General features: G+C 55.3%; 1 protein-coding gene and 1 long non-coding RNA gene across 3 annotated transcripts; one reads left to right on the forward strand and one right to left on the reverse strand.

Annotated features, from left to right (window-relative positions):
* Positions 1-26,251: 26,251 nt before the first annotated feature.
* Positions 26,252-48,813, reverse strand: IRF8 (interferon regulatory factor 8). Of its 2 annotated transcripts, none has more exons than XM_027619048.2 (9): positions 48,715-48,813; positions 44,915-45,089; positions 39,582-39,765; positions 37,084-37,172; positions 35,634-35,739; positions 34,437-34,484; positions 29,588-29,974; positions 28,958-29,073; positions 26,252-28,484 (listed from the first exon to the last, which is right to left on the reverse strand). In XM_027619048.2, exons 2-9 carry the CDS (start codon positions 45,086-45,088, stop codon positions 28,308-28,310), a joined length of 1,281 nt encoding a protein of 426 aa, XP_027474849.1. In that variant the 5' UTR covers position 45,089; positions 48,715-48,813; the 3' UTR covers positions 26,252-28,307. The 2 variants fall into 2 exon arrangements, with proteins under 2 accessions (XP_027474849.1, XP_027474850.1); XM_027619049.2 differs by lacking the exon at positions 48,715-48,813 and adding an exon at positions 45,457-46,070.
* On the forward strand, positions 26,575-29,015 carry LOC113936104. The gene is made up of 3 exons (XR_003524199.1): positions 26,575-26,698; positions 28,343-28,502; positions 28,878-29,015. It is a non-coding gene; the product is annotated as an uncharacterized LOC113936104 (long non-coding RNA).
* Positions 48,814-70,114: the final 21,301 nt, after the last annotated feature.

A 70,114-nucleotide genomic window follows, 5' to 3' on the forward strand; every position in this document is an offset into this window, starting at 1 on the left:
CCTTCTCTGAGCCTGGGTCTCCTCAGCTGTGGAGCGGGGAAAGGGGTCAGCCCCGGGGTAGCGGGAGAATTAACCCAGACGCCCTGTGCCCTCAGCAGGTGGGCCTGCTGGGAGCACCCTCACCCCGTTCTTGTGGGGCGGCGCCCCCTCTGAGTCTCTTGCCAGCCCGAACCACGAGCCAGGGCGGGCATTTTATCTCTGTCGACAGAGGGGCACCTGGGGCCGGGATTCTCGAAGAGACAGGTCCAGCTGCCGGCAGGGATACAGTCCGCTCCCTTTATGGGTGGCCGAGGCTGACCCAGGCCCCACGGGCTGGGCCCCACACCCAGCCGCTTCCCAGGAAGCTAAAATGCCTGGGAGGCACCTTCCCCTCTCCTCTTGAATGGACCTTTCCAGCATTCACATCACTCACTGATCACCAGCGGTTGCTTCTACTGAGGGCCTTCCCGTGCACCAGGCCCCAAGCCCAGGCTTGCCCACTCACCTTCCCCTTAAGCACAATGGCTCTGGGAGACAGGAACTCTCAGCGTGCCCTTGTGGAGGGGAGGACACTCATCTCAGAGTGTGCGGGCCACAGGCCCGAGGCCACCCAGACTGGAAGCCAGGTCAAACCCTTAACCATTACCCTGTGGGTGGTTTGCCTCCAGGCGCTGGGGGGCTGAGTCCACAGACTTGTTAGAATGAACCCCAAGCGACTACTACATCCAGGAATCTACCAGAGAACTAGGGTCACCAAGACTGAGAACCCACTGTGCGCAAAGGGTTTTGTGCAGGTTACTGGAGGGGTGGTGCCCAGGAATGAAGACTTCCGTGTGCCGAGCTCCCCCTGCACCACCCCAAGCTCTGAGCACGCCTTCCGTTGCCTGGAACGTCGACACAGGAGGCCACGGAGACTCGGGGACAGTGAGGGACACACCCAAGGTCCCACAGCTTGTTGTCGCCTCTGCTCGCTCCGGCAGGATCCATCAGCCAGACTCCAGCATCAGGAGCAAAGCCCAACCGGGGAGGGGCGTCCTGCCCCAGAGAAGCTGTTCTCACCCAGACAGCACGAGCTGGCTCATGACCTTGTCGTCTCCATCAGATTCAGGATCAAGGGCCCGCAGCTCACTTGGGCTCAGGCCGCCCGGGATGATGGCAGGTCAGCTTCACCTGGATTGCTCGCCCTCTGGCTTCCAAAGTAGGGTCAGCAGCCGTGGGGACTGAGGGACCCTCACGCGGTTTGCTTCGGCCCTGTCCGCAGATGCAGCCTACCATCTCCAGGACAGAGGTGGTCACACGGTGCCCAAGATGTCACTGCTAGGAGCAGAGACCTATTCCTCCATCTGGGATTGACCCCCATTGATTTGGTGCCTACCAAATTAGCACCCTGACTATGTTCTTATCCGTGGGTTTGGAGGCATGAACGAGCCAGAGAAAATCCCCAACTGAAATTGCCCCTGGATCCCAAGCACCTTCATGGGAGCCAGCCATTGACAAGCGCCGGGACGCGGCCACACCTTCCATGAACAATGTGGGCACCCTGTCAGGACGCCTGGAAATGTCCGTCACCCTCCCTGTGTTCGAATGTTCAGCCAGCAACGCTGACCTCCTCCTGTGGGCCAGACACGTGCGCCAGACTGAAGACGCACCAACGCACAAGACTCAGTCCCTGCCCTCATGGTGCTTACTGTCTAGCGGGGAGCCACCAACGGCATCGGTGTGTAGAGCAGAAATGGTGAGGACAGCTCTCTGAGGGAGTCACACCCGAGCAGATCCCAATGAAGTAAAGGAAAAGCCACACGAACAACTGGGAGGAATGTCCCAGGAGGAGCGGCAGTGCAAAGGTCCTGAGGTAGGGACACGCTCAACACATCTGCAGGCAGCAAGGAGCCCCACGAGGCTGCCGTGGAGTGAGGGGTGGGGGGAGGGTGAATGGAGAGGTGGCCCCCCAGGAATGCCACTCCTGGACGTCATCCCAAGAGAGTAAGGAAAGAGAAGCAAATATACACAGGCGTTTGTAGCATCGTCCTGAGGATCAGAAATTTCCCAACCACCTAAATGGCCACCCACACAGGGACAGATGAAGAGACGATGTCACATCAGCTCCAAAGACGGTCGTGCAGGTTTTGTAGCAATGAGGAAAGTGTGCATGATATAATGTTTAAAAAAAAAAAAAGGCTTTTAATCACAGCTCAGAATCTGGCCTCCAGCCGGCATGAAGACCGAGAGCTGTTGGTGTGGTTGGGGCGGGGGGGGAATGGGGGAGGCAGTTCTTTTTTTCCTTTTTCAAATTTTATATAATGCGGTTGCTGTATTATTTTTACAATTTAAAAAAAATTAAGGGGAAAAATGTGTTCAAACCAAACCAATGGCAGAACGAGGGGGGGCAGCGAGAAATGTTGGTTTCCCTTCCTCATGATACCAACCCCCCCCCGCACATACCAACGTTTCAGGTGTTCTCACCACCACCACCTTCTGGGGTGCAGCCAGTGCAGGGAACGCCACGCTCAGCCCCCCAAGGGCCACCGGGATTCCTCGGGATGGGGGAGTCCTGACCCTGAGCATGACTAGCTTTCTAGAACAGGGCCAAGAGTGGGGAGGGCACATGACCTCCCAGGACAGCTGGAACAACCGTGTCCCCAAATATCTCCCCAGTGTCTGTATGAGACTCATGTGAGCCACCAGGGGTTTGCTCCGGACCCCCGTGGAGACGGCCCACCTGTGCCTCACGCCCGTAGCCAGGGTAAGGCCAGCCCGGGGCCCAGGCTCACTGCCTCTGACCCGGAGGAGTCAAACAGCCCCCTAGGCACTCCGCGGGCTGTCCCCAGGCTCACAGGCAAATCAGAGGTGCAAATGCCCTCCGCGCAGGGCACGAGCCTCCAGATCCTGTTTCCTTCTCTCCTCTCCTAAACTTCTCTCCTTCCCCAGGCACCACCCCCTCCAGCCGGGCTGCCTGCCGTTTCCTGAAGGACACTGAAGCTCTCTGGACTGAGGGCAGCCTACCTGCCTAGCTCTGCACTTGGCCGAGCCCTTGACACCCAGCTCAGACGTCCCCTCTCCCGAGCAGCCCTCCCTGACCTCACCACGTCTCAGTGTAGATCAGGAGCCCATCCAAGCTCCTCCTGCCCACCCCAGCACCCATCCTGACAAGCCAGGTGGGGAGAGCCGCTCTCCTTGCCTCTCCCACCGTGCCCCACCCTGACACACACCCCTGAGGGTGCCAGCCCAGAAGCCATGATGTGTAAATGAGCCCAGGTTGGACACGCACTGGAGAAACGGGAGCACAGACGAGTGGGAGCAAGAAGGGCTCACGGAGCCTGGGACAGATGAGGTGCCCGAAACAGACAGGGGTGCCCGGGGGGCCCTGAGGAAGCAGGTGTCATGGGCTAGGGTGCGGCGGCCAGCCCAGGCTTGGTGGGGAGGGACCAGGCAAGCCCTGCCTCAGCCCCCAGCTACCAGGAGCCCCTTCGCCTTCCACGTCACGGGATGTGATGCTCGCCATCAGGGAAAGGACCGGGCATTTGCCGAGGGAGCCCCAGGAGGGGCAGTATCTGGTCCTGCGCTGGTGCCCGGGCCCCCCAGGACCTGAACGGGGCCGCGTGCGGAGCCACATAAGACTGGGATTCCTCAACCAGCCTCCACACACAGGCTTCCACGGGGCGAGGGTCTTGGCCTTTTTTCTCCCAAATGAGAATAAAAAATACACTGCGTCCTGTTATTATTTTTGTAAAAACCTCATGGCAAAAATAAATTCAGAACATAGAGAAAAAATAGAGACCAAACCCCCAACTGGACTCATTTCCAGACCCACCCTCAGATGGGTCTGCAAATTTTAAAGAGAACTTTCAATGGGGGTTCGTGGCCATGCCACACGTGCAAATCCCCGCAGGGGCTTCTCCCGGTGCGGGTGTCCAGGCGCCGCACGACAAGGGGTGAAGCCCAGACGGGGGGCGCTATGGGGGTTGGGTGGAGCTGTTGGAATCGGCTGCCAGGGTCGGTCCCCAGGGAGACCCCCAAAGGCTCTGGAGAGGATGGAGCAGCGTCCAAGGACCCCGGAGCTTCCACCCTCACGTGCTTGCTTTCTGAGCCCTGCTGGAACCTTCAGGGGGAACACGGCTTCGGGAAGGAGCCCACGAGAGACAGGAAAAGAGGGATGGGAGAGGGCGAGTCTCCCCTGATGCATCCCACGTCTGTCCAGGGCCCCGGCCGGTGGCACAGAGGCCTGGGTCCGGGGCTCCGTGCGCCACCATCTGTGCACGGCCCCCTCGGGGCTCCGAGTCCACCTTCCACACGGAGGGGTGTGAGCTCCAGGGTCTGTGCCCAAAGGCCCTTCCAGCCCCAAGATTCTGATTCCTTCAAGGCTGGGGTGGCACAGATGCACATCATCTCTGGTGGGAGCAGCACCTTGCTGAGAATTTTGTTCTAGGGTTTCAGCTTGCTCCCTCCAGACCCTGCACCTCCCCCAGAATGCTGAGGGAATCTTGACCCCGCAGCTTTCACTCCTAAGCCCACGCCCATCGGGCCCACGGGCAGAACAGCAGTCATCAAAGAGGCAAGGGCTTCTAATCAGTGAGCCTCCAAAGTGGAAAATAAAAGCCTTCGAGAACCATTCGTGTGGGGCCCGGAGTCCTACGGGTTTCTTATTTTTACCTCCCTCCATGTTCCCAGCTGGCCTCAACTCAACACGCGAGGGGTCTGATTAAATGAACAGAAACTGGCTTGGGAAGGGAGTGGCGGGTATTTTGTGGAAGACCATCTGCGCGGCGGGGGCTGGGAATGCGGCGGAGGGCGTGTGGTTTCCGCACCTGCTCTGGTTGCGGGAACGGAACGAGCCCTGGGGTCATGGAGAGCAGAAAATGCAGAAGTGCACGGCCTGCGTCAGGCCTGCGGGGGCTGCAGGTAGCGGGGGGGGGGGGCCCACATGAAGGGGCCAGGAGTCTCGCCAGAGCCCTCACCCGCTGTGCAGTCCTAGGCAAGCCGCTCCGTCGATAAGAGCCTCAGTTTCTCTGTCTGTATAACGGGAACAGTGAGTCGAGGAGGAGACCGTGGAGTGGTGGGCAGTGCTCCCCCCAGAGACGCCCACGCCCTAACCCCCCCGTGGCTGTGGGTGGGTCAGGTTACACGGCCAAGGGGATTGCTGCTGCAGATGGAATTCAGCTCGCTCATCAGCTGACTCCAAGATGGGGAGAGCAGTGTGGGTCAGCCAGGTGGGTCCACTATCACCAATAGGGTCCCAAAAGCAGAAGCAGGAGGTGGTGGTGCAGGTGGGGGGGAGGGGCAGAGGGGCACCACCTGCCACGTGGGTTTGGAGGGTGAGGGAGGAGCCACAGGCAGGCAAGGCGATGTCTCCAGGAGCTGGAAACCGAGGAAGGGGGTTCTCCCCCGGAGCCTCCGGAAGGAACGCAGCTCCGTCCACACCTTCCTTGAGCCCCGAGAGGCCTGTGCCAGACTTCCCACCGCCGGAACTGAGAGAGGGCCCATGTGCACGGGTCTAAGCCGCCCGGCTCCTGCTGGCATGACAGCAGCCCCTGAAAGCCCTTCACTCGCTTCGCGGGGTGGTGGATGTCAAGGGATCGGGTACACACGCAGCATGGGGGGGCTGGGAACGGAGAAACTTGGCCAAGGTCACTCCGTTACTGAGGGATGGGGCTGCATGTGACCTCCCAGCACCCCCACCCAAGTCCTTCCCCTTGAGCGGGCACGTGGAAGTCCTCACCCCGCTCCACGCGGAGCCCACCCGGTCCAGTTTGCATGGCGCCCCGCTGGCAGGCATGGGCTGGGACAGGAGAGGCTCTGCTCTGGTTTGGGGAGACTGGGCATAGGTTTGGACCCGGGACAGGGCAGCAACACCCATCTTTGCATCACTCCTTATGTAGGACTTCTTGGTCTACAGCTCACTTTGAAAACACAGGCCCCCCGAGTCAAGCCTTATCATGGCAAGTATCTTGGTAAAATACACTCCACGTCTTCTCAGAAAGATGCTTCGCTCATCAAGCAACGGGGATATGTTCAGAGACCTGTATGTTTCCGAGGGTGACGGCGCCCCCCCCGCCAAGCCTCCCAGGAGCCTGCCTGCCCGGCGCTGGAATAATCCCGTTTATTGCTCCCCACAGGAGGGCTGACCCTCCCTCGGGAACCTCGGGGCGAGAGGGGGCCAGAGTCCGCTGTGGGAGGCGGTTTGGGGAGGGCCTCAGGGCTGGGTTCCCTCCCGAATGGTGCTCGGAAATGGGGGCAATCTTCTGATTGGGGGTCTCGCTCCTTCACCTGCGGGGCAGGAGAGCAGCGCCAGGATGAAGCTGTGGGGTGAAGAGGCAGTGATCCGTCATTTGAGCCGAGAGGGGAGAGTGTTTGCTATCTCATGGGGGACAAGTGACCTGTTTCGTCCCATTGCACCATGGTCTCGGGGCAACCTTGTCCGAGGCTGGTGTCCTGTGAGGGGGTTTGTGTCCAGCAGGAGGACAGCACGGCCCAGCCAGGAGCCAGGGCTGTGCCCAGGTGTCAGGGCCCCTCTGCTTCCTCCAGAGTGATTGAGTGAACCCTTCCAAAGCCACTGCCATCCCTGCTCTTCATGCTGGCCTTCCCCTCTGTGCTGGGTGTGGTGGACGCTTCTGGGTCCCACACCTCAGTTGGTTCATTCACAGAAATAAGCCTTGTTTTCTAAAGGATTTTTTATGTAACATTAGTTGCATGAGTTTCCTGGGGGTCATGGAAGATAAGGGTACCCTTCACTGTTGAGTATGGGAAGCACTGGGCTTCTGCTGCAGGACTTCTCGGAGCCTTTAATATGTTCTGGGGCATCTGAAATGTAGGGCGAGACCTAGGGTACTTTGAAACTTTGACTACAAACAAGAGGTCTGGGGTTTCTTTGTTTGCTTTGGGAGGTGGCCAGTGTCTTGTGGGAGAGCGTTTATTAACAGCAGAAATAAGAGAAGCTGACACGATGGTGTCCAGCGGGTGGGACATGGACTCCGTGGGAGCCAGGAGCCCTCACAGCAGCTCCCGTTGCAGATGCTCTGGCACACGTGTGTGTGCCTACTGATCCGAGGCCGAGAACTGCCGTGACTAATTAAGGACACGTGCTGGCTAAAGCAGGGCAGAGGGTTCAGCACAGCTGAACCTCCTGATAATCATGGACGCTCGCGAGGCGTGGCCCCCACGAGCCCTGCGTGGTCTGATCTCAGCCCACAGGCCGCAGAGGCCCCGGCTTCTTCGCCTCACCGCCTCCCCTGCCCTCCACTCGACCCGCAGACACCCCCTCGTCCGGGAAGCCTGCCCTCACTCCAGGAGAGGTAAGGTCCCTGCAGCATCTCTAGTGGCTTTTTGCTGGTTTTCCAGCACCTTCCATGCTGTGAGGGACACAGACTCCTCGGGTCCCGATTAGCTCCGTCTCCAGCCCCGGAAAAGGGCCGTGTCTGTTTTGCAGTCCTGTTGCCGCAGGGCCTCCTAGTGCTGGGCTCGGCCCACGGTGCGTGCTCAGTACCTGCGGGCGGCGCGAGGACCGGACGGTGAGGCCCCTGCAGAGTATCGTGATACTTAGGTGGGTCCCCAAGACGTTGGAAATCACAGTCCAAAGGATGCATGAAAGCATTCACAGTAGAAAGTAAAGTATACGTGAGCGGTGGGGGGTGACCCCCAAGGGGCGCGGGATTTGGGGGCAGAGGGCATAATGGGTGCATCCCAGAACTGGAGACGCTGCGTGACTCTGACGATACAGAAGGCCACCAAGTTGTGCCCCTCAGCCTCGCGAGCTAAGGTGCTCCCTGCTAAAGCCGTCAGCAAGCATCCGTGAGTCCCGGGAAGAAGCAGGAGCGTGTCGTTTGCGCTGTTCTTCCAGGTTCTCTATACACTAACGATGATTTCCCAACGCATTTAAGTGGCTGGATCAGATCCCTGTCCCGGATGAGCAAGGTTCAAGAACTCCCCCTCCCGTCCTCGCTCCGTGAACATTGACTTTGCGTGTGTGCTCGCCGTGCCCGCGGCCAAGGTGAGCGCTCCCCGTGCGTCCGGTCGCTCAGGCCTCGCAGCCTCCCTGGGAGGGGCTTCTGTTCACGGGCGCACAGCGCCCATCATGCAGATGGGAAGGGGGCCTCCCAAGAGTAGCTGCTGGCGGCCGGCCCCGGACCCAGGGGTTCCGACCGAGAGCGTCAGTGGCCCGGACCCGAGCGCCCAACTCGGCCGAGGCGTCGGCGTTGGGGTGCGGGTCCCGAGCCGGGCCCTGCCTCGAGGCAGGTGGGGTGGTGTCTGTTCTGAGGGTTCTAATGCGGTCTCCGCCACACGCGTTGCCCACAGCACCTGCCTTCTGACGGGAGGCTCCGCAGAAACCTCAGGGGCCGTGTCGCAACCGTGCGGCCCCGCCACACGCCTGGCCGGTAGCTGCTCAGGAAGACCCGGCCTCGGGCGCTGGCCCAGGTGCCCCGACGGGGCCCGGCCGCCTGGTGTGGACGCCAGACCCTCCCGCGGGGAGGGGGGCGAGGTGAGGTCCTGAAACCAGACCCCCGCGCCAGTTCCCCTTCAGCCACCAGCGAAACGTGGGCCTTCCACTAACGATTCCTCTTTGGGAGTCGCTCGTTCCTTCGGGCAGGACGTGCGGAGCTGGGCGCCTTCCGTCCTCAACTTCACGTTTTCACTTTTCTTATCAGAAAGGTGCATGACTAATCCCGTGAGCTGGGCCCCTCGTCGGCGTGGAACCACCCTGGTGTTGAGGGTCCCCGAAACCTCGCCCGCTCCCGCGTGTGTGTCAAGGTAGGAGCGTGAGGCGAAACGAAATTCAGAATGAGAAGAGCTGAAATAGAAAGGAGAAGAGTCAGTACGGGAGCCGGTCCCACAGCTCCGGGAGCCACTGCCGTCCCCCCCCCCGCCCCCCACCCCAGCCGGGCTGTCTTTTAGCAGAGCCCACTCTCGGCGTCCACACGGGGGAACGGCACAATCCCAGAAACAGACCCCACTTCCGAGCCCCACGGGCCCGGCTCCACCAGCAGGCCGCTGCCTGATGCAAAATCACTTGGCCTCCCTAAGCCTCAGTTTTCCCGTCTGTAAAATGGGGCAACAGGAACACCCACCCCACCAGGTCAGAGAGAACGAAGTGCATTCGCCCATACATTGGGACTCTTCATTCTAATAATGACTATGACTTATTAAGTTCCTGTTCATCAATCAAACAATATGACCCCACACATAGATATTCCACCCCTGTCGTACCCTGGGCACTCTACCCCATTTCTGTACATGATCCCGTGGGGGTGGGTATCATTCCTATTTTAAAGATGGGGAAGCTGAGGTCATCCAGGCAAGGAGGCTGTCCACAGTGGATCCAGGCTTGGGGCTGTTGCTGCTGACTTAGGGTCCCTCTTCAAGATAAAGAGCCCAGAGTGGACCCCCAGGCAGTAAAGGACCCAGCCAGGAAAGGAGCACAGAGCCCTGTGGTGCAGGTGCTGCTGAACCAGGCTCCCCACGCTGGTATCCCAGCTCCTGGGCCTTGACCTCGGCCACATGCAAGCACCCTCAAGGACAAAGTGCTCTGTCAGCCTGGGGCCTCATGGGAGGAGTAAGGGAAGGGAGATTATTGGGAGGGACGGCCCCAGGGGCGTGTGGGGATGGGAACACGGGGCTGAGCGTCAGGGACCTGGGAGGGAGGGGAGAGGAGGCTGGACGGGTGTGTGAGCGGCAGAGTTGGGTAGGTGGGTACTGACCCCAAAAGTCAGGTTCTAGAACATTCTCCGTGGCTCTTCTGTGGGTGATGGGGCAGAGCAGGCACCCTGGACACCAGCCAGGAGGCTGTGGTGGCTTAGTGACTTTGAATTTCAATAGCCACATGGGGCTAGTAGCCACCACGTCAGCGCGGCTCTAAGCCCCCACTTTGGCTTCTGGCGTGGGAGTCGCGACATCCAGTTTGTGTGGCTACGTGATGGCTCTATTGCTATGGAGACAGCAGATGGGGGGAGTGGCCAGTGTTTGCAGGGAGAAGTTAGCTGCCACACGGCGTCCAGGCAAAAGTGGTTTGCTGGCCAGGAGGGAGCCAGGCGGCCAGGGCAACTCGACGCCTGGTCTCTGGGCGGTCCTCGACTGAGCCCCAGGAGCAGGGAGGGGCCCAGCCTCGGGGGCGCAGGGGCCGCCGTTGAGATCTGGAGTCTGGACCGAGACATGTTGAGTGTGAGGTTGCCTGTGGCCCATCTTGGCGGAGAAGTCAAATAAAGCAGTCCTGAGACTGTTCCAGAATCTATCAAGCCAGCCTGGAGACAGGGGTTAGAAGTCACTGGCCTGTGGTGGTTGCTTTTTCACGGTGGCAGAGGCAGTCCTGGGAAAGCATGGCCTTCCCAGGTGGCCAACGAAGTCACACCTTCGCACCTGCTGAGCCAGCAGCACAACCGACCAGTTTTGAGCACTGACAAGGGAGTTTGTGTTAAACTGGGGTACTGTCCCCGACCCCCACCGAGCAGTCCCCACAGCGCCCTGCATCTCCTCGCCTGGTGGCTCTCTCCGGCCCCCTGCCTCCATTCCACTGCCCCAGCCAGCAAGGCCAGGCACCTCCCACCCCTGGGAGCAGCACGTGCGTGTGTCTTCACGCCTGTCACCCCCACGATAACCAGGAGCGAGGGGTGCCCCCTCTATCACCCCCAGTTCACAGGCGAGGAAGCTGGAGCACGGACAGGGCCGCTTGCCCACAGCCACGCACCTGGTGGGGGCAGAGCCAGGCTTGCGGCATGTTCGCGCCCCACAGCCGCACCCTGACCGTGACCCCAGCGTCGGGCCGGCCTCAGGACGGTGACTCTGCCAGGTACCTGCCGGACCCTCCCCAGCCTCCATGTGAGCGTTTCGCCCCAAGGGGTCGCTCATCCCCACCGCCCCCTGCGGCTCCAGAGGTTGCTGCTTACTAGAGGAAGCTTCTCTCTTCACACTTTAGACTCAGGGTTTAAAAATAAAGAAAAATAAAACTGGTTCAAAATTAGCACAAGACTCGCTACAAAGAACACAAGACACAGTTTCCTGTGTGCGTGTTTTTTCTTCAGTTTTTTTAAGACTTCCAGAAAAGTTTCCTCTGCAAAACTGAGACCAAAAGGGCAAAAAATGCAAATATGCTGGTCCAACCTTGAGCCATCTTTACCCAGTCCCAGGCAGCCAGAGAGACTCAGGAGAGAGCTAGCCAAGTCCCAAAGTCTCAGAAGCTCTGAAAGGGAGCCCCCTAGAACTGTGTGCTGTCACTAAATCACTGTGGACTCCAGTAGGGCAAGGGCAACTCCTTTGATCCTGTGGGCTGAGCCCAGCACCACCTTGATGGGGTGGGTGTGGGTTGAGGATGGACAGATGGAGGGGTGGTGGATGGAGGTGAGGTGGGTGGTTAAGTGCATAGAGGATGGGTGGATGGATGGATGGAGGGGTGATGGATGGAGGGGTGATGGATGGAGGGGTGATGGATGGAAGATGGAGAGGTGGGGGATGGAGGTGAGGTGGGTGGTTAAGTGCATAGAGGATGGGTGGGTGGTTGAGTGGATGATGGATGGTTGGACGGACGGATGGATGGAGGGCAGGTGGATGGGGGATTGGTGCATGGTGGACAGGTGGACGGGTAGCTGGGTGGCAGGTGAAGGAGTGACTGAACAGACAGTCATTATAAAAAGTCCCTCACTTGACCACCAACAGAACCGACCTGAGTGGAAATGTAGCCAGATGCTCGTCTCTTCAGATCTGGGACTCACGTGGACCCACACCTAGAGGTGAGTCCCCACCCCACCTCCCGCCATCACTGAGGGATGGAAGTGCTGATCCAGGGGGCTCCCACCAAGCTGAGCAGGCCCATGCTGTCTGAGAGGGCAGGGCCCTGTGTGAGAAGAGAGCGTGGTTCTCAGTGAGGCGGGATTCTGAAGAGCTGGCCGGGGAAGGGGCAGCAGCTTCCGTGGGGCTCAGGAGGACAAGCCCAGACAGACGTGTGGAACAGCAGGGAGGCGGGGATCCTCTCAACAGAAAAGGCAAACTTCGCTCCAGAGTCCCCCTGCCACGGAACCACCTGTTCTGCATGAAGAAGTGAGCTCCCCGCTGCTTCAAGTATTCAAGCCAGGAATTGCCAACGGTGGCAGAACACAGTGACCTTCCTCCCACGCGGGTCGGGGCCTGGGTCCTCTGCTTCAGTCCAGTGGGCCCTGTGCCTGCCTCGAGCAGTAGGAAAGGCAGAGATGACCCTGTGGCCCCGTCCAGGCCTCAGCTGCGGGGGCGTGGCAACTAGCTCCCTCTTCCTGTCCCCCAGGACACCCGCCCTGATGTTCCTGAGCCACCAAGCAGGAAGTCCATCTGCCCTCCTGGAGAGGCCCCAGGGCCACACAGGGACAGCGGGCCCCGCTCTCCCACACCCACGTCTGAGAAGCTGCTGTGGTCCCTCCGGAGCGGCTCATCGGCCACCTGGGCCCCCAACGCAAGAACCAACCGGCTGAGCCCTGCCGGAGCTCCTGACCCACAAAGTTACAGTCAAATAAAGTGGTGGGTGTTGTGCACCACTGAGCCCGGGGACAATTTGTTCGGCAGCCCTGGAGGACAGTACACCAGCTGGGGGACAGGCCCTGTGGTACACCTGCGGCAGGGTCAGGCCCTGAGTTTCACGCTCTGTGGTTTGAGAAAACCCAGACCGATAAGTCTCGGACAGATCTACGATGGCAAATCCCAAATTTGCTGACTCAAAAATTTCATCTCCTCCCAACGGAAATATGCTCTTCCCTGCCCTCCGAGGGTAGGGGTCGGGGGGGGAACGTCCGGCCAGAGTGAGCTCTGCTGGTGAAAACCATCCTTTTGTTTCTGCCAGAACATGGAAAGGGGTTCAGAAAACCGTCCATCAGGGAAGCCTGCCAGGTGCTCCTTCAGCCAGGTGACCCAGGGCAGCATCTGCAGCGAAGAGTCCAGTGACAGGATGGGTTGAGAAGGGCCCTTCAGCTCTGGGGTCTTCCTGCCACCTGTAACTCCAGTCTCACCGAGACAAACCCAAACTGAGGGGCAGTCTATGAAATGCCTGGCCAGTGCTCCCCAAAGCTGTCGAGGCAAGTCTGAGAAACCGTCACAGCCCAGAGGTGCCTCAGGACACCGGACGGCCGAACCCAGCATGGGATCCTGGGATGGAGAAAGGACGTCAGGTAAAGCCAAGGAAATCCGAATAAGGCACGGACTTAGCTAATAGTAATGGATCAACTCTGGTCCGTTCATTGTGCCAGATCCCCATACTAAGGGCAGGTGCTAGTAAAAGGGGGGGTCTGGGAGTGAATGGGAACCCCCTACCCTATCTTTGTAATTTCTCTGTAAATCTAAGATGGCTCTTAAAAATAAAGTGGTGGTGGTGGTGTTTTTATTCAGATGCCCGTGCCCCATCTTGAGAGCAGATTCTGGCCCGGACGGGGCACAGAATTGATCTTTGGCTGGGGGTACGCGGCCCTGCTCCTCCCGACGGCCATCGGGGGGCCGGCCGTAGGGGACAGCACAGCCACTCGGCACTCAGTCCATCCTGACGTAGGATGGACCCATGGAGACTGGGAGGGATCAGCGGTCAGGGTGCTGCGGTCCGGAGCCCTGCGCTGGGGACGGAGGTGGGGCTGGGTGCTCTGAGGTCCCTATCAACCGTAGGATGCCACGCCTCAGAAGGACAAGGCCACCAGGTTCAGGAGACCGGATTCTAGCTCGGGAAGAATGGCGCCTGAGCTCCAGTCTCCACATCCGCATGAGAGTGGGGGCTGGCCTGGGCTGCTGAGCCGTATGCCCCCCACGGGCAGCCGCCACGTTTCTCCAGTGCGGAACGTAATGTTTTGCTCTCACAGTACATTCCGTAGTGGGCACCAAAGGAGACTAAAGGTTAAGTGCGGCACCCCTGCATTCCCGCAGCTGCGCCATTGATTAGCAGGCCGTGTGACCTTGAGCCGGCTGTGCCTCGGTTTTCCCATCTGTAAGAGAGGAATGACAATGACAATCATCCCCCAGGTGGTTGTGCAGCCGGAGGAGGCGATTCAGGAAGCGCTCCAGAGATGCGAACTGTCCATGAGACCAAGAGCTGCACGGGACCAAAGCCTGTTTTACTCGTGGGTGTAGACCCAGGCGTGGCACGTGGCTGGTCAGTGAGCATCCGTGGGATCGTTAAATAACCAAATATCTGCGAGAGAAAATGTTGAGTGTTGTGGAGAGGAGCGTGGTGTCATTAGCTACGGGACAGGCGAGGGAAGGAAAGGAGGTGCGTTTCTTGGAACTTGGGAGAGAGTTGCCTTGTCCGGTGTGGTAGGCGGGATCATGAGGCCGGCCCCCCTCCCCAGAGCCTGTGGGTGTGCTGTCCTATGTGGCAAAGGGCAAATAAGGTTGCAGGCGGAATTAAGGTTACTAATCAGCTGACCTTAAAATAGGGAGAGGATCCTGACTTGGGCCCCAGACTGTAGGAGAATACGTTGTGTTGCCCTGAGCCGCTCCGTTTGCCGTAACCCTGCCACGGCGGCCGCAGGCAACAGGGCAGGAAGGCCAGGGCATCGTTCCCCTCGACCATGACGGGACTGGGGGCAGCAGGAGCGCTCGAGACGTTTCTGGGCTCGGGGGGATGGTTGCACTGCAGTGGTAACTCTCTTGACCAGCGTATTCGCGGTTATCAGGAGGCTTTTAATCGGCAGGGATGGGTCACAAATTCCAGGGTTCAAAGGCAGGGCACCCAGAGAAAAACACGGCAAACCCCTGGTTCAAGTCCTTGCTGACCCCACACTGCCGGTCAAGACCCTGCAACAAAGCTGTCTTGGAGGTAGAGGATGGTTTGCTCTTACTTACCTGGGCAGTGTGGATGGGACACCTGCTGGCGACGTTGGAGAGTGTCCGTCCCTGGTTTGGGCCACCCTGCCTTCAAGGCCCCTCTGCTGCTGAGGGACGCTCCCATCCCGGAGCCAGGAGCTGAAAATGCTGGATGTTCGCTTTCCAGACCTTGCAGCTGGGTGGGCCTCGAAACCACACAAGCCCCCAAGAAGCGAGGGGCGGCTTCCTGGCCTCTGGCCCCCTCCTCCAGCCCCCAGCTTCCTGTCAGCAAGCTCCTCTCCGGCTTAGCTCAAGCGCAGGGGCGCCTTCGTCCACAGCTCACACTGCGGCCTGGGTCCCATGAGCAAGGGCTGCACTGTGTGTCCCACGAGGACACACCAAGGGGCCCAGCCCTCCACGAGCTCGGGGCCAGGAGCCATTGGGGCCGCACCACCATCCTCAGAGGCCCGGCCACCCTCTCCCAGGCAGATTGGAAAGGCCTGGCGTCACCACCACCGACTGTAACTCATCAGCGTGTAAAGTGCCCAGACCTGTCGAGGAAGAATGAGGGAAGCCAGCGGAGGGGTGCCTGTCCCCCGGGAGGGGCAGAGGTAGCACCACGGGAAGGCGGGGCGACAGCCCGACAGTGCATGCCTTTGCACGCAGTACATGACTCCTCCCCGGCCACACCGGGAGCTGGGCAGTGCCGGAGAGCAGGGGGAGGCCATTTCTGCAAGTGGCAGGGCTGAGGCTGCAGAGGCCTGGGGCTTCTCTAGCTTGTGTGGGGAGGAGAGAGGAGAGGGGACCAGGTCTGTGCATCGGGACGCTGGGGGCTGCGAGGAGCAAACGCCGGACTCAAGGGGGTGTTTGCCCTAGAAACCAGGAATCCTAGAGCTGGCGGGGGGCCGGCACTCCCCTGCCACCTGCCGTCAGCATCACCCACAGACTGGCAGCAAGAGGGAGGCCCGTTTCGGTCACCTCCCCGGCTCCAGCCGAGAAGGAGTGAGGAGACTTTTCCCAGAAGCTCCCCTGCGGATGGTGTCTGCCCGGCACGGACATCACTGTCAGGTCCAGGGGGTGACATCGCTGTCGTAGGAGTGGTCAGGAATTACAGCTGGGTCTGAGAAAGGGGACCCTCGCCTTGAGTCACACGGGGAAGGAGTAGATGCCAGAACAGAATCAGGGCTCTGCGAGCAAGACAGAGGTAGGGAGACGGATGTCCACTGTCAAACAAGACTGCCCCTGTCGCTGGCCAACTTCCAGGCCAATTCTGGTCTGTCCCCCAGACCTGGGTGATCTGCTTACATCACGGAGTCTTGGTTTCTTTGAGCAATAGGAATAAGGTTTGCTAAGATGCTTGGGAGGGGCGGGGAGACGAGTGGTCCTCCACAAATGTGAGTCCCCTTGCTAACCAGATGACACCCTCTCGTCCACAGGACATAGAGTTCCTCCCCTACACACCACGTCCCCCTCAGAGCCTTCGCCGTCATCAGCACAGCCCATGAGCCGAAATCTTGCTGTTTCCTCCAGGCTCGAGAAAGTTCGCCCCGGCCTGGCCCTTGGTCTTGGTCCCCATTCAGCAGGTGTTCCAGCCACGAGAAGAATCTCCTCTGATGGGCACAGCGGTTCAGAGTGAGAACACAGGATCCACATTAGAGGGACAGCATGAGGGTAAGTTCTAGAACATTCCGGCTGCTTTCAAATTGCTGACCCAGTCATGCAGCCACTCCTTTGGTGGTCCCTTCATCCAATACCCCTCAAACAGCTACAACCGACGTGCCGGGGTGTAAGTCGGGCACCTAGCTGGCAACGGTCACGTCGAGTCTCTATGGCGAACACGGGCTTTTTATAAAACCTCCTTGGCCTGTTTGAAATGCTTGTGTCTGAAACGAAACAGAAATTGTAAGCCTCGTTTAGAAAATAATTCCTTCCCTCCCACACAACCTACACGATGTGCCTCCGATGTTGTTCAGATTTTCCAGCTAAGAATTTCCTTTAGGTCGAGCCGAAGAACCCAGAGGAAGCTAAGGAGAATGTCTCGAGCGCTCACCGTGGTTTTGGGTGGAAATATGGTCTTTGCTGTGACTGCATCATGGTTGACTTTCACACCAGAGAAAGAAAGGACTGACTTTAACCTCAAAACGAGGAAGACTGTAACAGTCACACACAGAAAAGCAGTCGCCTGAACTAGCAGCTGCCGTGGCTGGGAGCCCGGGAGCGTGTGGTGGCCGTCCCCGCAGACAGCTGGAAGGCGGTGTGTCCCCCCCCCCCCGCCCCAGGCTGGCCACGCAGGACCTGCCACGGAGGGAGTGGCAGAGGAGGGCATGCCCGTGAGGAGGGGCTGGCAGCCTTGAGTCAGGAGGAAGTGGCTTATGTGAGCTGTCGCCCTCGCAGCAGGCCAAGCAGCAGAAATCTAACCGCACAGGGGTACAGAGCTATTTTCAACCTTGGGGTTTTCACCCCAAGTCCCCAAAGCGCTGGGGCAGCCCAGCTCCCATGTGACCCCGTCAGGGTCCTGGACCCACGGGAAAGGACAGAAGAGAAGGCAGGTCTGAGAAAGGCGGGCAGAAGGACACATGGAGAGCAGCATGTCTCCACCATGGACCGTGGGCCGCGAGGCCACGCTGGGCCTGGGCCTCCTGTCTGCTCGCACAGGCTCTGTGTCCGTCTGCTCCAGCTGTGGTACAGACACCCACGTACCCAGTGGCTGAAAACACACCTTCGCTCTCTTCTGTTCTCAGACGACACACGTAGATTCCGGAAGTCAGACGTCTAACCCAGGTCTCACAGGGCTCAAGTCAAGGTGTCGGCAGGACTGGTTCCTTCTGGAGGCTCCAGGGACAATGTTCTCTCCCCTTCTCCAGCTTCAGAGACCACCGCAATCCTTGGTCCGTGGCCCCTCCCCATCTTCGAAACCAGTGGAGTGGCACCGTCCTGTCTCTCTGACTGGCCCCCTCCTCTCCTCCTCCCAGGACCCTGTGGGGACGCCGGGCCCACCGGCTCATCCAGGACCACCTCCCCGTCTCCAGGTCCTTAACCAGCCCCATCTGCAAAGAGCCTCCCACCATGAAGGGAGCTCCCTCCCAAGTTCGTTCTGAGCACTAACAAATGGACGTGGTGGGGGCCTCCCCCTTGTCTACCTCACAGTCCTTCCCCCTGGAACCTTCTAAGATTCTGGGCAAGATGAGGCTTCTACCAAACTCGCTATCGACCACAGTGGTAGCCGATGGCCCATCCACGTTCACTCGGGAGCGAGCAGCAGAGCTGCGTCCGTGAACCCTCCGTCGCTCGTGCGGATGCGGCTCTGGTGTCCGAGGCTGAAACCACACTCACCTCATTGAATCAACACGGACCAAAGGTTTGAAAATCAAGCTGCTCAGCCCTGAGGGCTCTCACTCGCTGCTGCTGGGGACGCAGAATGTTCGGCCGCCTTGGAAGACAGTCGCACAAAGCTGCACGTCGGCTTAGCCCCTGATCCAGGAGCTGTGCACCCAGGCACCCAGCCATGGGAGCCGAGAACGAAGGTCCCCGCAGTCACCTGCACACACGCGGGAGCAGCTCCGCTCACAGCTGCCGGCAGGATGAGGGCCAGAGCCGCCCGGGGGGCACGGAGCTCACGGAGGTGCCGCCGGAGCCGGTGAGTGAGGACAGAGCCCGGGCAGGACAGGCCACAGTCGCTGCCTGGGGTCCTCGCCGCCTCCCCCCCCCCCACCCCTCGGCCTCTCCCGCCCTTGCGATCCTGACCCTCCGAGTCGTCAGCTCCCAGAGCAAAGCCCTCCTGCCCCGGGGCTGGTGTCCCGTGTGGGCCTGAGAGCGACTAGGGTGAGGACAGGAGCACACGCTCATGCGGGAACGTGGGCGCCGTGGGCCGGGGTGCAGGGACCCCAAAATCCCAGCTCGGCCGTGTGTGTGCGTGTGCCACCCGCGCACGCCATGCCATCCGTGGAGCCCAACTGAGTGCCCGGCCGCGCAAGGAGGTGGGCGTCCCGTTGTGCTCAAGGCCCGGGTGGTGAGACCCGGGGACACACGACCGCCGGGCCGGCTCTCCGTCAACATTGAGTGAGTGCAGTCGCACGCACGGGAAGGCATGGCATGTAAGTCGCCTGTGTGACTCCCCACCGGACGTGTGTTCGTGGGTGGTAAACAGACCAGCGGGGAGTCCGGATAGCGCTGTCCCTGCAGCCGGTGTCTCCCCGCCAGTGGGGAGAGGAGGGGATCGGCGGGGCGCAAGCGAGGTCAGGAGCCCGTGAAGGCGAGTGCAGGGACCCCGGGCTCACGGTGTGGGGTCCAGGGCCCCTTCCCCAAGCACCCTCTCTCTGTGGCTTCCCACCCATTTGCCGGGTGGGGGGAACCGAGTCCCGCGGCCGCGAACCCAGCGGAGGGGACAGGGCCCGAGCTCTGGTGCCACTGGGTCTGCAGGCCTGAGACGGAGGGAAGTGATCCCAGCCCGCATCACGCTCAGGAAACGAAAGGCCCACTTTAGGGAATCACCTTGAGTTTCAGAACAACCTGTGTCCCACACCTTCCCCCCGAAACTTCCGAAGGACAGGCTCTTCTTGAGTAAACTGTGTCTTGGCTGGAGCATTCACTGGGCCACACGGCTGTTGCAATCTGGTGTCTCCCTCCCTGGTGCGTCCCCAGACCTCCAGAGGGGCCCCCACCTGCCACCTCCAGCAAGCCTGGGCCCCAGCCTGGGACGCCTCCTGACCAGCTACCCCACCCTGTCCATCAGGGCCCGGCCAGCCCCGCCGCCACCGCATGCCCCATCTCTCTGCTCGGAGCCCCCAGGGCTTGTGTCCCGGGCTGGAACGTGGATCCCACGCTGTCTTCAAGCCAGGAAGCACATTTCTGCCCAGGGCCCGCCCAGCGGCGAACGCTTTCTCGTGCGTCAGGAACTTTGAGCAGGTGCTACATGGTAGAGATCGAACGGAGAGCGAAGCAGAGGCTGTCCCTCCTGCGTGAAGATTAGCATCTCCCCCAGGGCGTCACCTTGGCCCCGCTGACAGTGGGGACGGATGATTCTAGTTGTGGGGCGGGGAGGCTGTCCTGTGCACTGTAGGGTGTGAGTGGCACCCCAGCCTCTATCCCCTAGACACCAGCAGCCCCCACCTCTCCAGCAGTGACAACCAGAGATACCTGCACGTCCCCAGGGGCGAGCCCCCCACTGGTGGCCAGAGCAGGGCCACGTATGCAGTGAAATGTGTGACGCTTCTCAGACCCCGACTCCCGCAGCCCTGGGAGGAAGAAGTGACCCCGAGGTGCCCCCCGAACGGCCTCAGCTCACACTTAGAGGGGGTGCAATCGGGGGCCTAGCCACGGCCCCCCCGTCCTGCTCCCGCCGCCGGTGCGTGGAGCGGTTCGGAGAAGACAGGAGTGTCGCTGACACCTGCAGCATGTCAGGACCCTCTCCTCCCGGGAACACGGAAACTCGGGAAAGTAGACTCCTTTGCATGAAGAGCACGCAACACCAGTGATCAAACGATCGGCAGCCAGGCGCCCTGGGGAGATTTGCGGAGGGTCAGCCTCTCCAGTGTGGCCGGGTCGGGGGCAGAGCCCGGCAAACTGCTCCAGAAAGCTGAGATCAAGGACCAGACAGTGTTTTCGGCTTTGGGGGCTGTGCGGCGTCTGCTGGAAATGCTGCCCTCTGTCACCGTGGTACCAAAGCAACCACAGGGCGCATGCAAACAACGGAGCATAGCCGTGTTTTGCTGAAGCTTGACACCAGCAGGCAGTAGGCCGGACTGGCCAGATCCGCTGAGCCCTGGTCTCGGAACCAGAAGAGAAAGGTCAGGCGCAGGACTAGTGGGGCATGGCTGTCACCACCCGAGGAGGTGGCCCCCAAAGGGACAAGAGCAGGGAATGGTTCCTGGCGCCCAGGGACAGTCACGTGCAGACCAGGGCCCTGGGAGGGGCATGGCTGACTCGGGGAGATGCAGGGAGAAGACTGGGGTTGACACACGCTGGCCTCTCTCCCCCCTCCCTCCCTCCCTCCGAGTCCTGCCGGGGGGGCCCCCACTGGCCAACTCGGCTGGAAGCCAGAGTGTGGGGGAGCCTGCTAGCGCTCCGGGGGGGTCCGCTTCCCGGGGAGCGAGCAGGTGGGCACTTGGGGGCGGGGGAGGCCCTTTTGGGAATCTCTTTGCTCCCTCTTTCCAGTTCCATGCCCCCTGAGCAGTCTGCCCAGTTGCCCACACCACCTGCCCACAGGCGGAGCCTGGCCCCAACGCGCCACCTCGGGCAGTGGGCCGGGCCTGAGCACCAGGCATGGATGACCTCGTGCCATCCTCACGGCAACCCCTGAAGACAGGGCAGTTACCCTCATGGCAGCCACGTGAAGTGGGTGTGACAGATCATTTCGAGCCAAGGATACCGAAATTCGGAGAAGGGAAGGCCTTCCCCAGTGTCTCGCAGCTAATCAGCAACCCGGTCAGGATTTGAACCCTCGGCCGCTGTAGCTGCCCTTCGCAGGTGCACCTGGCTGAGAACTGGGTGCTTTCCCCACCCTCGTCCCCCTTTGTCCCCCTTCCTCCTCCCCTCCTGGCCTCCGTCCCGTGGCCCTTGTCTGACCCAGTGATGCAATAGCCCGGCCAGCCTTGCAGTTGAAATATTCCGAAATGTACAGTGGGCCAGGCCATCTGCTTCCTGCAAGCCTAGCTTCTACCCCTGTCAGGACCCCCGAACAGACATGCAAGGGCATCAAAGCAACAGCCACTTTATTTCCGGGCTCGGGATTTCTAACTGGCCCCGATTGCTCAATGCTTGTTTTGGACGGAGGAGCAGCGAGGAGGTCAGAAGGGAGGCTTTTGCAGGTGCTACAGGAAGGGAAATGCTGAACGGAGGGTAACATCTGGGCCTGCCCAACGCACCGTGATTTTTGCCCCCAGAAGCTCTCCAAGAAAACAGCAGAGTCCCTCCCTGTTGCCATTCTCTGAGCGATGTTTGTTTTCCAGATTCTTGGTTCTTTCCAGCTCCCTCGGGTCCTTACGATTTGGAAAAAGGAGAAGGAGAGCACGCCCTCCACGAACCAGGTGGTGGATGTGTGTGTGAGCAAAGCTTGGAGCCGGGGGCCTGTCTCAGAAGTGTGTCCCCCCGCCCCCCGACCAAGGAAATGTAGCTCCACAACCACAGGCAATTTCAGGTTTGCTCACGTCCCCTTATTTCACTGTTGAGAACCCTGAAGTCGACCCACACAGCTGGCCCAGCCCGGCTCCGTGACAAGCCTTCGTGTCTCCCGTGCACGCGCCAGCCGCGTGCCCCAACTCCCAGCGCTCCGGGGTGGCGCTTGCTGTCCGTTCCTGGGGCACCCCCCGCTACACATCAGCTGAGGCCCCCTCCCGGGAGAAACAACCACGTCTAGGAAGGAGGGGGGACGAACCTGAGCTTCCACGTAGAGCGCTCTCCCTGGAAAACCAGAGGAGCGGAGAGTCTGTGAACGCCCTCGCAGTAACCATAGTGCCTTCGTCGGACCCCACAGAAGCCCCTCGGGGGGCTCTCGTTCCTCCGAACTTTACAGCAAGGAGGCACTGGCAAGCGAGGGAATGTGCCTTGAGCACCTACGATGTGCCAGGCAGCTAGGAACACCTGCCTCCCGGAGCCCTTCCCTCCCACATTCGCGTGCGACCCGCCACGTTCACACGTCGGCCGCTCGCTCTACCAACACTGACCGCGCACCCCCCCCGCACCCCCCCGCACGCCCGGCCCTCATTCCAGCCGGTCCTTGCCTGTGCTCAAGAGCAGATCGTAAATAGGAAATGACAGGATAATCAACAATCGCATTATAATTATTTCCTTATTTATATAATTGTAACATAGTTCCAATCTTTATATAATCATTGAGTAATTACTACATTTATTAAGTCAGTTCTAATGAGAGATAAATATAGAATTAGGTAAATATATAAACTGTCACATCATTGAGTAATTAGCAAATATTGCATATAGTTATAGGTAACATAAATAAGATTATTTCTTAGACCTGTTAAATCTAAGACTTACCAAAATTTAATACTAAAGTGATTGAATTGCCTAAGTGATAAATATACTTTTTTTTTTAGTACTTTCTGGGGCCAGGGACTGTTGTAAGCCCTTTATCCTCACAGTAGGTGATATCACTACCTCGTTTTACCGAGGAGGTGGTGAGGAACGGAGAGTTTAAGAGATTTTCTCTAGGACACACAGCTAGTGAGTCCTGAGCTGGAAGCTGAACCCTGGGCCGCCTGCCACGTGTCCCTCTATTGAGAGGTGACAACACTCCATGGAGCCCCCAGCCCGTCCCTTCGGGCTTCCCAGCGGCGAGGGACCCCGGCGGCAGGGGCTGAGGCTTCTCAGGCTGCCAGAGCCCCGTCTTCCCGCACACACGGCCGGTGGCAAGCACCGGGTCACCGCTCCCCTGGGAGCACGTCAGCCGGCCCTGGTGGAGGTAGGTGGACACGGGTCTGGCTCCCTCCCCCGGGGCTGGCCCCACCGCCTTGTGTGCCTGCCCTGCCTGGCCCTTCCTGGCCCCGCAAGCCCCGCAAGCCCCGCAGGATCACTTCCATGGGCTTCTCCTCGGCCCCCCTGGCCCGTCCTGGCGGGACCCCACACACAAACTCCTGACACTCCATCCTCGTTTCTGGCTCTGCTTCTGGGCGAATCTCCAGCGGAATCCTGCCTGGCTGCTCTGGAATGGCCGTCCACGCCAGTCAGCTGCTGAGGGTGGGCCCGGCGCTGTTCTCTGCTGCTTCCGTGCGCTACCCCGGCCCTCCCGAGCAGCCTGCAGGTGGGAGAACTCAGGCGTGGGGGACCCGCCTAACCTGCCCTCCTTCCCTCAGCTGCAGCCGTGCCCGGCCCTGCAGAAACCGTAACCCAGGGCCCGATCCCTTCTCCTGTCTCCTGTTTCCTCCGACGCGTTTTGGCAGAGGCCTCACGTCGGCGGTGACGGCAAGGAAGGTGGCCCAACCTTACCCTGAGAGGTAAGGAGCAGAGGAAGGGAGGGGTCAGGGAAACACCCCGTCAGGCTCTTCGCCCCCACCGAGAAGCTCCCCTCTGGTGGGGACGGGCTCGCACAGTAACACCCCGGCCTCACGCCCTGGCTGGGGATCAGTATCCCCAAGGGAAGGGCCACGTTCTGAAGGTGGTGAGAGTCCATGACCAGGCGCCCACGGTGGGCTGAGGGAAGGGTCTACCTGTCTGGGGCTCAAGGAACCAGGGCTTCCGGGGAGGGGGCAGAAAATATGTTCCAACAAAGCGTAGGCGGGATGCGTAGCAAAGAAGATGCTTCTGCTCCCTCCTCCCCCCACCCTATGGTTTCCAAACATGGCTGCTAGCTCTGTGGCGCTCCTGTCATCGAGAGGTGGGGACCCTGCCCGTGCTCCTCAGCCTGGGCGGCCTGTGACTGCTTCGACCAACGGAGCATGCCACAAGTCACTCTAAATGGCGTTGAGGCTGGTTCACAAACACCGTCCAGCGTCCCGTGTCCCCCGGACTGCCCTGGGGCCGCCATGTTTTGAGGAAGCCCCAGCTACGCCCGGCCTCCCAGCCCCCTCCCTCCGCCCAGGCCCTGGACACATGGATGAAAAGGCCTCCAGATGATTCCACCCCCCTCACCATGTGAGTCTTCCCGGCTGACGCCCCAGATCTGTGGAGCAGGAGGAAAGCCAACACCATTGTGTCCTGTCTGAATCGTGACCCACAAAATCCATGAGCAAAATAAAAGGTAAGTTTGAGGGTGGTATGAGGGGCGGCCCCCCCATCCCTGGCAGCCTCCATCGAGATGGAAAGGCAGCCCAAGCAGGACAGAAATACGCACACTTTCCTCTTGACGCCTGAAGTTGGTCGAGCCACATGAGGCACCGCGTATCCACAGACAACTCGCAAGGCACGGCAGATCGAGGAAGTGTGGAAAATGCCGGCTCCAGTGAGTTTACCATGAGCGAGAACTTGAATGTGCCCCTGCCCAGGATGGCGATGATGAGTAGGTTAAGACATTTACTGCTTCCCCTGCTTTTAGTAAAAACAGCCCCACTTTCCACTGAGAAGCCACCCCCCCTCCTCCCTCAGCCCACTGAGCTGTTAAAATTACAGTCATTAGTTATAGATCATTCTTTAGAAAGAATTTCTAAATATTTCTGAGTAGTTGAGTTGCAAAACTTTCTCTTGTGGAGAGTCTGAATCACTCACACAAATAACTTCTTCCTGCTTCCCAGCATGGCTGCGATGTGGAGAGTAGGTGTCTCAGGAACACCCAGGGGTGCCTGCCCACAGCCCATTCCCGGAGGACTCCCCTAGGACCCCAGGCCCAACAGATCCTGGGGATGCTGACCCCAGGGGGCCAGCATCTTCATCCATCTGGACATTACAAAGGAAAACCAAAATTTTCCATCCCAGATGGATTTTGCAAAAGTTAGTGTACCAAGGGGCAGTCGCTCAGCAAATGACAGTTGAAATAGCTTCACTTGCGTAAATGTTTCTAGAATACGAAGGGTGAAGGCCACTTGTCTGACCGAGTGTCTCGTGAACCCGGTCCCACTGGCTGCCCTTGGGTCCCAGAAGCTACTTGTCCAGAGGAGGCCCCACATCCAAGGTAAGGTCGCCTCTGCGGCCCTAACAGCATCTTCCGCACCCCCGGCTCTTCCTGCGGCCTCTCGTCCGAGCCCCGCCCCCCACAGGCGAGGGCACCCCCGCCTCCCTTCTCTCCTTGGAGAAGCTGAGGGGGCAGGGTCTGCCAGCGGGCTGCACAGGAGCGCTGAGCTCTGGGAAGAAGCAGACTCCCTCAAGTTTCCACATTTGGCCCTGAATCCACAAGCAGAAAAGGGTTTGCTGATAAACAAAGTTTCTGCTTGCGACATGCGGGAATTAGTGACTCATGAGATGTCTAAGCAAGCCAGCGTTTGGCCAACGGCCGCCTCTCCTGGGGTTTAGCCAGCCGGGGGCTCAAGCCCTGCAGCCAGGCCTTGTCAGAAAGCCTCACACTCGGCTGTCCCGGGCCACGAATGGCCACAGGCCACTGTCCACGGGGACGTGCCTGCCTTCCCTCATCTCTTCATGGAGGACGAGACCGTCCCAGTGCCCGTTGCCTGTAGGTGGAGCGCGGTGGGGAAGCCCCCCTGGGTTGGCTGGGGTCTGGGCCCCCCTGAAACTGATTTGTCCCGGGCTGTTCAACAGGCATGTCCCATGAAGCAACCTCCACGATGACCAACGTGGGATCCCCTAAGGAGCCCGCGCAGTGAGTACGTGTGTGAATGGAGACGCCCGTCCCCATCACGTGCAGCTGACCCAACCGGGGGGGCCCAGCGCCTTCCAGGGCAGGCCTATCCCCACCAACCTCCTCCTCCCTCCACACCCCTCACGATACACACAAAGGGGCCCCTGCACTTTCAGAAAAACCTAGCATGCCCTTTTTCTCCAGAAGGTTCTCTATGATCTGCAAGCCTCTCTACGTTTTTGCTGCTGTTTTGGGGATGAGTGAAAAACAAGCAGAAAATCCTTAAAACTCAGTGCAGTGTTGTTTTTTAATTCCCCCTAAGTGAGGAAACATTTTACAGTGGCTTAAAACACAGAGCATGAATCAGCTTTTAAAAGGGCATTTTATTTTAATAAACAAAAAAGATCAATATACGTTTTAAGTGGATACAAAAATAAATATTCATTTAGCATATTCAAGATCTATGTTTTACCATTTGTTTGAGCTAGACACCAAAACCCACTGTTCGGACATAATTTCAGAAAACAGATCTGTTATCCTTAAAAATGTGATGCTGGCTTTGTGGGCCAAAAAGGAAAAGCTACTTGTGCTGCAAAATCCCCTATGTTTTCAGGTGGATTCAAACACAGTGCGAGGGACCTACGATGACAAAGTCTTGCTCCACCACCTTCACAGAAGCGGCCGCAGGGAATGTGACCGGGGATTTTCAGGCTTGGATTTTAAATCAGACTCATGGTTACGAGGCTGCCAGGAGGCAACCCTGTCCCCGAAACCCCAGCTTCTCCCACTTCGCAAAGCGCACCTTGACAGGTAAGGCCCCTTCCTGCCCTTTCAGGTGAGACCGAGCCGGGGCCGGTGGTGACCAGGCTGGGTTATAAAGAAGTGGGGCAAAGACCCTTCTCCCCACCCCACCGTACCCCCAAGCGCGGAAGGAGAGCCCCCAGCCCCGCCTGGTGGCCACACTGAGCGCGGAGCTGGCTCCCCGGGGCACACGGCAGACACCTGCTCCGCACTCACCTGGCTGGCCAACCTCCGCCCGTCTTGGCACATCACCCCGGACACGGGGAAGAGGTACCCCAACTGAGCAAAATATTCCCCCCCCCCCAGAAAAAAATGTCCAAGTGCTTTTTAATCATGAAAGTGTTTTTGGAGCCATTGTGGAGATGTGTCATGTGTGCGACAGATGGCCAGCAGCAAGGCTGACCTGCCCTTGCCCTTCTGACACGCGTGGGGTAGTAAATGCATCTTCTTTGCTAGCAAACAGCCTAAGTTCTTCTGGGGCTAAAACTGGGACTTCTCCCCTCGGTGTCTCACCATAGGACTCTGAAGAGGAGTAGACTTGGGTATGGCCCCAGGCCACCCTGAACCTCAAGGAGTCCCAGCGCGGGGGCAGGCGCTGTCCCTGCTACCATCCCCCCCAGGCCCGGGGTGGTGAGGCCGGGTGCTGGTGACGCCCCCTCCAATACGCCCGAGCCACGCCCACCCTCTCCCCACCACCGCCTGGGCTCTGGGTTCGCTGAATGGAAGGCACAGCCAAAATGCTTGTACAATCTACCATTACCTTTTGAATTTGTGGTTTATAGCCTGCTCACTTTATAAAAAAAAAAAAATTTTTTTCAAAGCAGTTTACAATAGGACAAGTAAAAGTATGTGTATTTTTAAAACAGGTCAAAACCATTTAGCAAGAAGAAAAGAGCAAGGGATCTGGGAATGATTTAATTATAGAAATGAAAAATTTAGCTCTAAGATTCCGGGCAGTAAGGCCCACAGGGAAGATTTTCATGGTGTGAAGGTGAGGACACACCAGTTCATCTGGTGATGGACACGGCCGCCTGGCAGGACATCCTAGGCAGGGTGTCCATTCCTCTAACAAGCCTGGCGTTGTGCTTTCTCTTGCTGAAGGGAGATTGTTATCTATAAGTATTTCGGCATCTTATTAACATGTTTAAAAAAAGACTCCACATCGAATCAAGCGTATGAAATCATGAATCTATCGCTCTAACACAAGGTAAAGACAAAAAGCAGCCTTGTTCTGACAAGCTGATCTTCAAATCTTTTTCCAGGAAGCAGCTATGAGCTAGTAAAATTGAAGGGTAAGTCTTTGGAAATATCCGTTATCCCCAAATGCTGAAAGAATCTAGCAACTAATGATAATTAGGGGAAATAAATGTTTGAATCACAGGTTACAGTTACAGCATCCAGGTCATTTGGGGGGCACGTTTCAATGTTTGAGAGTCGAGTCATGCTTCTCCTGTTCAGGTATAAAGGTCAAGTCCTCAGGGAACGCCCTTACTAAATTAAGAGCCGAGTGAGGCATCCCGCCCCAGGTCACAGGGATCCACATCCTTAAATAATTACAATAGTAATTGTAATAATGAAACACGAGGTGTGGGCAGGACGGGGTGCCCTAGAGAGAGGCTTAAACGGTGATCTGTTGGTTTTCTCTGAAAAAAGGTCTCTGGTGTGAGGCACAGATGTCTGGAAACATCCGGAAGACCTGGTCTGGCTGGGGCTCCTCAGGAGGCTGCACCAGGGAGCCGGGACCGCAGCTCTTCCCCGCTTCTTCCACCAGCTGCCGGACGTAGAGCTGCTCGATCTAGAGGGACGGGCACAGGTCAGACGTGGAGGTGGGAAATGCGGTGGGGCGGTCTCGGACCCCGGCCAGATTCTCTGATTACCCAAAGTGCCGAGAACCTCCACATGAGTCCCAGATAGGCAGGTGCAAGGGAAGGGCAAGTGGTATTGCTGCAAAGTCTACGGTCCCAACCTGGTAGCCAGTGTCCAGAATTCCACCATTAGAGTTTCATTCCTTTGACTAGATTAAATAAGGGCTTGAAAAGTCTATTCTGTCTCTCAGACCTTGAGGCAATTAAACCTTCCTAGAAAGGGCGTTTTGACTTAAGGCAGGGGGAGAACACACAGGGAGAGAGGTGGTAAGAATCCACGAGCCCCATGTAGAGGTCTCCCCCGGGCCTGCCTCTGTCCACAGGTGGAGTCCCCCAGTCCCTGCTGCCTGTTCTCCAGCCCAAGTATAAACGGAGTCCCGAGGAGTGGGCCGGGAGATCTTACCTGCACGAGAATGAGTTTGGAGCGCAAGGGGGTCATATCCGGAAACTCTTCTCCGAAGCACAGCACCACCCTGCCGTCGGGAAGCCGGCTCTGGCTGTTATAGAACTGCTGCAGTTCTGGGAGGACACAGGGGGAAGGGGGCGCTGACCACAGCTCCCAGCCTCACTCCCCTCTGCCCCAGGTAGGCACCCCAGGGCCTGCACACCTGAGCTCACACGCCACACCTCGCCCCCCTCTATAGCACCGCTTCTCCAGGGAAGCCGCCCCCACCCCCCTGGGAGTTCTCAGGCCAGGTGGCAGGAGACCTGCCCCGAGCTGGTGCTGTTCCAGGTGCAGAGAGCACTGGGGACACAGCAGGGAGCCAGCGCCGCAATGCAGCTGGTCTGATTGCAGCAACCCTGACCTTCTAGGAGGAGTACCCAGGGCGGGATGCTAATCCGAGGCCCCGCAGAGGCACAGAGCGGTTCCCCAGGATTGCTCGGCAAGCAAGCACCGAGCTGGACCGGAACCAGGGGGGGCCCTCCTGCTGCCTGCACCCCGCGTCCCCTGCTCCTCCACGGGCCCACCCTGGCCTCAAGGGACAGAACACAAGGGGAAGGCTCAGGGCAGCACGCCGACAGCGGGACCCACCTCGGAAGAACTGGCTGGTGTCGAAGACCTTGACCACCTCGTCGCGCTCCAGCTTGTTGGGCCGGTCCTTGCAGAGCACGGCGTTGCCGCTGCAGAACACACGGCCCTGGCACAGCCGCTTGACCAGCACGCCCTGCCGGCTGCTGTGCAGGAGCACACCGCGCTCCAGGTGCCCGAACAGCTTCCGCGTCACCTGCCGCTGCCGCTCGCTGGGGATGGCATCCGCCGGCGGGAAGCGCACCAGCTCCAGGCCCTCGGGGCCGTACAGCTTGGTGCCTGGCAGGCCCGGCTGGCCCAGGGACAGGCGGCAGCCCTCGGGGCAGGTGGTGGTGGTCTGGCCCACCAGCTTGCCCCCGTAGTAGAAGCTGATGACCATCTGGGAGAAGGCTGCGGGTGGGAGGGGCACCGGTCAGGGGCTGCAGGGAAGGGGGAGCCAGGCCTCTCGGCGCAGGGGCGGGTTCAGTTCTCGGGTGCCTGGGACCTCTGGGCATTCGAGGAAGTTCATGCACCCTTCTAGAAAGCATTTTTTTTTTTAAGCATGCATGAATATACAGAATTACTGAGGAAACCAATGACTCAATGTAAAACACCCGCACAGCGCACTCCACTCTCCCGGCGGAGGTGGCGCTGACCCGTACAGTTTAGAAGTTCGTAAAACCGCTCCACCTCCCCGATCCTAATGTGACTGACTCTCCCACGCTGTCCTGTAATACGCACGTACGCCACACGCACACACTGTCTCACGTGCTACGTAACCAAGGGGCCTGCTCCCGAATTCATCACCGACGCAAATGCGAGATTCGCATTCCAGGGCAGGGGAACCAAAGACGCGATCCTCTCCTTGACAAATGCAGTCCCCTTGGGGTTCCGGCGACTTCAAATGGTGAATCCAAAACCCTTCATCTACACCTGTTCTCAGGAGTCTGAAAAACGTTCAAATTAAGTGAACGTCTCCCCGCATGTGCTACACTGAGGGACTGAGGGAGGGCGGCGGGCGCCACAATATTCTCTCAGGCTCTGGTCACCTCAAGAAGCCCCAGCTTGCTGCAGGTGGATCCTTAAAACCAACTCCGGGCAAACTCCTTCTTAAAGGGAGAAAACGGGTCTCCGGGCCTCAGGCAGGTGGTGCCATGGGACCAGAGTTCTGAAGAGCGCAGCTGGTCCCTGGGCCCTTCCCACGGGGCTCTGCTTAAGCATCATTTGCTCAGCGACGCCTGGGCGGCTCAGTCGTGAAGCGTCTGCCTTCGGCTCAGGTCGTGGTCCCAGGGTCCTGGGATCGAGCCCCGCATCGGGCTCCCTGCTCGGTGGGGAGCCTGCTTCCCCCTCTCCCACTCCCCCTGCTTGTGTTCCCTCTCTCTCCTCTGACAAATAAATCTTTTAAAAAATCATTTGCTCAGTCGAGGAATGAAGACTCCCCCGCCGCCGTCCAATGGCTCCATTTTCTCCCATGTCGGAGTTAAGCAGCATTCTGGAATCATGCCGAGTTGGGAGCTCAGGTGTCCCAGTCCGATTCACTTATGTGACATGTGGGAACACTGAGGCCCAGGTGGGGTCGCCCGGCCAGGAAACGGCAGCGCCGGCATGTGACCTCGCGCCCTGTTACACCCGGTTCACCATCCTGCCCACCAAGCTGGGTCTGTAACATCTGCAAAATGGGGAAAGCAAGCCCGGCGGGGCTGACACGCTCCACTTCCTTCACTCCAGAACAATCCTGAACGCCGTCGCAGAGGACTCTACCACCACTCCGCACCTTTGCCCTGTCGCTGCCTCCGCTGTCCTCCTAGCGGTGCCTCACGGCCGGGAGGACTGGCTGCTTCCGGGGGAGCTCCCCAGATGCCCATGCAAGGCTCTCCCAGGGGCCCAGGAACCACAGGGCAGCACAGCTGGGGGAAGGTTCGAGCTGGCAGGGCCTGAGCGAGGACCACTGCCCCCGACAGGTGAGCCGCAGAGGAGAAGCCACCACCAGGACCTTCCGCAAGTCTCGGCAGCCCTCCGCCACCTGTCCTGCCCCGCAACAGCCACCCGCCAACCAGGGGACAATGCTAGGAGCACAGGCACCCTGACATGGGAGCCCAGCTGCGTGACCAGGGGCAAGCAACTTCACCACTCTGTGCCTCAGTTTCCCCATCAGCAGAGAGAATAGTGGCACCCACCTCCTCCGGCGGCTGAGGATGGCATGAGCTCATGTTTGCACTCAGCACACGTAAGCACCCCACGAGCAGCTACGACTAGATAAATCAGGATTAACAGGACAAGCCACTAGCCGTGTAGATGAGATTCCTGAAGTTCCAAATCCTAAGTCCGGGTCTCTGCAGTAGATACCAGGTGCTGTTTCTAGTGCACCGGACCTATGAGCACATTTAATCCTCACAACGGCCCTGAGGCAGAGGTGACTATTACAGGTAAGGAAACAGGTGTAGACGGGCGAAGGCGTCTGCTTGGACAGCATGACTGCTGAGTTGGGGACACTGGATTCCCTCGTCCCCAGCAGACTGGCTCTGCCTCTGTGGTCCTCAGCACGGTGCCCCCCGCTGTCCGAGTTCAGCCCCCGCCTTCACCCCCGAACGTCGCGAACACAGCCACGGGCGCATCTGGATCTGCCAGCACACTGGGGCGTTGTTAACGCAGGTCTGTGGTCAACATTTCACTCGGGAAGGTTTCACATAAAAACCTAGACTTCTGATCTCTCCAGAAAAATGGGGAAATCAAGCCCGGCGGCATCTGAAGGCCGTGGCATCCAGCCTCCCTGCCACCCTTCACCCACCAGGTCACTCATCACCTCGTCCCTGCGGAGCTGAGAACGGGGGACCCCTGCCATCGACTTATTTACACAGGTTGGGGGGAGGGTGACCGGAACAGGGGTACCCAAGTCCACAACTTCTAGAAGAGCGTGTTAGGCTTTTCCTTGTGTGAGGCAGCGCTACGGGTTGCTTCACCCGCTGCGTGCTGGAACAGCTCTGGGGCAACCGAGCACACTTCCTCCTCGCCCAGAGGCCTCAGCCGTGCCCCTCGGCTCCCCTCCTGCCCCCAAAAAGCACCGGTCAGCAGACTGCCCCGGCCACAGCCCAGAGCTGACTAGGACAGAGGCCTGGCCCCATGAGCCAGGGCCTCCCGGAAGAGGCAGCCAGGTGCCTGGCTTTGACCCCGGCCACCTGCTTACCAGCTGGGTGAGCTTGACCAGCGATTTAACCTCTAAGTCTGGGTTCCCTCCTCTGTGACAGGCCCCAGTGTGCAGGATGGCTCTGCAGTGACACCAGCGCTATGAACAGTTAACACCGCTTCTCTGTGTCCTCTTCTTGCCTGGGTGGGAACCTGCCTCCACTGCCCCAAACACCCGTCCCATGAGGGCCTTGGTCCAGACACCTCTCTGAGCCCCATTTCCTCCTCTGCACCAAGAGACCTCCGGTCCCCCAGACTTAACGTTCTGTGGTCCATCCTGATGAGTCAGGCTGTTTATTTCTCATAGAACTGACAGCTGTTGGGGAAGACACCGCTTCCTTCGCTCTAAGGCCCCATCAGGGAGCCAGAATGCAAATTCCAGGGGCCACTGGCAGGACGTTGGAGTCCCCAACATAAGTAGACAAAAATGTACCAGAGGCCACCTTGGACCATGAGGGACAGGAGCAAGGATGGGACAGCCCGAAGCCATATCCCAGCTCTGCAGCCCACGGCGCTACGACCCAGGGCTTCTGAGCCTGTGCAGTGGGAAGAGCAAGAGCACATCTCTATGGGTGATGGGAAGTACGGGATGCAGACATTAAGGTCTCAGCACTGATCCTGGCACCTAGTCAGCATTCAGTAATGCCAGCCACCATCATCATCGCCATCCCCATCATCATCTCCATCATCCCCACTGCCATCTCCATCATCCCATCCCCATCCCCACCATCATCTCCATCATCTCCACCATCATCTCCATCATCTCCACCATCATCGCCATCATCCCCACCATCATCCCCACCATCATCCCCACCATCATCTCCATCATCTCCATCATCCCCACCATCATCCCCACCATCATCTCCATCATCCCCATCATCTCCATCATCCCCATCATCATCATCCCCACCATCATCTCCATCATCTCCACCATCATCTCCATCATCCCCATCATCTCCTTCATCCCCATCATCCCCATCATCATCCCCACCATCATCCCCACCATCATCTCCATCATCCCCTCCATCATCTCCATCATCTCCATCATCCCCACCATCATCTCCATCATCCCCTCCATCATCTCCATCATCTCCATCATCCCCACCATCATCTCCATCATCTCCACCATCATCTCCATCATCCCCATCATCTCCTTCATCCCCATCATCCCCATCATCACCACCACCAGCAGCAGCAGCACCATCCCCATCATCACCATTCATTAGTATCATTACGAACTTGAGTGTGGAAGAGAGTAAAACAAATGGATACTCATGACAGACACTGGTGACATTTGTTGACCAATGACGTCCCTACCAGAAACTTTTAATGACACTCCATTTAATCCTCACCACACTCTAGTGAGGTTCTGAGTCTCAAATCACTCTGCCTGGGGTCACAGAAGAGGGGCAGAGCTGGGCCCGAGCTGTCCCCAGGCTCTTCTCCTGCAAGGTTATGCAGAAAGACCTCTTTGGATCTATTTGTTGGTCCAATCCGAGAAGAACCTCAAAAAGGCCGGCCCCTCGCTTGCTCCAAAAGCAAACAGTGAGGAGGAGGAATCAGGGTCCTGACTTCTGACACCAGATCGGCTCGTCCATGCACCTGGGCACGCCCACACAGGTCCCCTGAGCTCTGCCTTCGAAGCGCACCCATGTCCCACCCGCCAGCGCAGCCCAGCGCGGCTCCATACCTGAATGGTGCGCGTCGTACGCAGCGTAGCCCGTCCCCAGCGGCAAGCCTGCCGGAGAAAGCGAAAGGCAGATTCAGACCCAGCTGTGTGGGGAAACAACCCAAATGCTCCCTCTCCAAAAGTTTCTTTAAAAGCCACACATGGTGTCCTCCTGAGTTCCTGCCACAGGCTTCTGCTGAATTTGGGAATCCCCCCGCACCAGCACGGTAACCCACGTTTCGTAAACCAGACCTCAACTCAACCAGGAAAGAGGGAGAAGAAACATTCTGTGCTGTGTGATTTTTGACCAAGGTTCAGTGTGATGCTCTGGGGTCCCAATTCCTCCCACCCAAGGCCCTGCTCCCAAAATATCACGGGACTGCGTGCCCACCATCCAGGCCTTGTCTCCAGAGAGGGACCTGGGGCCCGAGCTAGCTTTCCCCAAGGTGTCACCACAGTGCAGGGAGGGGGGCTCGCCCAGGGCCCCGGAGGCCAAACTGCCACCTGACAGCCTGGCGACCTCTGAAGTCAGCTGGGCCAGAGTCACCTCCCAGTTTCCCACGGGGGAACAGTGGGGGGAAGAGCCCAAGGGAGGCGGCACAGCAATCCCTGCATGCGGAGGAGAGCTGTTCGAGTGGGAAGGTGGGGTAGAGGCATCAGAAGCTGATAAATGCGTGAATGTCTCCTTCAGCCCCTGTGACCCCCTGGGACAGGTCCTGGGGTCTCCATCAGATGAGAAGACTGAGACTTGACTAAGTTACACAAACCCCCCCTCCATGGGATTCAAATCCAGGGCTCCCACTGAGCCACTGCACAGTCCTGGCCCTGGGCCCACTCCTCTCCTGATGCCCTGGGCTCCCCGTGGCTCTGAGGGGTCCCTGATGTCCTAGGAGAGTGGCCGGCAGGCCCACGTGGCAAGCTTGAGTGTGGCCAAAAGCCCGTCTCTTCTCTGGTCTGGGAGGGGTTTGCCACCGCCCCTCCCTCCCCTCCGACCCTCCCAGGAGCCCAGACGGCAAGCAGAGCCCTCCTGGGGGAAGGGTCCCTGTGCCCTCCTAAGAGGCAGTGGTGTAGGGGGCTCAGTTACTTTCAATAAAATAGGGATCACCACAGTTCCATGGCCCCACGTGACCCCCACTGCCTGAAGGCAGAAAGGGGGTGAGTGCCACGCCCCCCACCCTCCACCCCCTCACGTGGGGCAGGCCCGAGGCCCATCCTCACCTGCGCCAGACTGTTGCACCCACCACTCTGGGAGGAGCTGGTTCCTGCAGGCCTCTGGCGGGGAGGGGCTCCGTTTCACCACCCCCATGTAATCGTCCACGGAAGGCTATAGGAACAGGGGCGAGAGAAGAGTGCTGTGGTCACTGCGCTTCCAGAGTAGGACTCCGGTGTTTGTAGAGATGAACGGTTTAGACTTAACCAAAGACATACTGTCACCTTTATCCCAAGACAAAAGGAAAGTTTTACTTCTCATCGTGAAGGATCCAAGACAAACCCACCGGGCATAGCGATCAAACCATGTGCCTGAGTGATTAGCCTCTGCAGGAGCCCTAATAAGTTCATGGCCTTTTCTGTGAAACTGCCTGTCGCAAAACGGAATGGCCAGGTCATCCAGCTGCCCCGATGCCCCGGAGAGGCTGAAGGTTCTGGGACACCAGTGAACAGTGACACTGGACAGACTCTGCCATGACTTAGCACATCCTCCTTCCCTCTCCACGTCCGGACTTCCGACCTCTGGCCCATTCCTGAACAGATGCTGATACATCTGATTAGCCAACATTTTGAACTCTGCAGTTCTTGGGATCCTGGTGTGGCAACCCAACCACCTCACTCTCTTAGCTGAGTCAGCAGAAAAGCCCTGCCGGAAAAACGGGATGTTGCTGGAGATGCGAGGCCAGGAATTCACTCGGTCAGCTGCCAGAGACCACCCAGAAACTCAGCATCTGCCATCTGCACAAAACTCAGGCCACTGAGAGGAGGCTACATTTTGTTATCTGCATCCTCGGACGACGGGCTACTCCTAAAAATTCCGCTATTGCCACACGAGTATTAGGAAGGATTTCTATAGCACCCACACCACCTTTTATAAGGACTGTGTGGGGTGATTTCAGCTACGCTAGGTCCACCTGGTCACAGCCATAAACACAGAAGAGGCGGATGGTAACAGAAAGGGTATCTGTAGAGCTAAAACTGGCATCCAAAACCCCACCCATTTTGCCTAAGGAGACCCCGTTAAGCCTTTACTTAGAGCCTACGAAGTGAGTTTGCATACAATTCTCACAGGCTGATCACCCGCCTCCCAGTGGCAGATTCTAAGACAGGCAGCCCGCCCACTGGGAGCGTCTCGTAAGGACCACCCCAAGCCGCGTGGGGGGTTTACATTTTGTTCAGTGCAGCCCACCGAAGAAGCCAAGGGGTTCCATGATGCATTTTCTAAGACTGCCATTCAAAATGTTTAGAACAGGACAAGTTTACAGCTGGAGCACAGAGCAGGGAGCCCAGCCCTGGCCCCCAGGATGAAGTTGAGGAACCGGGGCGGGGGGTGGAGGTGCCGCACCCCAAGAGTGCCCAGGGCTCGGAATGCCTCGGCAGGGCAGATGCAATGCCACTCCTCCCCGAGACCCTCGCAGCTTCCACGGCTGGGGCCACTCTGGCCGGCCTGCCCGCTCACCTCCTTGATGAGCTCGTCGATTTCGGATCGCCCGCACTCCATCTCGGGGATCTCGCTCACGCAGCCAGGAGTCACCATGCCCAATTTGCCTGCGGAAAATCGGACAGACACGTGACACACGGCACTAAGCCCACCACAGCCGTCATCGGGGCCAGAAACAGTCAGCTTTTTGGTTTGGGGTTTTTTTAATGCTGAGTTGAAGGAAATAAAAGTCAGTCGGTGTCTTCACCAGTTTGGAAAAGGCCTAGAAATTATTTCCCGTGCTGCCTCAGTTGTCTGAGCAGCCAAGTCAAAGGGAGAAGTCGGTTTTGTTGTTTCTAACACTCAGAGGGTGAGGACGGCCATGTGGCTCGTCCCCATTTGCTGAGCTGGAAAAGGAGTGCCCACCAGACACCCTTCACGCCAGGCGTTCACCACCCATATGGGTTACATTCACAAGCCGGGCTATTCGAAGACACTCAGAAGATTTCCTGGCAAAATGTGTGTGCAGATTGGAGTCATTTTTTAAAGTTAATTGACAGAAAATGTCTTTGTGGCCTTTCCAAATATACAGCGCGCATCTGTGCACACACACCAGACGGAGCGTGCACACAGAGCACCAGGAAGGCTTGCTCCATCAGGCACGGCCTCCAGGCACAGAGCTGCCCCACAGTAAGCCCCCCACCCCAGGCTCATTTCCTCCCCGCCCCCACCCCCAGGTCAAAGATCTGCCTTATCAAGGGATCCGTGTGCCATGTCTTATAACCAACAGGCACCTGACTGACCCATGCATGGCTCCATCCCAACTGAATCTCAATTCTACTTGGACAGACTCAAGAATTCGCTAGAAGCTGTGGATGGGGGAAGTAGGGAGTGGAGGGGGCACCCCCAGTGAAGCTTGCAAACCACTGAAGTACAGAGCAGAGTGGGTCCATTTAGACGCTATGCAAATGCAGCGTCCCTCTGCCCCCTGAGAACCAGCTTCTTCTGTAAAACCCACCCTGGCAGGTGATGCTGGCTGCACCCCACGCTATAAACAAGCTGGGCTCACCTGCCAGTTCAAGCTTGGCCGATCCTGGGGCGGAGGAACCAAGAGAAACTTCTCCACTCCCTCAAATCACAATTCATTTGGTGTTGATGAAAAATTATCCAGAACTTGGGAGGTGAGGGGGAGAGATGCAGGGCTGGCCTTTCGGAGCCCTCCCAGAGCATTAGCTGGGAGGCCTCCCTGTCAAGGTCAAGGCCTCCCTGTCAAGGTCGAGGCCTCCCTGTCAAGGTCGTCAGGTTCTCCAGAGGAAGGTCAGTTTGACTTACTGCTGAATGGTTCTGACTCAGTCAAGTTAGGTGCTAATTCACACACAGTGAAGCTACAAACGACCAGCACCTCTGACAAACCCCCAAACTACGGGCGCGCGCCGGGGCCAGGACACCCAGCAGCTGGGCTTGCGGAGCGAGCACCACCCGAGCCTCACACTCCCCCCCCATCCCCACCGTCTCTGTCCTTACGCCGGCTCCCTTGGGGAGGGGTTGAATGACTCTCTGAGCCAGGCTCACTATAGATTTGGGAGAGCCACTTTTCTTTTTTCAATTCTCTGTGGACATTTTCAACCCTCCCCCAGTGGGAAGAGCGCAAATCCAGAACATCTGCACAGCCCCGGAGAGTTTCTGAGGGCTCTATTTCCTTCAGGCTTCCTGAATGACTAAAGAGCTTGGAAGAAGCAAGGGATTTGGCTGCAGGGGTCTAATGGCTACATCTAATGGCTAAGGGATGTGTTAAAAGAATGTTCTCAACCCCTGACGATAAGGAGCTTTCGTGTCCGGGCCAGCTCTGATCCGCACACAGCACCCTACTTCGCAAAGGCTTCTGAGGCCAGACCGGAGGTCGCTGCCTCCCGGCCAAGAGCCATGTCCGACCAGGGCGCCACAGCAGGGCCGTGGTACGTGAGGCAGGTTTGGGCGGCTCCTGCTTTCATCTCCTTGCGAATGCTCTGTCGGGATTTTAGAGCTGGAAGGCCCAACCAGAATCCTCACTTCCCGGACTTCCCAAATAATGACCAGGATCTAAGCACGTGCCGAGTGTATCTAATCTCTGGCCATGAGGCCAATGGTGCCATTGTCCCCCACTGCATTCAAGAACCTTACCCTCTCCCCACTTCGTCCACCTAACTGTCCCCTAGCCTCCTCTGGGCATTGCTAGAACAGAAGGAACGCTTGTCCACCCTGCCCAGGCCACTTGCTCCTGCCCAACCCCGTGACCGCGCCTCAGGGAGGCCCCACCATCAGCCCTTGTCTGACAGCGGTGAGCAGCCTCCCCGCCCTTCCTCCCACGGCCACCACCTCCCACTCAACTGGAAGCTGCCACTTGGCCAGCACATGGTGGCCGAGGTCAGGGGAAAGAGCTCTCAGTATCTGCTTACACAGAGGAGCACACAGTGGGCTGAGCTAAAACCACTCGCCCACATGTCCCCCCCAGACCCAGGCAGCCTCTGCTGGGCTCAGCGCCCGGCACGGATAGTTACATTTTTGCTCTTCCTCGGGGACGATGCGGTAAACTTTGTATGGCTCAGAAATGTCCAGCTGGGACCGGTCTGTCACTTCCTCAAAATCTGGGCTCTTGTTCAAAGCACAGCGTAGCCTCGTCTTCCAAGTGGCCGGTTCAGCTTTGTCCCCTTCCTTAAATTTCCCTTTGAAAACTGCCCAGGCCTGAAGGAAAAGAAAGCAGCACATGAGATGCGAGGCCAGCCCCATTCCACCCCGACCATGGGGAAACAACGGCCACGGTCAGGACCGGCGAGTTCTTGCCGTCCTGCCACCTCTGGCTATGAGCTCGCATTCAGGGACCTTCAGGACTCAGGGATCTCCGTCTCGGAAAGACCCGGGCCAGGAAGGGGGCCCCCAGGGCCACCGAGCCAAGCCAGAAGCCAGCCCCTGCCCGTGGCTCCTCCCCACACACACATCTTGGATCTGCCTCTTGGCGAATCCTTCCCTGAACCAGCGGGCCAGGAACCTGAGGTCAGCTAGCACAAAGAGGAAGTAGCACATGGTTTCACTACAATGTTCAAAACAAAGAACAATTTGTTGCTTTTTCAAATCAACCCCTAGCCAAAATTTAGCATGAAAAGGGAACATTTGCAAGAAGTCTGAATGTGGTCATCCACTGCCCTGCTACTTTTAATAGAAATTTTGTTTTGCATTTTGGCATTTATTCTAACCTTCCCCGCCCCACCCCCAGGGCCCTGTTTAAAAGGCAATGAAACGTTTTCTGTCTCTCTTGGTTTTCCACAGCTGTTCCTAACCTCTCCAAACCTTACAGTCTCAACTAGGACCAAGACGCTCAAAGTTGGAAACCTACAAAAGCCACAATGCAGAAGGGGGCAGAACTGAAAAAAAAATTCAGACGAACACGTGGATGAGCAGTTTCAAGATTTCGAAATTGGAATCCAGACACAACAACGAGGGGGTCAGGGCTGTCAGGTGAAAACCTTCGGTCTCGGGCTAAATCAGACGCACCTGCCAGCCTCCGTGAACACGAGGTCTGGAGGGAATCCTCAGCCCCACTCAGGAAGACGCAAGTCCTCCAAAGGTGACCTAGTCGGGTGTTAAACACCATGCCCCGACGGTCAGCCCAGTGGAGTTCCCCTACAGCCAGGGTCCTCAAGCTCAATGCCCGCACCGGCGCCCACGGGGGCTCGTGAAATGCAGATCCCTGGGCCCCACCCCAGGAGTCTCCTTCAGTAAGCAGGGCTTAGTCTGGGAATCTGCATCTTCAGCCAGGCGTCGCAGAGACTGGCGGGTGACCAGGGGGCCACACGTGCAGGAACTCCGTGTCACCCCGGCCCCCGGGACAAGACCTCACAGCTCTTCTGCTGGCGCTCTGAGCTGAGCCAGGGTGCCGCTGCGGGAGGCGAACAGGAGAATGTTCCTCCTGGAGCGCATGAGCGTCACCCCTTTCTCTGACTCAGACAAACTCCCCTCTCAAGTAAATGGCCTCCGGTCCCTCCCGATCGTTGTTCAGTGTTTTTTTAACGGCATCGCAGCCCAGGCTTGGATTTACTTTTTTCAAGGAAGGCGAACCACGTACACGTTGAACAGTAATTTCCAACTTTTATTAGGTTAAATTCAAGTTTCTCCACCTCAGCACTCTTGCTATTTGGGGTTGGACCGTACTTTGGGGTGGAGGCCGTCCTGTGTATGGCTGAAAGTCTAAAAGCATCCCTGGCCTTGACCCACCAGAGGCCAGAAAACAATCAAACTGTCTCCAGACATGGCCAAGGGCGCCCCGGGGAGGCAACATTGCGACACACTCCCCCACCCCGCTACTGAGAACCCCTGGTTAATCCACATTATACGCAGACCCTGAAGAGCATGGGTCTCCAGGCAATGTTAGGACCAGCTAGTTTTTATCCAGACCTGCAGGGTTTACCGTCCTATCACTCATCAGAGGGTCACACTCACCCATGAAGCAAGCCAGGACATCCTAGCGCAAAGCAGGGCACTGTGGTCAGGAGGAGCCCTGGGTGGGCATCAGAGGTACCTTGCTTCCAGCCCTGCCCTGAGCCTTTTCATGGGCTCTCTGGCCGGCTCTAAAAGATCAGCTTAGGGGCGCCTGGGTGGCTCAGTTCATTAAGCGACTGCCTTCGGCTCGGGTCATGATCTCAGGGTCCTGGGATCGAGCCCCGCACCGGGCTCCCTGCTCCGCGGAGAGCCTGCTTCCCCCTCTCCCACTCCCCCTGCTTGTGTTCCTTCTCTCGCTTGTCTCTCTCTGTGTCAAATAAACAAATAAAATCTTTTAAAAATAAATAAATAAAAGATCAGCTCAGCTGGGTGATCTCTCAAGACCCTTCCTTCTCGAGCTACCACCAGACAGAACGGAGCGATTCTGAGGCCCGTGGGCAGTCTCCTCCCCCAACCCGTGCCTCCCGCCCCTGGGCGCTTATCAGCTGCCAGCAGTAAACCTGGGACCACAAAGCCTTCCTGATTTAATATTACTGTCTCATCCTGTGTTTTTTTCCTTGACAGCCTACTGAATTTGAAATGTCTGTTCTAATTCATTTAGGCCGGTCCCAGTGCTGGTCAATGAGAGAAACAACCCTCAGCTTCACGAAAAGGAGGCAGAATACTTTTTTTAAAAAACGAGTGGAAAAGAGAGCCTCGGGATACGCGAGGATGGTACCAAACGAGCTCAGCCTCTTCCAACCCCGTCTCCGGCCTACACCACGAGGCAGGGCGCACAATCACACCTGCAGGCAGTGAAGAATGCTCTGGTATAAATGGCTTCTCACGCTCCACTAAATTTTTTTGAAAGGTTTTCTTTGAGTGTTCCATATCAAAGGTTCTCTACTTAACCAGAAACCCCGTAAGGCTCTTGGCCCAGCACAGGTGCACTCGGGCGCCGTGGGGAGACACCCTCGGAGGATGGGCACCAGCTGGCGCGGCCCAGCAGAGCGCCAAGTGGGTCCTTCCCTGTTTCTCACCAGCGCGCCGCCCTCCCGGTGGCCGAGAGCCCTGGGGGGCTCCCACGTCTCCCTCCCACCCGGCTCCTGCTGAGATTGTGGGCCCCTCTCAGATTGCCACACTGAACGGCTGCGTAATGAACGGAAGCATTGGGAATCTTGCACATTTTTCTCAACGCTGTTGAAACGGCCATGAGGCGCATTGCATAAGACATATAAATCTGGGGCTTTATTTCTTTACCCCCAGAGCCTAAGTTGAAACAGGGAGCAGAGTGAAGGGAGAGGCCTGGCACGGCCACCAGGGGCCACAGCCAGGGACATGCAGCCTACTGGTCGGGCCCCTACTCCCCTCCCGGAGAGGTCTCAGTGATGGTCACCCGGAAACCGGGCCCTCAGCACCCCAGGCATCCGCCTAAATCTGCTGGTCCTGGCCATGGTCAGCAACCCGCGCGGGTCCCAGTGGGGAGGGGGAGGGGGGCTGCCGGACATGCTCCAGGGCCCAGGACGGCCCCACCAGAAGGAACTATCTGGCCCGAGACGTCAACAGTGCTAAGGTTGAAGAGCTCTGGTCTGTAGCCATCTATAACCTCGAATTCCCAGCAGACTCAGTGGACCCTGGGCACCGTTTACATTTGGCTGAAGTCTTTCCCAGGAGAGATTCACCACGATGCCAAAGGCAAACCCTCTACAAGACAGGAGTCCACAGCACCGCCAAGAATGGTAAAGCAGCTATACCAGTGACACTGTAAACACCTGCCAATGTCCAGGCTCCTGATGGGGAGAAATCTGCTGGACACTCAGGCGACACGGCGCCCCTGGAAGGCAAGTGAGGGCGAACCGTCCACCTGGGCCCACTTTTCTGGACAAGAGCCAGTAACTGACAGCAGTCTCCGAAAGAGATCTGGGACCCCGGATTAGAGATGGAACAGAACTGCTGAAATGGGGAGCCCCGCTGCCAACACCACAGAGAACCAAAGGGCCGACAGGCCTCCGAAGCCAGCTGTCACCTACATGCGCCCCACTCTGGGGCCAAGGCATGATCTTCCGTCATTTGTATTTGGTCGGGCCAGAGGATGGTCATCCCCAGCTCAGCACCCTGTGCCGCCCTGGGGTGCCCCCTGTGCTCCCGCCCTCACCTCGGTCTGGGGTCCGATTCGCACCTTCCACAACTCCGCCCGCCCCGCCCTCACCCATCCTACCCGCTCTCCCCAGACCCCAGATGCCCACAGAACAAGGGGGGCTCTGAGTCAGCCACCTGAGCTGTGTCCCTTTGCCGACATAGAAGCCTGGGCTCACCCTGACCTCAGGATCCAAATCTCCCAGGGTGGGGGGCCTCAGAGAAGCATGCAGGTGACGATGACCCACAGGGGACCCTGAGAGCCCAGCTGGGCTGCCCTGGCTCCCATTCCTCTGCCTAAACATAGGAATGATGGCAAGTAACCCCCGCTTATCATGACTGCTCAGGGCTGGGAGCAGGGCTCCTGGTCGGGCTGCCTGACTCCATCGCCCAGGAGCTGTGAAATCTTGGACAAGTCACTTCCCCCTCGGTGCCTGCACAGAACAAGAGGAGGAGCACCTACCACATCGGACTATGTGGGCTGGGCCTGGCACAGAGCAAGCTCTCACCCAGTGCCGGTGGTAAATAGCAAGCCTCTCCATGCTTGGGTACTTCTTATTCGCAAGGGAAGGAAGACTATTTTTAGACATCTGCTGCAGGTTCTGGGCACCCGAACATGACCCAGCCCCGGAAGCAATGACAGATGGTGTCTCTCTCATCTGAGCTGACCCTACACTGCCTGGCAGAAGTAATAACTTTGAAAGGACAGACTTACACCCTTCCTAGAATTCGTAATGGAATTGAGACGGCAGCCCAGGGGATAAAGGTTTCTGTCTCAGGGCCTTGAAGAAGTCTTCTCACTCTCCAATTGTTAGTTCTCATGCAAAAGACATGATAGTGTAGCTGAGGAAAGTGCCCTCCATCTCCCCGTCGAGAAAATGCCAATAATACCCAACTGACCTCGAAGTAACTCGGTCATACAATAGACGTAAAATCACCTAGGATATTTGGGGAGACCCATTCGGCACTCGATCAATATTTGTTGAAAAAAAATAGATTAGGGGGCGCCTGGGTGGCTCAGCTCATGATCCCAGGGTCCTGGGATCGAGCCCCGCATCAGGCTCCCTGCTCAGCGGGAAGCCTTCTTCCCCCTCCCCCACTCCCCCTGCTTGTGTTCCCTCTCCCACTGTCTCTCTGTCAAATAAATAAATAAAATCTTAAAAAAAAAAAACAACTAGATTAATTTTCAAGCAAATAAGAGAGATGCCACTCGACACCTGCATGGGCCTGGAGGGAAGACAGACACCACTGGTGCTTGAGTGGAGGGGGTTCGAGTCCGTACCTTAAAAATGGACGCATCCACTTCCTGATTATAATCTTGTTTGCCAGCGTGTTTCCAAGGGATCCGGAACATGCTCTTCTCATCATTTTCCCAAATCAGCCCTGGGTACATGTTGCTGTCGATTTGCTCGATCAGCCACTGCCGAAGCCGCCGGCCACCATTCCGGTCACACATCCTTGGAGAGAAAAGAACATGTTCTGTGATATTACAGATATTATCTCATTAATCACAGCACCCCACGTACTTGAGAGCCGAGAACTGCCAACAGGAAAATCAGAGGGTTGCAACACAGGTGCCAGCCTCACAGAAACCCATGGACCCTGGGACCCTGGGCCACCTGCCATGGGAAGACCGTGCCTCCCCTGGGCCTCAAACCCCTGAAAACTGAGAGCTCCCCGGGAAATCTGCCACTGCCCCGTACCAGATGTCTGTCCCTCCTAGCTGATACTCCTTCCAGCCTATCCCTTACTCCGTTTTGGGCAAACACAAGCCACATCGAAGGGCACCATTCCATTTTTTAGCATGCGATGGGGAATAATCACCTTTACATTTCCAGGTCCTTCCATGAGCAGCTCATTGAGAGCCAATTCCCTGACTGATGCCCAGTCTGACCAGTGTTTCTTAGCAAATACGACATCTGTGTGCTCCAAGAAAGAAGAGACCCTCCATCCCTCCTGGATTGTTCCTTCACAGACGGGTTATTGGTAAGAGCAAGAGTTTGGGAATGAGACAGTGCTGGGGTCCCGTTTGAGTCCCGCCATCTCCCAGCGGGGTGACCTTGTATCATGATTTAACCTTGGAGTGCCAGCTCCGGAGGCTAAAGCCCCAGGAGAACCATCAGTACTCAGCATCTTTGGGGTGAGGGCTCAGAGGATGTACCTGAGGCCATGCCTGGACCTTAGAAGGTTCTCTCTAAATAACAGGTATTATTATCCTAACTTTCTTCCTCAGGAACTCTTACAACCACTTAGAACAAAAGCAAGGAAATCAATTGGGGCCATAGAACAGGGCAAAGTCAGCCAGGCTAGACTCTTCCAGAAGGCAATAGAATTTGGGGACCTCACCAGGGTGCCCAAAGACATCCTTTGGAAGAACATTCTTGCCAGAACAGGCAGCTTTCCCAACAGCAGACAGAAAAAGAACAATCATGCCATATCGACGCACAGCCCACATTTACAAGAACAAGGGTGGAAATCCCCTAGACAGTTGGACAGACGCCCACCAAAAAAAAAAAAAAGGCATTTCTATTCTTCTGATTAAAATGTGACCTTTTTGGGCAAATAGGTTTGAAACCATCAGTAGTGACAAGACATAATGTCCCCAAGAATATGGTTACATCCAGAGCAATGCTGGTCCATAAAGCAAGTGCATGACTTGGAACCCAGCCACCCTCCAGGTGGCTGTGGGATAGGAAGGGGGGTCCAGGTCCTGGGGAGAAGGTGAATCCCAAGTGCCGACTGTAACTTTTCCATGCCCACTGTTGGGTGTAAAAGGGGTGACCGTGGGTGGAATTAGGAATTGGATTTGGAAACTGCAGACCCAGTAATGGCTTTTCTCCAACTTGACCTCAGGAAAACCACCTGAACCTCTCTGAGGCTCTCCTCAGCGGCAAAGTGAATGGAATTGCATCTCAAGCATCTCAGAATTCCTGAACAGTCCCTTATGCTTCTAAATAAGAAAGGTACACATTTAGGAGGGACACCTAGGGAGAGAAAAGAAACCCCACCACTGAGCACCCCCCAGAAAATAACCTAGCACCGAACTGATTCCTACAGATCCTCTCAGGGGGGCAAGCCAGGAGAATCTCGCCTCGCTTGAGGAGTGAGCTGTGTGCAGGAGGGGGGCGAGAGGGGCCAGAACACTACAGGAGGGGTGGTGAGTGTGGGTCTGTAAACTCAGTGAAATGTGCCCCCTCATTAGGACTTTGTTCACCCCCTTAGCACAAGGTTTGTAAACCAGAGTCCATCCTCCAGGAGCCTCCTGAAAATGAAAACAAGATTTTGTTTGTATGCATGCTTTTCTAGAAAGTGGGTCAACACCTTCTTATCAAGATTTCTAATGGATTTGGGGTGCCTCAGCTGGTTAAGCGTCTGCCTTTGGCTCAGGTCATGATCTCAGGATCCTGGGATGGAGCCCCACGTCGGACTCTCTGCTCAGGTCGGACTCTCTGCTCAGCCGGGCTCTCTGCTCAGCAGGGAGTCTGCGTCTCCCTCTCCATCTGTGATCTCTCTCTCCCTTGCTCTCTCTCAAATAAATAAATAAAACCTTTAAAAAAAATTTTTTTCTGATGGATTTAGCCCCCAAAACTGTTAAGGACAATGGTCTTGGTGATTTATAAGGACAGGAAAAGAGAAAATAAAGTTAAGAAAGAGGTCAATGAGAGGAAGAGTGAATCACATAATATGAAAACTGGACAATACTTTAGAAACCATCTAATCCAGCCTGTTTGCTCACGGGAGGAAACACTGAATGAAGCCCAGAAGGGCACCCTGACCCCCCGGCACCGCAGGAGGGTCTTACTTTGCTCACTCTGCAGAGAAAAACTAAGGTTACGTTACCAGATCTAAGCACGTGGACAGCCCCACCTGAATTCTCACTGAGATCACCTCTAAGACTCTAAGTGGCAATAGAAGACTAAGGTTCTAGTCCCATGATGACCCACTATGATTTATAGAACGCTAACGCATTAATCCCATCAAATGTCAAGCCAGAAAAAAAAATTCATAAGCCCGGTCACATGTTTATAACTTCCTCTTCCTTGATTTTTAGATAATCATTCCCTTTATGGGCCAAGTCCTATCTGGAGCTAATCTGCCTCCCAATAAATGGGTCCCGGGTATCAGGCTTCCCAGGCAGGAGGTGATAAGAGGCTGCGGTGGCCCCACCCAAGGCAGATTCCAGGAGGTGCCTAGGAGGTGGTGCAAGACTCACCTCCCACACCTTTCAGGGCCCCAGGCAAGGGCGGCCACAAATCCCCACATCCCCCAACCCCCAGACCAAAAGCATCAAAGCCATTTGTCACTTTGACCCCAGTCTTTCTGAAATGACTGAACCACTCCCAATTCTTTTCTTGTAAGAACCTACCATAATCCCAAAGGACATGCTCAGAACCAGCTCCTAACTTAGGTTTAAAAAAAAAAAAATGTGTTATATCCCCCGACATGTTATTTTAAAATTCTGGAACATTCAGTATCTAGTTTCCATTCACAAAGCACTCCACAGCCCTGGGTAAGCAACATATCTCACTTTGTAAAGTCTCCCTTTGTCCTGGGGTGCATTTTGCACCAAAAGCTCCTGTTAGCGGTGAGCCCTACAAAGCTAGGGCTTTCTTGCCAGGGACCACTGGGCTATATGATGAGAGCGAAGGGCCTCAAAGCCCACTCAGAAATCGTTAACTGTCATCAGGCAGAAGAAAACCCCAGTGTGCACCCGCTTCCACCAACTAGCTCACACAAACTCGGATGGTCACCGGGCAGTTTCTCGGTCGTGACCCTCCGCGCGCTACTCCAGGCAGCAGGACTTGGGCGGGACCGGAGAACAGGTCTTGCAATAAAGGGGTCAATATTTGCCCTCACTAGATAGGCCATTCTACGGTCTTCCATGCAAACCCGACTCTCAGAAAAATGGGATTTTTTTGGTCAAGCATCAGCCACTTGGGGACCCGCCACCCCGTGCTCAACGCCTGGACTTTGGGTCTGGGTTCAGGAGGAAAAGCAGACGAGGAGGAGAGACGGAGCCGGGCTGGCCCGCCGCCCGGGCCCCCTCCGGCCCGGCCGTCTACCTGCCGCCGGGCTGCCTACCTGCCGCCGCGCGCGCCCGAGCCCGCCGCCCGCCTTCGGCGCCGCCGCCCGCGTTCCCACGCTCGCTGCCGCGCTCCGGGGATGCGTCCGCGGGCTCGGGCGCCGGCGCGGGTCTAGAGCCGGGGCGGGTCCGGCGTGCCGAGCGGCGGCCGCGCGGGCCAATGGGCGCGGGAGAGCAGCCGGGGCCGCCCAATGGGCGTGGATGCGCCGCCAGCACCGCCCAATGGGCGCGGCCCGTCCGGCCCGCCTTCTTCGAAGGGCTCAGCTTTCCGAGAAATCACTTTGCGCAGAGGCGGCCGCTGACGGTCCGGTTGCCCTTCCGGGGTCCGCGCTGGGGGTCCCGGGGGTGGCGCGGGACGGGGGTGTCCGCAGGAATTCCCGCGGGGCTGCGGGGGCGTCCTTGCGGCCAAGTCAAGGGCAGGGAGGGTGGTGGGTGTCAGATGGCGGAAGTCAAGGCGCTACCAGGTCCCCGGGGCGATGCGGGGACCGGACGCTGGAGGTCAGGGCATAGCCGGGGCCCCGGGGCAGAGGCAGAGGTCGGATCTTGGAGGTCCGGACTCGCTGGGGCTGGGGCTGGGCTCAGATACCAGAGTCAGAGCTCTGGGATGGACGATGGGTGTCAGGCCGCACAGGTACGGGCCAAGGTGGATATCCTTGGAAGTCACGGCTGGGATGGTGGCGGCCCAGAGGTCAGTGCTGCAGACGGCCTGTCTGCAGCAGAGTGACCCCCCCCATCTCCGTGAGTGTGGCCCAAGTTCCTGGAGCTGCGTGGGAGGCATCCCCCCACCCGGAGGGAGCCCCTAGTAACATGTCCAGACGGCGCAAACTTTACACCTGACCTGTGGTTACTTATAGACCTGGTCCTAGATGGCCAGTCGCCGGCAAGTGACTGGGAGTGTAAAAAAAAAGTGCCCAGCTATAAAAAGGTATCTGAAACCATTGCCCTCTGAAGATCAGAAGTAAAAACAGGATTGTCTAGCATATTAGCGCTAGAATGTCCAATTAGGGAAGTTTTCATCATAAATCCTTTCCAGAAAATGTCAATTGTGTTGAGGCAGGGTCCTCTGTGTGTCTGTGTCCAGTTTCCAGCCCCTCTGGGATGTTCGCTGGCATTTACTATATATGGGAGTAGAGTGGGGGGCAGCCCTGGTGACGGAAATGACAAAGGAAACCCTGGAGACAGAAGGAAAGAGGTTTCCCCACATTCAGGTGTGGGGCACCCTTATAGGGAGAAGAATGGGAATCTTTGTTGAGCAATCGTACACAAGCAGCAGTGTTTACTGAGCCATGTATTCATTAGGCTTTTCAAGAACCTATGAGAATATTTGAGCCTGAAAAAGAAATTTTATTGGCTCCCAAATGCAAAGAGTACGCTGCAAATTTGAAATTAATAAATGTTCAAAGAAAAGTCCCCAACACGTAACGTGCCAACTTCAAATTGTAATTTCTCTGCTGATAAACATTTGGTCGTATTTGAAAACCACATGGAAGTTAGAAATCACTTGGTAAGAATTTCCTAATACCATGATTGCCAGGAAGTCATAGCAGTCATAAATTAAATGAGTTCCCTGTCGCCAAATAATTTCCCATGAAAACTCGTTTTTCAAAGCTCAAATTCTTTAAGAATGTTTGGATAATGTGGGAGTATTTTGATATGTTCGCTATGATGTGGGACGAGCTTCCAGAACTCAGAAATTCTTTAAAGAGCCCGCATGCATGTTTATACTCCTATCTTTTCACCGACGTGCCCCTTCAGCCTCCCCAGATTTCCTTCCTGGTCAGTGCTGCTGCCCGCGGCACAAAGACGCGTGTTCAGACTTCCACTCGGCACTCCAGTTAGGTCAAGCCGGGGGCGCACAAATACAGAGAAGTCAGCCCTGCAGCTGTCCCAGCGAGGATCGCCGGCAGTAGGTGTCACTATGTACATTACAGGAGCTGCTCACCACACACGGGCTTGCATTGAACCTGCTCCCGAAACCCCGCATTTTCAACGTGGTGACTCCTCACTGCCTGGGAACAACTTGTAACCTCAGCTGTTTAGTTCTGTTCCTATTCACTGAGTGTTGATGGAGCGACTGCTATGGGCTGGGTACGGTGCCAAGGACAGGAGACCCAAAGAACAAAAGTGTCTCTGACCATTTCTGCCTCTCCCATGACCTGCCAGTACCTCATAATCCAGGGAAATTTCACCCCGGTCTCTGCGGCAACCTACGCCTTGTCCTCTGTACCATGTCCCTGTGTGTCCTTGTCGCTGCGCCCCCAGCTTCAGCCTCTCCCTCAATGAGGGCTCCCCCGTGGCGTCACAGCACGTCCAGATGCTCACCCTGGCATCTGAAAACCACACCCTCCCAACCCGATGGATCGCAGCCCATCTCCGCCGTCAGAACGGCACATTCTGCAGTGGGGCCCTGGTTCAGATCCAAGTTCCTGGCTCACTACATGTGTGCCCTTGAGCAAATGACTTAACCTTCCTAACTTTTGGTTTCCCCGTCTGTACAATAGTGTTGATGAGAATATTATGTAAAATTTGAAATTGCTGACATTCAACTATTTTCTGCCCTACAAAAAAGGCAGTTTTGCATGGTCTGGCCTAGTCCTTCCTGCCTCTTAAGTTTAGTGAGGGCTGCCTGAGACCACGGCGGGGGGGGGGGGCGCCGGGGAAGTTGGGTTGGGGGCTCTATAAGGGAATTGGCGAAGAGATTTCTCAGGGAGGGGCTTTTCATTTTCCATTCCCCACCTCTCCTTTGCACCTTCCAAGCCAGGCTTAGTGAGGGGTGTTCAAGAGAGCTCGGAAAGGTGCTTGCTAGGAGGACAAGTGTGGACTCCCTCCTGAGGAAGCCAGAGTCACCTGCGGGGGTTGGGGTGGGGGTTCTGCCTCCCGCCCTGGAAATCGACAAGTGGTGGCACCTGGCGCTTCTGATGAGCAGGTCACAGCCTGCAGCCCGTGCCTTTTACTGTTCTTCATCCACCAAAAACAAAACCCCAACAAATCTCTATTCATTTCCTACTGCTGCTATAACATCATATACTTTCATTTCTGCAGGTCAGAAATCCAACCCGAGGGTCATGGGGCTAAGATCAAGGCGTCCACGGAACTGTGTTCCTTCATCTTTCCAGCTTCTTCCAGCCGTGTTCCTGGCCTTAGGGCCCTTTCCTGCGTCTTGAAAGCCCTGATGGCCAGTTTCCACATCACATCACCTTGCCCTTCTCTTCTGCCTCCCTTACCATAGATGGAATGTTTGTGCCCCCCCAATTCATATGTTGAAATCCTAATCCCACGGGGACAGCATTAGGAGGTGAAGCCTTTGGGAGGTGACTGGGCCATGAGGGCGAGCCCTCGTGAACGGGAGTAGTGCCCTTGTGAAAGGGACTCCGGGAACTCCCTTCCTCCATCCACCGTGGGAGGACACAGCGCAGGCAGCTGTCTAGGAAGTGGGGCCTCACCAGACTCCAAATCTGCCAGCATCTTCATCATGGACTTCCCAACCTCGGAACTGTGAGAGACAAATGTGTGCTCTTTACCAGCCACCCAGTGTAGGTATTTTGTCATAGCTGCCCGAACAAACTAAGACATCCCTCTCCCACATTTAAGTACCCTGTGACTACGCAGGGCGTACATGCATCTCCCACCTGCATAATCCAGGACGCTCTCCCTACCTAAGGCCAGCTGATTAGCAACTTCAGTTCCATCTGCAGCCATAATTTCCCTTTGCCGGTAAAGTGACACATTCCTGGGTGCCACAGATTAGGACGCAGGTGTCTCTGGGGCCATTATTCTGCCTGCCACGCCATCTGTAAGATCCAACTCAAGCCTAATTTTTTTCTTCCTCCAACCTTTGACCCTCATTTTAAGCACATGGACGACTCCAGCCACACTGAAATCTTTATAACATAATTTGGGACCTGATGTACACATTTATGAATGATTTCACTGAATTCTCCTTAAGATAAAGCATAAAATCTTATTCTGGGTTAGCACCCCTACTTAGCACAGCACTGAATGAGGGGTGCCTTAAATAGACACGTGTGAGTTCACTGTGACTCACCACGGAGTTGTACTCATGGCCATGGTGTATTAGAAGGAGAGGACCCAAAGCAAGATCAGCAAAGGGACAGGCATGCAGGCAAAGTCTGGGGGAGCAGGCGCCGGCTTCCAGAGCCCTCTGTCGGGGGTCACACAGGACATGCTCAATCCCCCCTCACAACAGTGCGTTGTGACAGCATGTGTGATGTGTTGTCCACCAGGGATGCGCGCTAGGGACGGAGCACCCAGGGCTTTCCTGAGGGCTGGTCACGTAAGCATCGTCCTCTGTCTAGCCTGGACCCAAAGCCCAGAGTTCCAGGAGGAAAGCAGGTGTTCTGCAGCAACCACATTGTTTGCATAGTGTTGGCACCAGGTGCCACTCTTATCAGTGCTGGGAGTTGGGGGTGGGGGGACCCTCCCTAAATCCACACTCCCAGACTCCAGCTGCGGGCTGACCTGGCCAGCAGGCCTTTCTGGGGACCACGGTTTCAGCCCTGCTGCGTGAACTCCCTTCTGCCCACACTCTTAATTCTGAGGGGTTTATTGACGAACAGAAGCTCCACACGTGTTCCAAAGGTGCCTGGTGGCTCTACCAACCTGCCATGAGCCGCCCCTGTCTACTTGTTAACGAGTCTGAGCTGTGCTTGCTCCTGCTTCCCAGGGGCCCAGCATTCACAGGACGCTGGGAGTGAAGGCAGGTGGGATGCAGGCTTCCCGGGAGGAAGAGCTGCATCTGTCGGCCACATGGATCCCGACGTGCACCCCTCGTTTCTCTGTCTTCCCGAGCTTGACTCCAGTGCCCCCCCCCCAAGGACAGCTCTGGGCAGAGGAAACAGGTACCGTTTGGCATTTTTTCCTGATTGCATATTTCCACGACGAGACCAACACATGACAACTCTAACAGAATTGATCCCTTTTGAGATGTCATACTGACTCTAACTTGAATTTTCTGCTTAAGACCACATCCACGTCATAACTGGATCGCGCTCCTCTGAGGGCAGCAGCGCCAAATCAGAGAAGGTTGGCTCATTGTGAGCCATGGTGGTAATGCTGCAACCGTGGATGGGCAGCCAGAGAGCTCCAGATAAGCAGGCGGAGGAACAGGACACAGGAATAGACCTGCCAGTCTGCAGAGCGCTCATCTGGGCGGCTAGATAAGGAAGGCTCTAGAGAATGCGCCGTGCGCGTGTGGGGTGGAGTGAGGGGCAGGCCATGGGTCAGAAACACAGCACAGGCACACGCCAAAAAATAACCTCACCATCAAGAAAGCAGTGAGGGGGCAAAGATTCCTTAAACAGGACGGCGAAAGCAACAACCATGAAAGAAAAGCAAGACGCGCCGGACGTCACTAAAATTAAGAGTTCATGGTCTTTACCAGTCAGCGTGAAGAGCGCCACCACGTTGGGAGAGGCTCACCACACCCTTTTTCAAGAAATGACTTATATGCTGGCTATAAAGAAGTGAGATGCCCCAGAAGGAGAAAGGCAGATGGCATCTCCACCCCCAGCAGGGGCTGCGGACTGTGCCGCCAGATATCACTGGCTGTTTTCGAAGAAAACAGGAGCAACGGCTGTGGCAGAAATGTAGTCTACGCAGCCTGGGCGGGTGGGTGCTGGACTCCAGGACCCATCCAGGGGGCACCGAGCACTGCTCTACCCCGGTGGGTGGCGGGCACTGGGATTGCATGCTGCTCCGACTTGTCTCTAGGGCTGTGTTTACATGCCACGTGGTCCCATCCCTGAGCCCGGGCGAGTGCTCAAGGCTTTGTCATAGAAATGTGACTTACATGCACGGAGCTGCTGGGCTGAGAGAGATCCTTGATGTCCCTGAAGTGGTTTCTGTGGGCGTGAAACAGACGCTGAATTTGAAATTTGAATCAGTCCTTCTAAGACTATCGAAATTAAATCCCCTTAACGTATGAAGTCATGTTCGCACTCTGAGTTTCCAGGCTTGTGTCTACCGAAAGACGCAACCACTGCGCTAACCAAAGAGCCAGAAAACGCATGATAGGGTGATCGAGATCATGGGAAATGCAAATTGAAAACCGCAGTAAGGGGCGCCTGGGTGGCTCAGTCAGTTGAGCGTCTGCCTTCGGCTCAGGTCATGATCCCGGGGGTCCTGGGATCGAGCCCCGCATCGGGCTCCCTGCTCAGCCGGGAGTCTGCTTCTCCTCTGCCCAACCCCCCACCTTGTGCTCTCCCTCTCTCTCAAATAAATAAGTAAAATCTTTAAAAACAAAAAAAACCCAGAGTAAGATACCACTACATACCCACCGGCATGGCTAAAATGAAAAGACTGACGATACCAAATGCTGGTAGAGGTGTGGAATGATGAGAAGGTTCACACTTGGCCGGCAGGAGTGCAAACTGCTACAATCACTTTGGAAAACATAGGTTGAGCCTATACCTACACTATTCCCAGAAATTCCACTCCTAAATATGTCCCCAAGAGAAATGAGGGCAGGGAGCACATCCACCAAAACACACATACAAGAAACTCCATTGCAGCTTTATTCAGAATAACCCCAATGTGAGCCGGGAGCAGCCTCTGTGCGTGCGATGAAATACCACACAATAGTGAGAGAGAACAAAGCAACACCATGCTCCACAGCAAGGATGAAGCTCACAGACGAGTGAAGCATAGCCGGGAGTCTGCTTTCATTTGTCCGAGGTCAAGAACACGCAGAACTAAGGCGACAGAGGTGGGAACAGAAGTTACCTCTGGGGGCTGGGGAAGGGGGCTGCGCGGGAACTGGCTGGGGTGAATCAGCGGGGAGCCTTCCTGGGGCTGGAATGTTCTGCATCTTGATCTGGGGGGTGTGTACATACGGATTATCCATCCTGCTGTATTTAAGGTTTGTACGAAAAATGAATACAGTGCCAAAGGGCAGCTGACGAGCTGCGGGCAAGTGACAGGGATGTTGGCTCAAGTGCAGACCCCTGATGGACCCTTGGCGAGGTCAGAAGGAAGGCCGGGCTGCATGCGGGGGCCGCACTGGGCCGCAGCTGCAGGAAGTAAGGGATCCGCCTGGGAAAGCCGACCTGGAGTAGAAAGTTGGCAGTTATCCAGCCAGATAAGGGACAGATTCATTCATTAGTTGACGCAACACCAAACAGATGGCCAGTTTGTCAGGTAGTTGAACGCACAGGGTGTGTGTGTACGCGTGTGTGCGGGTACATAGGGGGTCGGCTTTTTCATAAGAGGCTGTCTTCCAATAAAAGGGGGCTTTCTTTGAGGTGGCAGGTCAGGGCTGACTCAAGGGCCTTGGGGAAGGAAATATCCAGAAACCGGATAAAAATCCTCTGCGCTAGAGATGTGAACTTTGACCCCAGGTCCTTTCATGCAGTTTCCCTAGTAACTGAATCCATTGCTCTATTTGTTCAAGGTGGATTTAGATGATTATTTGTGAGTTGCTAATGATGTGGGAAACAAAGGCAGAAGGAAATGTAGATAAAATTAAATGTCCTTATAACCGGCAGCCCATTGACAAATAGTTGAGGCAGGCAGAGTATAAGTTTCCTCCAGGAAGCTCCCGACTGTCTTAATGTTAATGCTTTGCTAAATGGAAAAACAACCTTAGCTTGACAATAGCCAGGCCTCCGGTATCCAGTGAGTCTCCTTTAGCATATGAAAATCCTTCTGGAACTTCCCTTATCTTTACCTCCCACCACCCCAAAGTATTTAATCAGTTGCTCCTCACTATGCCGGAACAGCAGCTCCTTCTGCCCACAGGTTCTGGCCCCTTGCTTTTATAAAACCACCTTTTGCACCCAAGACGACCCCAGCAACCTCACCAACATTCTAAAAACTGCATCACTAATATTGACCCCAATTTATTTCTTTACCCTGAAAGGATGACAAATAAAAATCCGAGATAAGTCTGTTTTACATCCTACAATTCATTACTTCTAAATGCATTGTTCATTCACTTATTGGAAGTTTATTCAATCCTTGAAAAATGTGCCATGTACCTAATTCATAACCCTCCTTCAAAGGAGGGATGGGAAGCAAAGCATATAAAAGTTTAATGTAAAGAATTGCATTAAGCAATTGGATAATTTTTTTTTTTGCCTTTCAAATATAAACTTTATACTCATACTGATTACTAGTGAAAGAGCTTGAAACAGTCCTGAAAAACAGTTTTTTGGAGTAAAAGGGTCTAATGACAGATCAAAAATACCTTAACATCTGGGGCTATTGCTAGGAAATACTGGTTTACCAAAACTATGGATTCTGACATGTACCGTAGATGAATAGATGAATGTCCTTAAATTTTAATATGCATAAGTAACACAAGGCACCTAGTACATTCAGGGTGGGGCTGGGACCCCGCCCGCTCAACATAAATAATGAGAGTACCTGTTATCCATCCCCGTCTCCAAGTTACCCCTGCTGACTTGCAACAAATAGCTCTCTGATAAACATACAGTGTTAAGCACAAGGGAAAAAAATAGTACAACAGTAATTACTGACTTCTAATTAGAAACACAGGTTCTGAGGATTCAAAGAGACTTTAAAACAGTGCACCCAAACCCCATCCTCACACTGGTCCTATGAGACGGGGCTGAAGACTTCACAACAGTCTCCGTGGGTCAACAGCCTGCCTTTGGTACTTCTGTGGCCCATGGGGATTGTGCACCAGCAGGATCTGCTGCCATGTTTACTTCAGTCCCCTGAAGGATGGGCTGTGCCCTCACCATCCCTCGGAACATGGGATGACAAGCCCACGGGTGAGGTGGGGAGCTGCCTCTCCCCGGGACCGTGGAGGGAACAGGTGCGTCCTGCGCTGTGGCTGGTTTTGGGGGGAAGTCCTCCTGTGTCATCGGGAGAGCATTGCTTGATCCTAAACGCCCGGGTCCCTTGCGAGTTTAAGATGGTGATTCCAGGGGCGCCTGGCTGGCTCTGTTGGGAGAGCATGAGACTCGTGATCTCAGGGTTGTGAGTTCAAGCCCCATGCTGGGGGTAGAGTTTACTTAAATAAATAAATAAACAAAAGATCGCAATTCCAGTTCACCTTCATTGTTACTAACAGGTGTTTGCTGAGTATTTCGTGACCGGAGGCAGTTAAATCTATACCGGGTCGTGACCTGTTTTGCTGTAATCACATGGTTGTCAGTGATGTACCACATAACGGGCGACAAAGGAGGGGCGCAAAGAAGAGACAAGGCAGAGCTGGTTCCCAAGGCCGGGGCGCAGCACAGGGACCCCCCCCCCGGGGGCCACTGCTGCCTTACGGAACTCCATCCCAGAAGCGAAGAGGGAGGGCTGGACGGTGTGCGGACCTGAGTGAGACCGGCAGCAGCAACTTCAATCTGCAATTTGCTTTCTCTTTTACCAAACCCTTGCTCTCAGACCTTCTCACGTGGTTCTCCAAACAGCGCTGTGGGCCAGGTCTGATTGTCCCCATTTGGTAGATGGGGATGGTGAGGCTCAGGGAGGCCGAGGGCTCTTGAACCTCAAGCCCAAGGCTCTTCCCACTCCTCCATGTTGCTTTGCTCGGGAACGCAGGTGCAGCTGGGGCAGGGGCAGGGAGTAGAATGCACGCCTCTGTCTCCCCTTGTGGAAGAGTAAAGGTTTGAACTAGCCGGGCGCTCCAGTTTCTTCCTGATCTCCAGGCCTCATTTCTCTGGGCAGAGCCAGGCTAAAGCTCCAACACAGGCCAACCGGGAACTTGGTGGGGAGGCACCTGGGAGAGGACACAAATGGCTGAAATTTCTGTACAAGATAGTCATTTCCTTCCTGACAGCCTTCTCCTTGCTCTGAGCTCTGAGCTCTCTCTGTCACCCACTCATGAAATAGATGCATCATCGCTTGCGAGCCAAGCTAGAGATGTGTGCAAACAACACCTGTTTCCCCTCTGCCCCAGGAGCGGGCACGAAGGCCTCATTTGTGTGAGGGTGACACAAGTTCACACCAAGCCTCGGAGCTGCGCACACCCTCTTCTGCTCGCCTCCAACTCTTGGGGCTGCTCTCAGGGCAGTGCCAAGCGTTTGGGACTATCTCTTCATAGAATAATTTACAGGGACTCTTTCTTGGGTATGAGTAAATGGAAAACCTGTCTCATCCCAGGACGTAGGTCTCTGGAGAGACGGTGGGTGCTGCTGATGCGTGCTGAGACTCCCCCATGGTGAACAAGTGTGTCACCCTCTCGAGCAATGGGTGCCACACTTCTTTCCCCCACAGACTGTCCTTATGCATTTACCCCCTCATTTGCTGCTTGATTTGGGTTATTTACTGTCTTGGCACACGAACTTCCGTGAATGCATGTCCCCCAATATTCATATGTTGAAGCCTGACCCCTTTGGGGGTAGTTAGGTCATGAAGACAGAGCCTCTGTGAATGGGGTTTGTGCCCGTATGAAAGGCTCGAGAGAGACCCTTGCCCCTCCACCATGTGAGGACACAGAGAGAGGGGACCGTCTATGAACCAGAAAGTACCTTGTTATTGGAAGTGAACACAGCTGAGTGGAGACCATACCATGTTCATGGATTGGAAAACACAACATCACAGAGAGGAGCCAAGATGGTGTTGCCCAGCGATACAGAGGGTGTGCCCTGCCCGCTGCCCAGTCCTGTCACGGAGCAGGGACTGAGGGGACATGATGGCAACCCAAGTAGAGACTGAAAGTCAGGAAGCCATGCGGTCAGCCCCGAAACTGCCCCGCAGGTGTGGCAACGTGACGTGTGACCGAGGAGGCGTCTGGGAGTGAGAGCCAGCAGCGAGAACAGCTTACGCTAGAAGCAGAAATCACAAGGACAGATCCAGAGATGGGCACCAGGTGGGAAGAGTCAGGCAAGAATCCAAGTGCTCACGCGGGAACGCAGACACGGCCCAGCTAGGACAGGGAGGACGTTCCACGTTGTTCCTTGATCCAGGACTGACTTTTTTTTTTTTTTAGATTTTATTTATTTATTTATTTGAGAGAGAGAATGAGAGCTAGAAAGCACGAGAGGGAAGAGGGTCAGAGGGAGAAGCAGACTCCCCGCCAAGCGGGGAGCCCGATGCGGGACTCAATCCCGGGACCCCAGGATCATGACCTGAGCCGAAGGCAGTCGCTCAACCGACTGAGCCACCCAGGCGCCCCGATCCAAGACTGACTTTTTAACGTGTTTAGAAAACGCACACATATGGCATAGACTAAATCATCAAGAGGAATAAAGAAGGGAACCATAATCTCCTCTCTCAGGAAGCCTGGGGCCTCTCTAGCAGGCACGACTGGACAGGTGCACAATCACTATAATTCAAAGCAAAATGTGTTAGGTTAGGACCCAGGAGGGGCCGGCACATGGGAGTCCAGGGGAAAGACAGCAATGCACACACGCAGCGCACTCTGGTAAAGTTGATGGCGCTCCTTCTCACAGGCTGCTGGCTGGAGCTCCTCGGTGGTCTGGCAGGGGGACAGGCTGAACACCGGCACCCCCAATGGCCACATGCAGAAACCTAGAGGCAGTGAGGCACACAAGGTGGGCCAGCCAGCAAACAGGAGAAGGAGACGCGGTTCTCTGAAGTGAAGGAAGAAGAGCTTACCTGCTGCATCAAATTCACCGAATTGGAGCAATCAAGAAAGACTTCATGGAAGAAGCCACATTTGAAATAGGACTTAAAGGTTGAGAAAGGCTTGTTATAGGTAGAGGAAGGAAAGACCCGAGTGGGAGAAGACTCCTGCCAGGGGCCCCTGGGGAGGCAGAAAGCCTGGCTTCATCTTGGACTGTGTTGCCTCCAGTGTCTAAGGAGCAGACCATGGGCCTGTCGGGCGTGGCCGGGGGACAGTGTTGGTGCCAGAGAACTGGAGTCCAGGTTACAGACGGGAGAGGAAGGGACATGGCAGGAAGGGGGGGAACCGTGCAGAGATGGGCTCTCTGCACCAGATCCCGCATGACGAGCTGTGACACAGCTGGCCCCTGGGAAGGCCGTGGTGTGGCGGGCTCTGTGGGCATCTGCATCTCAGGTTGGCGACAGGATAAAAGAATTCATTGTGTCATTCAGAAAAGTTTTCCGTGGGTGGTTGGGCTCCCTGACCGTGAACCTGGGGGTTTCCAGAAAGCCAGTTCTCCTTTCCTTGGCTCCCAGCTTCCCTGAGCCGTCCAGCGGGGCCTCGGCCTCTACCACTGTCCCGTCCCTCTCCCGTAGCCCCCGAACCAGACGCCACAAAGAAAACACTCAGTGTTTATGGCCCCGAGGTTTTTTAATGTGCTTTCAATACCTTAATAAACACTGCACAAATTCCACACTGGGAAAAAAAATTTTTTGAACTGTTCGCCTCTGCAATAGCCAAGCATCCCAAATGTCACTTGTGAACGTACTAAAATCCACTGAACTGTACACTTTAAAATGGTGGGTTTGACGGCATGTGAGTTCCGAGTCAAGAAGAAGACATGAGGAGGGGCACCTGGGTGGCTCAGTCGTTAAGCATCTGCCTTCGGCTCAGGTCATGATCCCAGGGTCCTGGGATCGAGCCCCACATCGGGCTCCCTGCTCGGCGGGGGGCCTGCTTCTCCCCCCTCCCCACTCATGTTCTCTCTCTCTCTCTCTGTATCTCTGTGTCTCAAATGAATAAATTTAAAAAATCTTAAAAAAAAAAAAAAAAGGAGAAGAAGAAGACACGAGGAGAAACCAGCTCAAAACAGCAGTGGTGGGCCCGGGGATGGAAACGTTTCCAGCTCAGGATCAGGGTCAATGTTTAGCTCCTGTGCTATTTCAGAAAAATTATCATTGCACGTCCAAACTAAAATCACCCAAATTTCACTGCACGCATATCCTAAGCGATCGAATGACACGGTTTTCACCCAGCGTTTTCCACTTCTCTCTTCTGGTTTTGACTGGAGGAAATTTAAAAATTATGTCATTCAAAGGCATTGAGGTTGCCTGTCTCCTTGCCATGCAGACATCATCAGGAAAGGACAAAGGAGGAAAAAGAGAAGAGAAAATGCAAGGGACCTCGGGGCAGAAAGAGTGGCCGGGCAGCTCCGAGGAGGTGACATTTAAGCTGAGAGCAGAAGAGCAGGGCAAGGGGCCATGTGAGCAGGAGGAGAACCATCACGGCGGTCCCACGGAGTCATGTGGGAGAAAGTGGTTTGTAAAGGACAGGGCGCCCAGCCAGCTGTGACCCCACAGTGGTTTCCAGTGTCTCAGGAGAAGTGGCAGGGGGCAGGGGATGTGGGTGTCGAACTTGAGACTGAGCCCAAAGCTGAGAAGGGCCACCCCAAGCCCGGCGGGAGTTTCCTCCTGGCCAAAAAGCAGTTAGCGCGTGTCATGCTGTCGAATGTACTTAGGAGAGACGTCAAGTCATCTCCATCCAGTGCTTTCCTGATTAGACCATTTTTTAGCGTAAAATAAGGGAAAAGGCGCCCTTTTCCATCCCCGCTGTAACTTGATCATGTTCAGAAGCTGTTTAAGGAGGGTAGGGGGTCTGGGGAACCATCATTATTTTCAGTTTGCAAGTCAGGAATGCAAGCACGTTTACAACAGCCAAAATCATTAAAAGGTGAAGTTTTGACAGGAGAGATCAGTCATCCTCTAGAAAGATCACAAGGATTCTTAACCGTTTTTGTGTCATGGACTCCACGGTGGGTTGAACAGTGACCCCTCCAAAGAGATACGTCCACACCCTAAGACCCAGGGCTGGGGAATGTGACCTTATTGGGAAAAGGGGTCTTTGTGGCTGTAACTAAATTATGGCTCTCAAGAGGAGATTATCCAGGATTGAAGGTATCTTTATCAGAACAGAGGACACGGGCGTCCGGGGACAGGCCGCATGCAGACAGAGGCAGACATCCGAGGGAGGCAGACATCCGAGGGACGCAGCCCGAGGGACACAGCCCGAGCAACAAACACCCAGGGTCGCCGGCAGCCACCAGAGGCTGGGAGACGGGCACAGAGCAGGATCTCCTCCAAAGCCTGCCCACACTTTGATTTCAGACTTCTGGCCTCCAGAAGGTGTGAAAAAACAAGCTTCTGTTGTTTTCAGCCACCCAGTTTTTGGCAATTTGTTACGGCGGCCCCAGGACACTCGTACAGACGGCAATCTGGTGAGGCCTGATGGGCCCTGTCAGGAATAATGTTTATGAAAGGCATAGAATGCAAGGTATAGGGTTGACAAAGAAGCCAATCCTACTGAGGTGCCCATTGCTCTCTGGACCCCATGAGTCCCAGGTGAGGAACAAGGAGAAATTCTATGGCTCTCACTGGAGAATGTATTGGTGTTGGTTCCTATCAGGTAAGCATGCTGATTTAGAACTCCCATGTACCAGAATGCCTTGAGAATAGCCACTGGCCAGGGAGGGGCCACCTGTCACTCGAGCCCATTCTGGCAAATGCATACGTTCTGCCACAGATGCAGTCGTATCCGGAGGCCTCGTGCCCAGGACATTCAGGCTGGACTTCAAGGCCTAGTGACCTATGTGAAGCCTCAAACAATGACTTTTAGTAGGGAGAAAGAAACACACATTTCTGTGACACACCTTCCCCTTAACTTGCTTGTAAAGGGCAGGAGAGCCTCCCAGCACGTGTATCTCAGGGGATAGGCTTTCCAAGCGCCCCAGTGGGTCCTCCAACACAGGGTCTGCTCAGCCCCGAGCTGGGCCTGCAGGGAGCCTGCTCTGCTCACGATGGGACCCACTCCTCATAGCTGGGGGAAGAAAGACTGCGATGACCCGTCTTTCCACAAAGATCGTTTTTCTTCCAAAACATTCAAGAGAATGTTGCTCTAAAATCACCACCGCATTCAACCTCAGAAACCCAAAAGGACCAAAAGTGTTAGCATCAGACCACAGTGTCCCCTGATCTGTAGACTTGGGCGGGAAAACGGGTGACCAGTTGCCCTTGGTCAAATGCTTGGGAAGATTATTCAGAGAAAAAGAGAGAAGTCCCAGAATCAGCCCTAGATCAGACAGACGTATGCAATCTACAGAGCCATGGCCTCCACCTGCCCCGCCAACCTTGCTGGGATGTCCAGGCCAGGTAAGCAGGAGAGCCTGACAGAGCCTCGTGCTTCCATCCACCTCAACTTGTAGAAACGAGGTCACCGCCCCTGAAAACGGCCCCCAAGACTTCCTGCCCTAATCCCCCGGGGCTATGCAGGCCACGGGACGTCATGCCCTGATTATATGTGTTACATGACAAAATGGATTTTGTAATTAAGATTACTAATCAGTTGACTTGAGTGAATCAAAAGGAAGATTATCTGGTGAGTTGAATCTACTCACATGAGCCCCTTAAAAGCTGATAGCAGAAGGGGAAGTCAGAGTGAAAGCCTGAGGGGCCACATGCAAAGCATGAGTTGGAAGGTGGGTGGCCTCCAGGAGTGAAGCCTGGTCCCCCGGATGACATCCAGCAAGGAAATGGAGAACCTCAGTCCCACATCTACAAGGACCTGAATTCTGCCAAGAGCCCGAGTGAGCTTGGAGGCAGAGCCTACCCGGTCGAGCCTCAGGAGGAGAATGTAGCCCAGCCGGCCCCACGAGGGCAGCCTCTGAGGCCCTGAGCAGAGGACCCGGCTGAGTCCACATGGACGTCTGACTTACAGAACTGTAAGATGACAAATGGCTGTTGCTGGAAACCACCAATCCGTGGCAGCCGGTGGCATGGCAGAAGGAAGCTGACACAACCTCTGTGCCATTGGGAGTGGGCCAATGCGTGGCCTCTGGCCCCGAAGAGTCACAGAGAGAGGAAGCAGCGGACAGAGCCCCCCAGGACCAGTTACTGGATGCTCCCACCCCCTTCAGTAGAGCGCCCACAAGCCACGTGTGGCCCCTGAGCCCTGGAGATGCAGCTGCTGTGAATGGAGATGCTCTGTAGGTATAAAATACACCAGGGTTTGGAGACTTCGTTCAAGAAAAAAGAACGTGGGCGCCTGGGTGGCTCAGCTGTTAAGCGTCTGCCTTTGGCTCAGGTCATGATCCCAGGGTCCTGGGATGGAGTCCCACATCGGGCTCCCTGCTCAACAGGAAGCCTGCTTCTCCCTCTCCCACTCCCCCTGCTTGTGTTCCCTCTCTTGCTGTCTCTCTCTCTGTTAAAAAAAAAAAAAAAATCTTAAGAAAAAAAGAAAAAAGAACGTGAACAATCTCATCAATAACTTTTATACTGATTACATACATCAATTGGGTGAAATGAAAAAATACTATTAAAATTAGTTTCACCTCTTTCTTTTTACTTCTTTAATGTAGCTTCTAGAAAATTTTAAATTTGGCATGGGGGTCACATTGCATCCCAGCCAAGCCTCAGAGAAGTAGAGTGGTCAGCGTCAGAGGGCGAGGGGGACAGGGCGGGGATGGGCAGAAGTCCAAAGCCCCTGACCTACTGCCCAGGGGGCTGCCCTCCCAAACAACCACAAAGTCTGCCTTTTCAGCGAGGCTAAATGCCCTGAACCAAACAAAGTCTTCAAATACGGACAAGACAACAGGCTGAGGGACTTAGGGAAGTATTTTGAGGTCCTGGGAGACCTCTCATTGCCCCCCACATCTGCCCTAGGAACGGGCGCTGATAAGCCCAGAAACCACGTGGGTGGTAGCACAGTTGTTAGGGATGTCTGGTTCTTGGTCTCCTTCTGCAGGATATCCAAAGATATAAGTAAAGAAAGGTTATGATCCCCAAAACGTGATCAAATTTTATAAGTGCCTTCTCTAAGCCACGGTTATCTTTATATAAGTTCACCCAAGATCTGTCCGATCGACTCTCTGAAGGGGCCCGTGCTGCGTCTTCAGTCCACCGTGGATCAGAGAGGGCAGCAGAAGCCTGGGTTCTAAGCAGGTGTTGGACACAGCAGCATGCAGGCCCTCCACCTGCCCTGAAGGTCAGCCCTGCGGGGGACTGGGGGGTCAGGGGTCATCCCAACACCAGGAGAAACTGAGGGGTACGTGCAACCATTCTGGAAGAGGTGAGCTAAGGACGTGGTCCCTCAAAATCACTTACTGTTCATCCATCTTCCTCTTCCTACTAACCCGCAACATTGTCATATTTTACACTCCCTAGTGTCCCCCTTCAATTTGTATTCCATGTGTACTCCCTCTTAGAAAATTTTAATCCATTTGCAATTCAGTGTTCGTTGTGTCGAGAATGCCAGGTTCTAAATTCCCCTTTCAGAAAAGCTGTTATTATAATCGCTGAGCCTGTCATCAAGAATGCAAAGACCTGCCGAGCACACCACCTCCCAGAAGACCTCCTGGGATTGCTCCTGGAGGTATAGGTTGAGGACGGTTGAATAGTGTTGGTGGGGAAATCTCCAGGGTCATGTTTTGAAATCCATTCTATACTTGTTTTTGGTAAAAACATGTGACGCTCTTTGTTACTTCTCAAAAAATCTTGCTCTAAAGATGCTGACCTCGCTGACATGGACTGTGGCTCCAGCAAGGAACTAGGTTCCTTCCTGCACATCCCAGGATAGGCTGAGCGTGACCCGGGAGAATGTGCTTCCTTCTGAGTCACACGACCCAACAGGGGTGACTGTGGGTCGGGAAAAGGTAAAATGCTCCACTCAAGTTCCTGAGATCTTGACGAGCAGGTTATCATTTTTCTTACGTTGGAAATGAACCAAAATTCTTTGATTACAAAAGTTTAGCTCTGCCATCAAGCTTTTGCATATTTTCATTTTTATTAAAGTTTTTTCCCTCCCAGCATCTCTAGGTGCACATGCCTGAGTCCATCCTCTGCTTTGAATAGAAAAGGGGCGCTTGGGACCCCTGACCTGTCCCTCATTCCTCCACTCCCCCCATACACTGCATCTTTCTTGGGTTTATGCCTTTTAAAAATCGATCATCACATCTGTACATGCGTGCTCATAGCAGCCCAAAGCAGAAATCGTGCAAACGTCCGTCGGCAGATGAGCAGACAAAAGGTTGTCCACCCATTTGATGGAATATTATTCAGCCTTAAAAAAGAATGCAGTTATGATTCATGCTACAGCACGGAGGAGCTAGAAAGAAACCAGACACAGAAGGACAAGTGCTGTCTGGGTCCACGTGGACAAGGAATACACAATAGTCAAATCCATAGATTCAGAAGGCAGATGGTGGTTACGAGGGCTGGGGGAGGGGAGGGCAGCTGCTGTTTCATGGGGACAGAGCCTCAGTTTGGTAAGACGAGAAAGTTCCGGAGACGGATGGTGGGGACAGCTGCATGGCAGTGTGAGTGTGCTGAATGCCACTGAGCTGCACACTTCAAAATGGCTAAAAATGGGACATTTTATGTTGTGTATATTTTACCAAACAAAAAAGTTCAAAGACATATTCAGCAATAGGGAAAAATAGATAAGCTGTACTCTTTAAATGATAAACATTAACCTTATGAAAACAAAAACTTTCCAATTCTGACATGTTGAGTCAGCAGCTAACCAAGGAACGGAGAATGGGGAGAAAATGAAGTTGCTATTTCCTTGAACTCGTGCAAAAAAAAAAAAAAAATCAGATGTAAATATATTTTGCCTTCTGTGGGAGAGTTAAAAGCATTTTCTGTAAAAAAAAAAAAAAAAGTAAATAAAATTTGGGGAGGGGTGCCTAGCTGCCTCCGTCAGTGGAGCATGAGACTCTTGATCTATGAGTCGTGAGTTTGAGCCCCACGTCAGATGTAGAGATTACTTAAAGAAATAAAAAATTGGGCGCCTGGGGGGCTCAGATGGTTAAGCGTCTGCCTTCGGCTCAGGTCATGATCCCAGGGTCCTGGGATCGAGCCCCGCATCGGGCTCCCTGCTCGGCAGGAGACCTGCTTCTCCCTCTCCCCCTGCTTGTGTTCCCTCTCTCGCTGTGTCTCTCTCTGTCAAATAAATAAATAAAATCTTAAAAAAAAAAAAGTAGAGTTACAGCTATGGCACCCTTTTCAAAAGCTGGTAGCTGCCCCAAGGTGTGGGTAAAACCGTAGTTTGTCTAACCGGCCGCCCCCGTATTGGACAATTTCAGTTGCTTCCAGTTCGTCCCTACAATAAACGATGTTGCAGTGGTCATCCTTGCCCATTTGACTTTGTGAACATGTCCGGGTACCTCCCAGAAGTTTCTAGATCTTGATTACTGTGTGGAAGAATATGCACTTGAAGTTTTTGAACATTTTCCCAAATTGTGGACATTTTATGCTCCCGCTGATGGTGCACAAGGTCCCCATTACCTTGCACCCTGACCAACACGGGCCATTGCTATGCGACAATCTGACAAACAGCAGGCATCCTGCTACTGTAATTTGCCTCTTCCTGAGCAGTAGCAAGGTGGGCAAAATATATCGTGTTTTCACAAACTATAATTACAGGCAATTTCATGTCTTCTTATTTGAATTCCCTGTTCATTTCCTTTGCTCACTTTGACCTTGTTCTTTATTAATTTGTAGGTTTTTAAAAATAGAACTTTATTCTTTGTCACGTATTGCAAACATGCTTTCTCAGCTTGTCGTTTTAACTTTGTTAATGGCATTTTCGTTTGCTTTTCTCTATAGAGCTTTTTAATTCTCAGGGAATCAGATCCATGAAGCTTTTAGTTAGTGCTTCTAGACTTCGTGTCATGGTCATAAAAGATCCCCCCACCACAAGATTATAAAAATTCACCCCAATTCTCCTCAACTAGTTCTGTGTCTGTGTTTCACATGTAAATAGTCCATTCTCTCCTAAATTTATTTTGATATAAGAAGTTGGGTGTGGTTCCCACTTTTTTAGCCCAAATGTCCAGCCAGTAGTCTCATAATCTTACTTTCCTCCCACTGACTTAAAATGCTTCCTCTGACAGTCCTCATTTGCTATGTGAGGTCATTTCTGCATTCTTAATTTATCCCTGGTCCATCTACTCCTGCCTCGTTATGCACACAGTTCAGACATTCACACATTTCCTGGGACCCCAAGCCAGGAAAAACCCCATCCTTCCTCCCTCTCAGCACAACCAAACCCTGAACAGACGCCTGAAGCAACTACGTGGGAACCCCAACAAGTCAGTGACAGCAGGTGGATTCCGTGGAGGTGGGGGAGGGGAGCGCAGATTTAAAAATTTGAAGAACAACCAATAGGGGGATGAGCTTCCTGAGTTTCTTCCCTCCTTATTTCCAGACCTTATTATAGGGAAGCCCAAATCCTAGAACTACATAGTTGGATGTGGACAGGAAAACGCTCCAAGACAAACACTCTCTTTCTGCTCTAAGGACTGGGAAAGGGGGGTCCTGAGGAACAAAGAATGGGGAAGACCCCCTTTCTGCTCTTTTCTTTTCACTGTCCTGCCCCTATCCTAAAGCAGCGCCCATCATGGATCTGCTCTCCCGTGGTAGTGTCTGTGCCTATGGGAGACTGCAGACAACCGAAACTGAGGGAAAACCCTTCCTTCTGGCCAGAGTTGCCAGGAAAGAGGACCCTGGCAGTCCAAAGTCTCTTCTCTTTCTTCTTTCTGCTTTACCCTAAGGCCAGAACTGTGCAATAGTGCAAGAAGGCTAAGCCCTCTCCTTCTAGAAAAGGGGACCTCAGGGGAGGAGGGATCTAGAGAAAGGGACCATTTAAAGCTGTGGATAAAACCCTATGTTCACTCCAAGCTGCACATGTGCATCACTGACTGACAGCACACAGCAAAGTCTTTGAGAACTGAACCATGGTGCGGCCGGCTACTGGTGTCCCAGATTGGCCAGTGGCCGGTGTGCATGTGAAGTGACAAGATTTATGCTATAGAGGCTTTGGAAACAAAACAAACTCAGAACCACCGCCCACAGAAGGTAGGTCAGTACTTTGCAGTCCGAACTTAACCAGATTGGGAACCTGCTAAAACAGAAAAAGAAATATTCTCCAGAGGAATTTAGCAAGAACCAGAGTTTTGTAACATGATATTCAAAATGTACAGGATACAATCCAAAATGCTTTGACATACAAAGAATCAAGAAAATCTCAACAACTCAAACCCAAGATGACCCAGATGTTGGAATTATTACAGCCTTTCCAGCAGCTAATAAAATCATGCTTCATGAAGTGAGGGGGAGTACTCAGAACAGAGTGAAGACAGAAGTTCTCAGCAAAGAAATAGAAGCAATAAAAAAGAATCAAATAGAAACTTTAAAACTAAAAAATTCAACAACAGAAATAAAAAAAATTCACATTTCAATTACAGAATAGATGGCAGGAGTAAGAATCAGTGAGCTTTTAAAATAGATCAATAGGAAGGATCTTATCTGAACAACAGAGAAAAAAAAGGGTTTGAAAAATCAACAGAGACACAGGGAAACTGTAGGAAAATATCAAAAGGTCTAATATTCATGTCATCGGAGTACCAGAAGGACAAGAGAAAGAAAATGGTGCATAAGAAATATTCAAAGAAACAAGAGTAGAAAACTTCCCTAATTTGGAGAAAGACATAATGTACAGATTGAAGAAATGCAATAAATCCTAAAGAAGATAAACCCAAAGAAATCCACACCCTGACATATCATAATCAT

Source organism: Zalophus californianus, chromosome 17 (genome assembly GCF_009762305.2).
Source record: "Zalophus californianus isolate mZalCal1 chromosome 17, mZalCal1.pri.v2, whole genome shotgun sequence".
Classification (NCBI taxonomy): domain Eukaryota; kingdom Metazoa; phylum Chordata; class Mammalia; order Carnivora; family Otariidae; genus Zalophus; species Zalophus californianus.

Bases quoted from the DNA above. Each gene is read 5' to 3' on its own strand.
- IRF8 (XM_027619048.2), bottom strand. From the start codon at position 45,088: ATGTGTGACCGGAATGGTGGCCGGCGGCTTCGGCAGTGGCTGATCGAG. The intron at 29,975-34,436 runs GTATGGAGCCGC...TCCCACCCGCAG, and splicing joins GTACGACGCGCACCATTCAG to CCTTCTCCCAGATGGTCATC. The intron at 29,074-29,587 runs GTGGGTCCCGCT...GTGTCCTCCCAG, and splicing joins CACCAGCCAGTTCTTCCGAG to AACTGCAGCAGTTCTATAAC.